Source organism: Oryzias melastigma, linkage group LG10, assembly GCF_002922805.2.
Source record: "Oryzias melastigma strain HK-1 linkage group LG10, ASM292280v2, whole genome shotgun sequence".
Classification (NCBI taxonomy): domain Eukaryota; kingdom Metazoa; phylum Chordata; class Actinopteri; order Beloniformes; family Adrianichthyidae; genus Oryzias; species Oryzias melastigma.
This window is the reverse complement of record NC_050521.1, coordinates 15,361,919-15,433,019: the sequence shown is the minus strand read 5'-3', so window position 1 is coordinate 15,433,019 and position 71,101 is coordinate 15,361,919. Positions and strand designations below refer to the sequence as shown.

At 40.0% G+C, this 71,101-nt stretch overlaps 4 protein-coding genes across 6 annotated transcripts in view; 3 read left to right on the top strand and 1 right to left on the bottom strand.

Moving 5' to 3' along the window:
- LOC112153446 (myozenin-2) overlaps positions 1–2,836 on the top strand; it is a 6,245-nt gene extending 3,409 nt beyond the window's left edge. The window contains exons 4-6 of one of the 2 annotated variants that reach the window (XM_024283668.2): positions 303–384; positions 1,013–1,196; positions 1,902–2,836. In XM_024283668.2, coding sequence (XP_024139436.2) covers positions 303–384; positions 1,013–1,196; positions 1,902–2,085 — 450 coding nt within the window. In that variant the 3' untranslated portion in view covers positions 2,086–2,836. Of the gene's footprint in view, positions 1–302; positions 457–1,012; positions 1,197–1,901 lie in introns of both variants that reach the window. The other variant, XM_024283667.2, reaches the window with a different exon arrangement.
- Positions 2,837–5,264: 2,428 nt separating this feature from the next.
- rbm22 (RNA binding motif protein 22) lies at positions 5,265–9,706 on the bottom strand. The gene is made up of 11 exons (XM_024283163.2): positions 9,429–9,706; positions 8,175–8,228; positions 8,059–8,088; positions 7,815–7,947; positions 7,603–7,703; positions 7,173–7,345; positions 6,815–7,015; positions 6,577–6,741; positions 6,223–6,305; positions 5,874–6,002; positions 5,265–5,797 (listed from the first exon to the last, which is right to left on the bottom strand). The coding sequence occupies exons 1-11, from the start codon at positions 9,480–9,482 to the stop codon at positions 5,640–5,642; spliced, it is 1,281 nt and encodes a 426-aa protein (XP_024138931.1). The 5' UTR covers positions 9,483–9,706; the 3' UTR covers positions 5,265–5,639.
- A 1,816-nt stretch (positions 9,707–11,522) lies between these two features.
- On the top strand, positions 11,523–60,523 carry ndst1a (N-deacetylase/N-sulfotransferase (heparan glucosaminyl) 1a). Of its 2 annotated transcripts, none has more exons than XM_024283162.1 (15): positions 11,523–11,733; positions 45,350–46,381; positions 49,516–49,998; positions 50,681–50,768; positions 50,971–51,125; positions 52,841–53,026; positions 54,027–54,155; positions 54,636–54,818; positions 54,907–55,003; positions 55,168–55,291; positions 55,503–55,677; positions 55,765–55,935; positions 57,694–57,803; positions 58,567–58,669; positions 58,755–60,523. In XM_024283162.1, exons 2-15 carry the CDS (start codon positions 45,836–45,838, stop codon positions 58,872–58,874), a joined length of 2,670 nt encoding a protein of 889 aa, XP_024138930.1. In that variant the 5' UTR covers positions 11,523–11,733; positions 45,350–45,835; the 3' UTR covers positions 58,875–60,523. The 2 variants fall into 2 exon arrangements, with proteins under 2 accessions (XP_024138930.1, XP_036069676.1); XM_036213783.1 differs by lacking the exon at positions 11,523–11,733 and adding an exon at positions 15,445–16,635.
- Positions 60,524–63,403: 2,880 nt separating this feature from the next.
- Positions 63,404–67,160, top strand: cd74a (CD74 molecule, major histocompatibility complex, class II invariant chain a). Its single transcript, XM_024284220.2, has 9 exons — positions 63,404–63,560; positions 64,697–64,866; positions 65,852–65,937; positions 66,029–66,085; positions 66,167–66,250; positions 66,335–66,413; positions 66,589–66,792; positions 66,867–66,944; positions 67,023–67,160. The coding sequence occupies exons 1-9, from the start codon at positions 63,472–63,474 to the stop codon at positions 67,028–67,030; spliced, it is 855 nt and encodes a 284-aa protein (XP_024139988.1). The 5' UTR covers positions 63,404–63,471; the 3' UTR covers positions 67,031–67,160.
- The last annotated feature ends 3,941 nt before the right edge of the window (positions 67,161–71,101 follow it).

Genomic DNA, 71,101 nt, shown 5'->3' with positions numbered 1-71,101 from the left:
TTTCTTAAAAATCACATTAGTTTTGACTTGTAAGGGTAATACTTGTAGCTCCGACTGCACTAGTTTAGGAGGATGAGAACTGTGGCTTAAACTATGAGGTGTATCTGACACCTGTTTAAATTTCAACATATTTGAGAACACAAACCTGTGGACAAAGTCTTTAGGGAGCCGAATCTGATTATTAAGTGATGCATTGACTGGTCAACATCCTCGGTGTTGTAAAGTCAGCAGATTTCTAAGGAAGAAGAGGCAAATATTTTAGCATTTTGTGCCCAAAAAGCTTTCCTCTGCACATTGTTAAGGTTCACCTCGAGGCCAGTCCTCCCCAGCAGACATTGGCGCAGCCGCAGGGAGGAAAAGAAAACCAAGCTGCCTCCATCCCCGGTAAGCACAGCCTGGTCATGAACCTTCAGAAGACTGTAGCAAAGAAGGGCAGCCCCGGTGTCCTGGCTCCAGGTAATACAACGGTCTGAAAGAGCGAACGCTGCAGACAAGCTCTTTGCAACGCCAAAAGCTTGGGCAATGCCTGAACAACATGAATGCTTGAGCAACAAATAGCTGCTCTGTGTTGTCAAGACTCACCTTTAAAATGAAAAAGCTCTGAGCACACGAATTAGTTTTATCATAATCTGAGCCAGGGGAGTTGGCTGGTGGAGGAAAGCAATTATCTGAGAGGGTTTCTGCTGGTTTTATATCTGGCCTGGCAAAAAGGCACTGCTTACAGTTTCTGACTGATGGTGAATTAAGCTCTGTTTATTCTTAAGGATTCACACTGAGATCTAATTACTGTCATTCGGATTCTACACAGCAGAGACTTCAAAGAGATTTATATGTCTGTCTCATCTGTGTGCTTAAATGCAGCCTGCTAACTTGTGTTTGCATCCAGGATGGTTTCATTTAAATGCAAGTTTTTAGTTTTAAAGAAAATGTGGGGTTTTTTTTAATTGAAAAAAATCCAAGTTTAAAGTAACTTTTAGTTTTGCTTTCTCAAATGTTCCTTTTCTTTTGCCAGGTTATTCTGGACCTTTGAAGGAAATTCCCCATGAGAAGTTTAATACAACAGTAATCCCCAAATCTTACTGCTCCCCGTGGAGGGAAGCTTTGGGAGGCAACGAGGAGCTTTTGAGTCTCCTAAACACACAGCTGCCACAGCCCCCACAAAGACTACAGCCTGCCAACTACAGGTGTTTTAACAGGTAAATCTTTCCAAACTGTCATTTCCTGGCTGGAAAACAATAAAATCTCATAAATCTAGCTGAGTCTGAGCGTAGGTTTGAGGCCGGTCCGTCTAAAGAAAGACCTGTGAATGACCTAAACAAGTTATCCATCATCTCATCCCTCGGCTCCACTCCATGTTTCCACAGTTTGAAATTTAAACCAGTCTCTCTGCCTTTTGCCTCCTTGGAGTTTGTCAGCACGGTGGCTATTTCAAACCCTGGCCTTGATAGATGATCCACAGGGGGAACAGGGGGGTGCTAAAAACTTCTTGACGTGCATTCAGGACAAAAGGGGAATCCTCTTTCTCGTGGCACGAAGGAACACATCAGGTGTAGCAAAGGTGAAGGTTGGACGAATGGGTAAAATGACGATCAAGCGAGACAAACATTGTTCTGTTGGAGTTTTTGATTGAGCAAATTCTGAGGGTCAGTCTGTAACTGTACCCTCTTGGGGGGTAGACTTGCATCCTTGGGATTATTAAGAAATAACACGACCTGACTGAAATCTGTTCTCAACTAATCATCGAAGCAACAACACTGCTAATCTAGGTCAGAGTCCAGAACCATGATCCACTCTAAATTCATCTAGTCTGCCATTGTTTTTGATTATTAATCATTATTTGTGTGCATTAATCTGTCATAGAAATTATCCTCAAAATGAGTAAGGTGCTTCTGCTCTCTCAGGTCTCCGATGCCGTTTGGGGGCTCTATGGCGAGTAGGAGAGTGATCCCGGTCATTAACTTTGAGGCGGTCGAGTCCCAGAACCTTCCCAGCGTCCCTGTGGACCGCATGTGTCGACGGCCTAACTTCAACAGAGCTCCCAGGGGATGGGGAGGGAACTACAGCCCGGAATCAAATGAATTATGAAGACGAGTCGATAGGCTATAGACTCAAGCCCCGCCCTCTCTTCATTCAGAGTTCATACCTGTTTTTTCCTTGTAGGAGAACAAATAAGAATAATGACAATACCAATCTTCTGCACATTGACTGCATCTGAGAACTGGACTGAAAGGCCCCTCCCACCTGGCGTTACAAACAGGAAGTACCTGGTGATTCTGATAAGCCAAGATAGACTTCAATTGAGAAATAAACATCTATTACCCATGACATTTCTGTATCTTCATGACATTTTTTTTTATCGCAAGTTTTTCGTTTTTCAATTTAGAAATTGGCCAATCATGATGCATGAAAGTATGTGCTTCCTATTGGCTCCCACCTTGAACTTTTGAAACTGGTTGACACATTCTTCCGAGTCTGTTTTCGGTTTAAGGGCTTTGGACTTCCAGCAAGCTCACTCCTGATTGGGGCAAGTGGTTGCCATAGAAACAGTGACTCATCCCGACTGGGATCAGTCATGTCGGCTGTCTCCAACATAGTGACATCCGTGAGAAAATGGCGGCTGAATTGACTGATTGGAGACAGAAGTGAGCCATTTTCTATGAGTGATGTCACACTCGCTCTGTGCAGTTCTCTTATACAGTCAATATTTTAAGGACTGGTCTGTATTTTTATCAACACAAACGGACTTAAATTTACATCAAAGAGGAAAAAATGAGGGGTCTGATGAAAATAGTTCTCTGTGCATAAATGAATGATTAAACAAAAGCAACAATGTAAATATGTTTTTTTCTCTCGATTTATAAAGTTGCATGTAAGTGTAGCTTCTTTTGTTATTGGGTTCAAAGTTTTGGACTGCAGTGCTATAATCTTCATTCCCAGTTAAAAGAGGCCTGACAAAAGCAAAGCAACAGCAAAGGAAACCTGCTAATGGGCTAAATTCACGACCTAGTTTTGCATTCGGTACATGACCAGTCATTTCCAGCTGGGCCAGTGGACTGTTGTTTACATGGAAAAAGTGAAGTATTTGGAGTTTATATTGTGTCTCTTGGAGCTACCAAAGAGTCACCATAAATTATGTTAGGCGCATTGTTCATCTTTCTAGCAAAATGCTCCAAATTCAAATGCAAAAAGGGTTCACATTATATATGTTTTCCTTCTCCAAAGCAAACTTTAAAGGTAAGGTTGATGTTATCCATGTATATTTATGTGTGTCCAGCTTAAAAACTAATCGAATTTCACGTTGGTGTCACGTAATATGTGCAGCCAAGATGCAGACTGATGCATTGCCAGACATATTTTAAGTGTGTCTAAGGCTAAATGTTGTTACTGGTTGCATGTATTTAAAGTTATACTTTAAGTTAAAGTCCCATGAGTTACACGCACATAGGTGTGTTAAACACAGCCGCACTCAGGAGCCGTTTGGTGGTTTAATCCCCCATAATCCTAACCTTAACCCTTTCTTCGGGTCAGTGCGGCCAAGATATACAGTTCATCACTGGCCAAACATATTTAGAAAATAACGTGCGAATAATCACTCTCATGTAAAGACTTAACGAAAAAAAGGACAATACTAGGAATAGCACACGGAGATTTACTAAGTCGATGAATACAGTTAGCCACAACCGGAAATAAAAGAGCGGTCTTATTTAAACCGGAAATACATCACATAGCTCAGTGTATTGAGTCCATTAGTGCAACTAATCTGTTAGTAAATTTAAAAAAATCATGCAAAATATTCGGTTTATTTTGCAGAACTGTTAAAAAGTTGTAAATAAAAAAAAAAAAACATAAAAGAAACAAGAGATAAACCAAGCCCACACCCTGTTTCCAAATTTGATGCAAACTTTGGTGTTTCAATGGTTACAATTCCTGAAATGACCACTGGTGGCTGATTTTATTTTACTAGGGAGACAATTTTTTTTAATTTTTTTTTCGGTTCTGATTTTAAAGATTGCATTAATGTTTGATCATCTTTTCCTGACAACAAAAGTGGATGAGGATTATATGTTCATTATGTCTCAACTCAACAATGCTCTGAAAGGACAAAGCAAGTTTTGTGTCGATAAAAAAAACTGCCACTAATTTTTGCTCTACATAGATTAAAAATATACATTGAAATACGATCATCCCCCTCACAAATATGCATATCTTTAATATTAATTCATATTTATTTCCAGCTATTTAAAAAAAATCATTTTTGTTTTTGCTTTAAATTAAAGCAATTTTGGAGCCTAAGTGATTTGATGTATATATATATGCATCAATAAGCATCAAAGGGTTAAAGCAATACACAAAATATATATTGGTTTGAAATGAGGGTTTTGCAGGAGTTTGCTTATAATGCTAAACATTTTTCAAAAGAAGTCAACTAGAAAATTCTGCCTCTAGTGGTCATTTGGGATACTACATCATGAAAATGTTCTGGGCTTATTAAATTCAGGAGAATCAAGAAGGGGCTTGAAAAAAACAGAAGCACCAATGCAGATCTATTGGAATAGGACCCGCATCCACAGATTTACATGAAAAGCAGGAAGATCGATGACATACTAAGGCAGCTCTTATTTGTCCCTGAAAATTAGTAACATTTTACAATCATGTTGTCTCTCTTAAAGTCACTTTACAGATGGATTTCTAAACAGAACTCCTGGTCAAAGTTATATGCTAAAGGTTTACAATAAACCCCTTAAAGTAAAACTGTATTTAAAAATGGCATGGTGTGGTTTATCCATATGAAATTACAAGCTGGTCTAGAATCACTCGAAAAGTACAAAAGATAACACCCACATCAAAGATGTGCAGACTGTGGCTGAGTTTCTCCTTCTGTGGTGCTGGACTTAGAAAAATATCAATGAAAACATTAAAGTTACACTGCCATACAAAGATTTAAGTTGTTTTCTTTTAATCCTCTCATGCTTGAACTGCTCAAGAAGATGTGCATACTCCAGAATAAATGAAGTGCAAACATTCTCCTGGGGTAATCTTCCTTAATAAGTACCAGTTGTGTGCACGGGAAGATGGAGTTACTTCTTATAGATAAACAGTCCTATACAAGCTTTTCTATCCCAAATACTCCTAGCATTTGCTATTTGCTGAAGTACATTACACATGCAATCCTAATATGCAATCTATTTTTTAATTTACATTCTGGTGCAAATAGATGAAAGCCGAGTCAATGTAATGAGTAAAGAAGAAAATCCAAGTCATTCTGCAGTGGAATATTGCATCAAATTTATTTAAAAAAAAGAAATCAGAAAAGAGACAGATTTAGAATTAACCCTCCATATCAAGCTCTATGTGACACTATGCAAAATAAGACAAGAACAGGTTCATCCCTAAGAACTTTACAACAGTAACCATGGCCAGCACTCATGTTGGAAGTCTTTTGTGTTTACTGCAAGAAGCAACAAAAGTGATGGAGTACAATTCCACTTTTTTCTTCTTGAGACATACTGAGGTGATGAATTCATTTGATGTAATGTGGGTTTGTGTACAGAATGAAGGACTGAATCGTGTGAAGTCTTCGGGTTTCAGGACCTCACATTAAATGACTTGACCAGGCTCATCATGAGGAAAGCAGGTTTTCACTCGGTGATATGACGGGAACCATGAGCTCCGTGAGCACCCATGCGCTGAGGATCCTGGGAGGGATAGTGGATTGCACCAGGAGGTCCCATTGCTATAGTAGGGGGCACAGGTGGAGCCATGGGCCCCATAGGGTGGAACATTGGAGGACCAAAACCTGTGTGAGCAAAAGTAGATGGTTAGTATCTACTTTCTTTATGCATCAATTTGAAGTAAATCTGAGCTATTTTTACCTGGAGGAGGTGGGTTGAGGCCTGGAGGTGGAGGCAAACCTATGTTCATGACAGCAGGGGCGGAGCTGGGGTCCAGGTTGAAATAGTTGGCATGACCCTCTTCATCTAAAGCTGGAGGTGGAGGCAGAGCTGGCAAAGATAAGAAATAAAGACAGTAAAAAGGTGTTCCTCGCTAGCATGTTCCCTTCACATGCAGACACTGAAGTCACTTTAATGTAAATGTTATGTATGCTGATGAGTCAAGTAAAGAGTTAGATATTTTATTTATAACAAGACAGTGGTCATGTTAATGTTTATGGCACGCATAAATAACTGGAGACCCCCCACCTCCCGGTGAGAGACAACTTACCTCCAGGAAGTCCAGGTACAGGATCCAGTCTAATACCCAGCTCATCATCTTTGACACCATCTTTTCCTCTCGCTGCTTGAGACCTAAATGATAAACAGGTTTGAGTTTTTAGGCCTTTTATGAAAACAGAAAGGTGACAGAATTTCTCCAGGATGGGAAGAACTTGTGCGCCACAATTAAGCTCCTGCTGTGTTTGTAATAACCACTTTTTAAAGGCGACACTCCCCCATTTACCAACACTTGTAACACTGATGGTGGTTTCACCTCAGGCATTTTCAAAGGCTCCTTAAAAACATCTGGCTTTTAACAAGCAGCTGACAGCATGGCATCCTCAGAAACCCCGAGTCATCGTACCTCCCCCACTTGACAGTGAGCCTCCGTCCGTTAAGGATGAGTTTGTTGAAGGACTTTTCTGCAGCCATTTCAGCTGCCTGGCGTGTGGCAAACTGGATGAAGGCGCACTGCTGCCTCTGGACGACAGTAATGGTTCGGATTTCACCAAACTGGTAGAAGTGACCCCTGCAAGTGAAGACATAGATGATTAAGCATAAGAATTGACTCTTGTGGCTACAAAGAAAGAATAAATCCTTACTTGAGATCTCCATCTGTGACATTGTCACCCAAACCGCCTATGTAGAGAGTGGTGATGGACTTGTCCTCTGGAGGGTCTAGTCGAGGCATGGTTGAGGCCCGCTTTAGTAGCTTGTCAGCAACTGGGTCATTGATGCCATAGTAACGGTCCTTGATGTTTTGGTCAGCCAGAGGATCATCAGGATCGGTGGGCTTTTCATGCCTGTAATTAACAATGAATTATAACAAACACAAGAATAAAACGCACAAATGCTGGTTTATAATTTTAGCTTTTAAACCAATTAAAACTGAAGTTACCAGTTTTAGATCTGCTGCATAAAAGCAGATTTTTTTTGGATAGAGATGCTACTATTCCTCACCTGTAGGGACACTCTTCGCCTCTCTTACACTCTCCCTTCACCCAGAAGGAGCAGATATGCGGCCGGTTCCTCTTGTAATACGGCGTGGTCCTGGCCAGCTTGAGCAACATATCACTTGAGCTTGTAGCCTTGCCGAGTTGGCCTACCGGCCGCGTGCCGTCGGAATTAGCCATCTGCGAATACAATGAGTCATTAATGACATTAAACGTGTAATTTTGATCAAAGTGCTCCCAGCTGTTCTCAGTGCAGTGATATTTACAGCCTCCTGAGAGTTGCAAAGGAACCAGAAAACCTTTAAAACTGTGCTGCATTTTTAAGCGTGAACACAGAAAGAAAAGGACTCCAACCTAAATGAATACGTTTAGAGACTGTTATATTACAAGTAATGCATGCTACTGAAGATAAAAGTCATTACAAAAACAATTTCTACCTCTCTTTCCATATTCTGTGTGTAGTATTCTTTATTCACATCCGAGCGAGGAATCTCATCTTTAACTGTGAGTCCTGTGTCACGAACCTGGATAGGCAAACCTGTCAATCAAAAAAAAAAAAAAAAATCAAGAAAAAGGGGTACATAGACAAATAAGACCTCGATACGAGTGAAAAGAATTCAAATTTAAGAAGAAAGATCCCCAGACTCACCATACTCTAAATCAAGCAGACATGTCTGACAAACATTTTTCATTTTACTGCAAGTCTGGCAGACTTCTGTCTTCTTGAAACGCATTCGAGTCCCAGGGCACCATCTGAATACAGTGAAAGGTCGAGAACAGATCTAATGGATAGAAAAGAAGGGAAAACTTTAGGTCAATTTGAAGGATAAAATACTTCAAGCTTAAAGTGTGCATTCCTTCAACAACTAGAGAAATTCAACTGAAGAGCATACCTTGCATTCTTTTCCATATTTTTCTTTTGTCTGTAAAGTTAAATAAATAAAAAAATATTAGTATGATTAAAGTAAATTCAGGACCTAACAACGATGGCACTGGAATTCTCACTCACCATACGGATGTAAGGATTTTCCCCCAAGCATGTCTGACACAAAATTGGAAAATCCTGAAACAGACAAGAAAACATGGATTCAACAATTCTACATCTAATCATGTATCAACTAATACCCAACCTGAAGTGACAAAACTAAATTTCAGCCTCTGCTTGACAAATGTACATGTGAGGGCGGTTAAGCTTTAAGCATCACCCACTTTTCCATCTGGTGAAGGATGCTGTTTCAGTCTTAATGCTAGTAGCTAATCATGACCATGTCTTAATCCATCCTTCTGACAGCTTCAGCCAAAAATGCAAACATGGGCAGATAGTTGGGCTCAAACATCTCTCACATATTCTAAGGTTACATAGTTTCTAGACTGGAGTTTAAACTAAAACACTAATCAAATGTCTGGTTGTGTCATGACTAAAAGTGGGGACACCAACAGTTTTCACCTTTTATGGACGGTGTAAAGACTTAGGGTATCACTATACTTTAGCTTTATTAACATTTAATACCACAGTTAAATAAATGGGAACTTAAATATAGTAAAGTTGCCCGTTTTAAACTGGACGAATTGAAGTGTCATAAATAAATAATACTTAAAGTGACATCCAATTACGTATTTTTAGCTTATATTTTATATATTAGCGGGTATTTCTCAAAGAGGAGATATGTTAGAATAAAAGTACAAGCAAACTTGCAAATTGGACTTAAAAAGTGACGAAGACGAAAATGTATATAAATGATGAGGTTGCTAGATGGCTTAAGATAAACAAGAGGAAAGCAGGTATGTCGTTTAATTCTCAAGGACTGTCCTACATACGATATTATTTAAGTTCTTCTAGTATAATTACATTATTTTCACTGAAATTCAGCTTTAGAAAATGTGACATTAAACCAAACATCCCTTCAGCATCGTCAGACAGCTAAAGCTAACGTAAATTAGCATACATTACGAGCCTTGCTTAGGTTTACTACAATTGCTTTGACGTCTGGAGATGGATAATACCAGCTGCCAATGATCCACAATCTGCGTTTGCCTGACTCAGGAAGGGATTTAATAATTACTGTAACAATTGATACAAAGATTAGAGAAGCTGCCAACCATGCTTCCCGTATTAGCATTAGCCTATGCTACTTAGCGGGAAGCTAGCTTGCTACAAATCAAACTGAAGCTTTTCTGTAATACTTATTCCTGAAATGTCATAGAAATTATGCAAAATCACTTAATACGGTTATACGTAAACTATGAAGGAAATTCTACATACCGCGTCTTCCCAGTTTTGTCGGTTGTAGGTGTTGGATCCAAGGGAAGTCGCCATTTTGCTGAATGAGAGCAGAACCGGGCCGACAACGACTACCCACAATACACTGCACTGCAGTACCAAGGCTTGCCTGGGGGTGTCGCTCTTTTACCAGAAAATGTCAGTCATCAAACCCTGTATGACATGGATCGAGTTGGACTGGTTTGACGTGTTGACATCAATATTGTGTGACAGTTTTGATGACTTAAGGTATCTACTTCTGAGGATCTGACTTCACCTGGAAAAAAAAAAAAAAAACTTTGTGTTTAAGTTGAAAAACAAATTCTGAAAGTACCACATATGTTTCCTTATTTTTTATGTGTATGAAAATACTTTTACACCATGTCCAAATCAATTATGAAACTAAATACATTTTTAAAATCTATTCTAAATGCTAATTGAAGTGTGTTTCATACGCTTTAAAAATTATGTATACGGACCTTTTTGCATTCATTAAAATTATTGTCATAGATAAAAGCATTTATCATTTCAGAAATAATCTTTAACCATTGTGAAAATATTTCTGTTCTGTCTCTGAAGGTTAAAAGCTTTTTTTTTTTTTTTTTTTTTTTTTTTTAGTTACTTGTTAACCTCATTACGGAGTCCGGATTAGACCTAATCTGTGTCTATAACCTGCTCCGTCTCAAGAAAAAAAATCTAATTTGTGTAGAGGAGCTGGGCAACAATAGTTCGTTGTATCAGAACGCAAAGAAGCACTTTGTATTATTTCTCAACAAAACACGATTTAATTAATGTATTTTTAAGTAATTTACCTTTTTTTTTCAAATGTTTAATTTGTTTTACTTGACATAGAATAATTTTTAAAAATCGATGTTAAGAATTTTAGGTTTATTAAAAACTGACAGACCTAACAGCTTGCACCTCCGGATTTTGTGTAATTTACAGAGACGGAAGAAGTGACAGGCTAGCTGATTGGCAAGTGTATGTGAGCTCTTGAAAGCCAATTGTCCAGTTAGAGTTTACCCGTCCACATGGTCCAATTCAGGCCATGGTGTCTTTGTTGTGTGAAATTCCAATTAGGGAGGCAAAGGATGCTGAAGATTACGACTGGGTTTTAAATCCTGAATGTTTACTTAAGTTCATGGTCAGGTTGTGGATTCAGAGGGCAGAGATTAGATGTAGGCACACTTAACTGGTCTGCAGAGCTCGTTCAGGTTCATGCAAATTAAAAATATTACTCTTTTGTTTAGGATGTGTTTTTTAGAGGTTCATAGACTTTTGGTTGTAAATCAGGGGGATACCGTGTGCTTGTGTTTCCACAGGAAGACGCTGAATGGAAATTTCCATCCGCTTTAACCTTTTGTTTTCTTTCTCTGCTTGGCCAGCAGAGTCCGTCTCAAACCATCACCAAGAAGGTCACCAAAGGGACCCCGCCCCCCCTGGGCATCACCTTCCATATCTTAATGAGTCATGTGACCCCGTCTTTTCTATCATGTGAAAAGACTGAGATGGCCAAGCTGCTTTGAAGGAAAGCTTTGTCTCAAATTTAGCTTTTCGGCGATCAAAATTACCAACCTCATGAGTCACAAGGCCTGTGGATTTGTAGGTATCTTTGCCATTCTTTGTTCCTGAGGATTCAACACTACAACTGGGCTAGTTTCTGAATTTGTTCATTTCAACTTTTCTTGATATTTTTGCTAAAAACAAACAAAACAATTCTGGTTTAAGATCACTAGATTTTGCATAAAAAACTCAAGTTTATGCTTTATTTGCCATCATATTTAAGTTTTAAAGTAAACTTTTATCTATGAATGAAGAATGATCCCCTCAAAAATGACATTTTTAAAGGACTTTAATTGTCGTGTTTTTGTGTAAAAGCAAATCAAACAGCTACCTTTTCTACATGAAATTTTTGAAAGAAATCTAAATTTGAGCATCACTTCACAAGTAAATTGCTTCAAGAGTATTAGCGAACAGAACATCAAGGTCCCTTTAATCCCAGCACCGAGGAGCAGAGATGCAGATAAACCCCAAGAATATTGAGGACTTCAACATGCATGCATATGAAATAGAAAAAAAAGTGTCGCTTTGGCGCCCCCTGTTGACAGTTATGGGCTACTGCTGGGTGCACAGAGCTGCAGAAAGAGAGGGGCTTCCTCACATTTCCAGATTTCTCCCAGCCGAGTCGGCCGTGCCGCTTCCATATTACGGACAAACAGCGAGCCGAGACCCTTTTCTGTTCACTCGTCGACATTCAGCGCCGCTCTCCTTCTCGCTGGCGTGAGCGTCCGAAATCTGCTAAGACGAGGTGAGTACGTCGACACAAAAACAAGTGTGCTGGCGCTGCTTTTCGCTTGTGTTTGGTACCGAGAAGCCCCGCCGCGCGCTCTCTCCCAGGCCGGGCTCGTGTTCGCCGTCTGGCTCGCGCGGGGCTGAGGCCACTGTTTCGGCCTGGCTCCCCTCGATTGTGAAGATTAAAAAACCCTAGAGGCAGCGTTCAGTTTTTGGATAGCTCCGACGCGAAAAAAATGAAAGACGGCCACGTTTACTGCTGGAAGTTTAGTACCCGGCAGAAGCTAGAGCTGCAGCCGGCTTGCTCCGAGATTTTCACGGCGGAGTACGATGATCGAGTCCCGCGAATGCATCAGCGGCCACCGAGCAACTTGTTTTGATAACTTTGTAGCCGCTGCGGTGCGTTTAATGCCGTAAAAATGCTCGTTTCAAGTGACTCCGAACACCACAGTGGAACAATATCCTAGCTTTTTTCCAGCGCCTCTGATAAAAAAGGCAACGAGTGTGTGCAAATTCAAATGAAAGGATGATGCTTCTTTCACCTCATTCTGCAAGTCCGCACATGACAAGAGGCGGACAAAAGACTTGAAGTGGAATGCAATGGCTCACAACACCATCTCTTTTTAAAAACGATTGAGTGGGATTTGGCTCTCAGCTGTGGTGACAGGCTCTGTGTTGTGATACGACGCGTCGGATTATTATGACCTGTAGTAATCCCTTACTGGCTTATTATTTACGAAGGTTTTTAGATGAATTTATGTAACCATCTCAAGCACGAGCAGCCCTCCTGGATCGGAGAGCATCCTATGACGCGGGATTCTCCAAACTTATTTCGTGGGGAAAGTAGGACGATGGGATTGGGGGCTTTTAATTGGTTGTTTCTTGCGAGGATTGGAGCGGTGTCTTCCTGGACGCGCGAGGCCAGTTTTGCTGCTTCCTTTGTTGGAAGAGCAGAGGTCTCTCTCCACCAAAAGCTGCAGATGTTCAGTAATATAAACAGTGATGGTTTGTGTGGAGAAAAAAATGGGGCAGTCCAGACCTGCCTGAAATGGTTTACCTTGGGGTGCTCCTAGCTGAATAAGAGATTACAGAGAAGATTGACTCATGCTGGAAACGCATTTGGCAAAGTCACAAGGACTTTTGCAGAGCACATTCCTTCAGCTGCACTCTGGCTTCATGAGGTTTATCTGACCGGTGCTTCATAGTATTGTTACCCATAAGCCTTCAGTTGCCACATGTTCCAGCTTGCATTTTGCTGATTGAAAAATATAGGGCTTATTCCATTTGAAGATTACATATTAAGAGGAGGAGGGGGGAGCAAAAAAAAAAAATGATGCAGGATGGTTGCTGGCATGCTTGTAAAATTTGCTGAATCTTAAGTTGTGTTCTGTTTATCCACGCCAACTGTTTGTCTGGTTGTTCTAAACCTCCATCTGACTTGCTGCCACCGGCTGCCAAACGCTCTGTGATCCGGCGGCTTTCAGCTGCCAGAGTGTTGCTGCGTCCATTTGATCATACATCAGCATCTCCTCGCTTAGATATATCTTGGGATGCAATACCTGCGCGCCAAGGCCGATAAAAACACTGTAGCTATGACAAATTGTGTCACCAAGCGGCACTTTTGTCAGGATGAGGGACGATCGGACTGTTTGTCGGAACACATTGTTTGCCTATTGGAGCCCTGAGTGCCTTATTGTTATCTCCACCTAGAGGAGGATGTCAACATAATTGTGTGCAGTAACTCTACCATCACGTTTAAAGGCACACAGAGTAATTGTTGGGAGCTACAGGGCTCACAACATGCCAGCTCTTGTATTTTTCCATGTCACTGCCCCTTGTAGGCACTCTCAGTGTGTGGGGAGCAGACCTCTCTTTAGAGTGGAGCTAAAGCCAGGCATCTTTCCAAAACTTGAGCCCCCCTCATTTTTTTTTTCTTTTTTTGTGGATATAAACCATGCTTTGTGCCTCAATACTGAATCATAAAGTAATGGCTTACTTCACTAAATGCTACAATCTCCTATTGGAATTGGACTTCCTGTAGATTGACAAAGTCAGATGTTTCCTCACTGCATTGGGATTTTGAGTTCAATATGCTAACAGTATGTAGTAATAGGTTACATTTTCACGCCGCGAAGGTTATGAAGTGTCAGATCAAAGGCAGCTCAGGAAAACCAAGTTTTAGCAAACCATATGATGCCGGCTGTAATCCTCAGGAAAAACCCGGAGAGTCGCTTTTCGAACAGTGCTAGTCTCCATTAGACAGTTGGCAGGCACTGGGGGTGTCCACATGTGTGACTGCCTGGCTAGGCTAGCTGCGCAGCTGAATGCTACACTATGCAGGCAGATCAGATTACTGAACGATTAGCCATGGCCTCCTATCCGCGGCTGAGGGAAATGATTTTCCACTGTCATAACTCCCTTGACTGAATTACACAGACCAGTGACTCATAGATACTCTATACAGGTTGGAGGACTGCATGGCATAATTGTTGCTTTCTTTTGGGGAGTGGTTGTACCTTTGTTGTATAGAAGTCAATGGTTTTCTAATTGAGATTAATGTGGTTTATCTTTCTGTTTTTTAACTCTAAAGTTGAAAGTTTTAGTGTGTCCTGCAATAACTAATGGAGAATGGAAGTTTAATTTCAATAATTTGTGAAACAGTCCTGAGAACGTCTTTCTGCCCTTCTATGTGCCAAAATTGAGAGCTCCTTAAAAAAAAAAAAGGAGTAAATCCTCCAGACCTCTGTTGGAATTTTGCTGAATGGAAACAGAGATGAGAACAGGAGAGGCTATCGGTGGCTAAGGCTGGACCATGTTTCCAAGGTGCATACCCACCCCCCGAGGCAGGAATCCGATACATTCCACAGGCTCCGGTATCCAGACAAATAATGGTAACTGGGGTGTAGCGTTTCATCAGGTGACTGGGTCATAAGTGTTGGGAAAGGAAGAGCTATGTCATAGGCTCAGAGCTGGCCGGCTCTGGTTTCTCGTAGGGTCAGTAAGTGGGCCAGGAGAGCGGGAAGTTATACGAGATATGGATTTACAGCAAGAGAAGACTTCTTTTTTTATTTTTATTGCTTCTCATTTTAACACACCCATTTCCTGTCTTCACTATTTTGGTGCATGGTTTCAGTCATGTACAGTGGTTTGATCCCTTTCTGATTTTGTAGGTTTCCCTACCTTGAAAGAAATTGACGGCAGTGAGAGATAATAATCAACTTTAAATAATGTATATACAGTATTTTCTGCACTATAGGGCACACCACATTAAAAGATGCATTGTCAATGTCAAATGTCACACCAAGCTACAATGTGCATTCAGTGAGACAAAAGAGTCAGAGATAAGTCCATCAGTCAGACTTTATCAACTGTTTTCACAGCAATTCTAGAACTTGTTTGTGACACGCTACACATTAGCAATGTTAGCATGTTTGCAATACATGTAACTCCCAACCTTGTTTGCCACAAATAAACAAAACAGACTGATACCACTAAAACAAATATTACTGTGACTACACGATCTCCCAACCTTGTTAATAGTAACTTGTGGAAACAAGTCTCACATCACGACTTGTTAGTCAAGTTAATATATTTACAATAATGCCAAACCTTGTTTGCAACTCTTAAAAAAACAGACTGACGTTGTGACAGAGTGCCGTGTACCTCTGAAAATGGCTTTGACATCAGTAAACACCACTAGAATTAACCCATAAGTATTTTGTTCTTTAAAAAGAAAAAGCGGTTTTAAGTACGATTTTTAATGCCAAAAATACGGTAACATTTATTTTTATTTCACTGAGGGAAACAAGTATTTTATACTTTTAGTAACCATTATTAAAAGTTCTGGTTCACACATACTAGTTAGACTCTCCTACCGGTCCACCTGGGTTGGGCAAACCAACAAAATCAGCAAAGATCAAATCATTATTTCCTCCACTGTAGGTGATATTCTTTAAGTGATTTTTTTTTTTTTCACTCCCAGACCATCTTCTTTGTGTTCTGATTAAAGATTGTCAGTTAAAAAGAAAAATCCCACACCGATGATGATTATAAGACATTGAGCCCCGTGTAATAACTCGACTTCCTCCTTCTCTCGGGTCGGTTCTCGTACGATTTTCAACTCTTGGTTGAGTTTCAGAACTGCCTGCACTTTAGCCCTTCAGCTAAAGGCTATTTTTACTGCAAGACACAGAAAAATGCCCTGTTTTATTTAGTGGTCAAAAAACAAGCTGTCGGGTGTTAATGGACTTCACCTCAGCCATTTCGATGGACCCTCAGGGTACGGCGCGCTCATGCACTCGGCGAGCCAGCTCTCTGCACTGGCCTGTTAATGAAGCCATTTTCAGAGATGGAGAGATGCAGTAATGGGAACGCACCACTTCACTGCAGGATATTCTAACCCCGTCTTCATCATAAGTGCTATCAGTCATCGGATACGATTACAGTTTTTTTCCCCACTTTTCCCATTTAGGTGTTTCAAAATTTTGTATTTATTGATTTTTTTTTTTTTTTATCCCCAGCCTGAGATGAATCTGTTTTTGGTCTGCAAAGCGCTCAGGTGCACAAACTAATGTCCAAAATTGTTGCAAAAGTTATCTATTTTACCATTTACTATGTTTCTCTCAGTTGCTACACGGTGGACTTTAAGCTCAAATCGTTGGACTCAAAGTTCAGGGATGTGAACATAAAGGGGAAAACAGGTGGCGGTGGTGGAGGGGCAGGGGGTGTTTGTACTGTTGTCTGATGCCTTCCTTTGAATGTTTGAATGCATCGCAGATACCACACACAAAGTCTCAGCCAGTGTCAAAGCGTGCACGCCCTTTACCGTGAATGCCTCGCCCTGAATGCAGCGTTGATGCACGGCCTCCAGCCGATGCGAACGGAAAAATCCGAGCCCTTTGTGAGAAGTGCATTATGGGTAAAGGACAAAAGTTTTCTACATGCATAGTTACTGTGGTGTTTTAAGAAGACATGCATGTTGTTATATCCTTGTTTTCGAATACATGTGGGTTGTTATGCATAAATTGGTGTGTTTGCAGCCTTTTTAGCTTGGCTTTATTTTCAAATTATTAGTGTTCTTGTGTAATTTTAGTCCAAATTTGTCTGTTTTTTGGCTTTCAGAGGAAATCTTTCTTTTATGCAAGATAATCTTGTTTCTATTTTTTATACTTCATAATAGACAGATGATGTGGTCGTCAAGACAAGTGCTAACCAGAACGGATGTTAAAAGAAAATTCTGTTGTTGCAGACAAAAAATTACTGTGAACAACAAAGCAGAAGAGTTTAAACTTCCCTTTATGTTGCAACAACTAATTTGAAGATGTTTATACAAATAAAGATGTGGAGACTGGATAACTGTGAGCAGAACCAGTGCCAGCACTGACGCCTCTGTCCCTGCTACACCCAATGACAGATTTCCAGCTTTAGACTCTGAAGAAAGTGACAGGGACTCTGCTTTTCTTTCTAATACAACTGTTTTTGAACTCGGCTCTCAAGCTCAAATATACATGTGTATATATATTAATAGTAATTTAATTGCCTTGATCTTTCACTTTTTAAATAGATGGCAGTTACTGATTGGCACATGGGGGTATAATGAGCTGGGAATCAAATGCTGCAATCTCAATTTGTTCAAGCTTTTAAATGCAATTGCAGCGAAAGATAAGGGTCGGAATAGCTTTCCATCTGAGTGCTGCATGTGTTTCATGCTTAATATTAGAATTGATTGTTGTAATGCATGCCAAGTTATGCATCAAACTGAACAAAAGAGGAGCAAACTAACGAGCATTCCTCATAGCTGGATACATTATGTTGGTGTGTATAAAGCTGAAAAGAACTCTAGAACCATGAAAACTATAAAAAATAGTAATAAATAATGTTTATATTTATGCATTTTCTTGAGCAATTTAGTAGTCTTTACTGCTGTGAAAGCATGGATGCACAGGGTTTGAGCATTTCCCTTTGTTAGTTACTGCAAATATTTAGCTTGAACTTTTTGCAAAATTGCAGTTGTCTTTATTAGAATCTGAATGATTTTGTGTTGTTTGTTTCTTCATGCTTATATATTTTATAGTTCTCATTTGCTATTTGAATAAAAGTTAAATGACTTACTGCAGGAATGGCTTTAAAATAGGTGGGGTAACAAAGTGGATTGTGCTCTAAAGCTTATGAGCAAAAAATAAAGCAGATGAAACTAAATCTGAGCATCCTCATGTCGCCAGTTTGTAAAGATTCGTTATCTTTCAATCTGAGGAGAGCACACAATCAATGTCTTTCTCGTTTCTGGGTAAGTTCTTTCTGGAAAAGATCGTATTTTGACAAAATAATCAAGGATCTGTAAATTAGTCTTGAACAATGGTCGGATCTTTCTCCGGAAAGGCGCTGTGTGTGGACAGATGTTCTGCAGCGCAGAGAAAAGATTGGAGAGATCTGCAGAGTCAGCCACAACAAAGTTTGCAGACCGAAATGAAGAACTTGTGGCTTTGTTATCTCCTATGGTTGATTGGTATCTTTTTCTTTATCAGCTTTAACTGGAGACTGACTTATCAGCCATTGAGATATTTGTTGTTGGTTTTTAAGGTTAGTAAACACAATTTACCTACCGCACAGATACAACTCTTTTCCTGTCACATCATAAATGTTGAGATTTTTATCTCCAAGCACAGAAATCAATGTATTGATAAAAAACCAGTTAGAATTTTAGCTTTAAAATAAAGACAACTGTAGTTATGTGATGAAACGAACTAATCCTAAATACTAAAACTTAGTGGAGTGAAGCTCACAGCAGCTAACATGGAACAATAATCACCAGTTTAACTTTAGTAATGCTAAATTTACAGTACGGAGCATTATGTCCTGTACTGCATTATCTAAACTCTTTTATCTTGTTTAATGTAATGCACAGACTGCTTATGTCATTGTCCAGTGAAGCAGTTTGTTTTTACAGTAGATTATCCCGAGTCTATATTAAGTCTGAAGTTGTTTAATCTTTTTTTAATCTGGAGAAAAACATTTTTTGGCGCAAAAATGTAGGTATGGCACATTTTTTGTACTATGATCCAAAAACTGTTGGTTTTTAAACATATATATATATATATTCATGTAAAACTCATTTTTGTACTTGCATTTTGAATAGAAAAGGCGCTATAAAAAACTTCAATTTGTGTGCTGCTGGTTCTGACAGAAAAATGGGACTCAACAGTAAGGATGCGTGAAATGAGGAAATTTGCAACAAGCAATATTACTGATCAGTTTTGTAATGATGATAGGTCTTTTCATGAACAAATAGCTAAACACAGCAGTTTTACGTAACGTAACATAAATTATACTCCAAATGACCTATGACATCTACGCAGGAGTCGGGCACCTTACATTCGTCTGATTGGTCAAATGTGTAAGGACTGTATTTGATTCATTAAAGAGAGATTGTTTGATCATGTGTGCAAATGTTTAAGCTAACCTGTTATTGCAGTTTACGTCTTTTACGGATAAGTATTGCTGATATTGGGATGACAAAACATTTTTGGTTTGTTGTGCAGACCTACTCAACATGTCAAATCTTCAACAACATAAAATGAATTTATAAATCAAATTGACAAGGAAGTGTAGAGATTTCTGTAGATCTATACACCATGCTAAAATGAAATTAGAATGACAGAAAAATGTAATAAAGAGGAGTGCCGAGGAAATTTACCCTCATTTGTATATTTTTGAAAATGTGTTCCGAATTTTAGTCAGATGATTTTTCTGTTATATGAATCTGTTGTGAACTGCAGCATACCCCCCAAAAAATGCTGCAGTGGCAAAATCATGTGTGTGTGCAAAGACATCCCAATAAGATGGACGCTGTCGATGGACCTTTCTGTAGAATTTTCATTTACACCAAAAGACCACCTCAGGCCTCCTGCCAAGGTGATTTTTTTTTCTCAATTGACAGGAAGACAGAGATATCCATATGACTACACATGATGGATGAAACGGCAAATATTTACAGCTGTCTAGAAACATATTGTATGCAGACAGACACGAGAGGGGTTACCAGACAGGCAGGTTAAACAGTAAACTTCCTTGTATTTTACAGTTCTATATCCAGACATGTCAGTTGCTTAAACTACAGGTCGTATCTTTTGATTAATGCATGGATGAAGGAGGGCCGAGTGATGATGGAGCAAAAACAAGAACAACAAATGTGCAGCTAATTGAGATCCTTTTGTTCAAAAGATTTCTTTAATGATGGCTCAATCAGCAACAGACAAATAAAAAGATGAAATGTTCCACTGCACAGGCACAAAAAATACTGAAGCAGAGGGGAATTAAAAAAAAACACACACACCCATACACACAGGCAAACTGGGAAGCATAGCGAGAACAGAAAAAACCTAACAAAAGATAGTCGGAACAGAATGGTGCCGAGCAAAACACACCAGAACAGGCTGTAATTGTGTTGTGCAGGACTGACCCCAGCGCATCCCAGCAGGCAATGCATGATGAATGGGCCTGGCTATGACTACATCTCACACCCCCCCTCCTCCTCACATGCTCTTTTCTCTCCCTCTCTTCTCTGTTGCCACTATTAGCCCTCCTTCTGTCCCTCCCTTCTCTCCCCCCTCCCCAAAAAAACCACACTCTATTCAGCTTCTGCCATCCCGCAAGATTAATTTGCATTCAGGGCACTTAGTTCTTGTATTGTGCTCTGACACAATGACATATTACAGTGCACAGCACACCTATTAAACATATAGTCTAGCTTGAAGAACAATGGTTTTTTTTGTGAGATGTTATGATGGAGTGCAAATGCGAAGGGGGCGAACCGTGTAGACTCGACTCTGCCGGTTACAAACACGGAAAGTCTCTGACACACAAGTCACAGCAGAATCATTACAGGAACAGTTAGATAACCTCGATTAATGATTTACTAGAGCCAAACTAATAAAGTGGGTCAGACTCAGCTGGCAGTAGTAGCTAGAGCAAAGAGACCTTCAGGTTAGGCTGTGTGTGAAGAGGAGCAGCAGCGGAGGAGAGCCAGTAAAAGGAAATTAAAGAGGGAGAAAAAGCATGGAGGTGTTAGTATTACACCACTCTAGACCCTCAGGAAAGAGACTGTAATACATGGGAAATGGTCTTTTTTTTTTTTTTCTTTTTTCCTTCAGCTTTGTCACTCCCTTTCTTCTTTCACTGTTCCATCTTGCCTGAGTCTGCAGGGAAAGGAAAAGAGGCAAAAAAGGAGAGCAAATTTAATTTGCTACACCATCTCTAGCCATCATCCACCATGCCTATGGGCAAAAAATGGATTCTGGAATTCGTAAAGATGAGAGAAATAAAGAAATAAAACATGGCTCTCAGGGGGAGGCGTCAGACAATGACACAGAGGGTGGCTGGGCGAAATGGGAGCCGAGTTTGAGGAGGAGCAGTCAGTTGGGAGGTGGTCTGGGTGACAGTTATGTTGGCCAGATATTAACCGGCATGAACTACCTCTGAGGCGGGCCACCTGGGGAGGCCATGGGGTTACCAAACCGTCAAACCAGGCTGTGTGAAAGTAACCACTGCTGATGGGACGTCATTAAACTCAGAGGCTACTGAGAAGTTAACGAGGCATTACCTCACCCTGTCACACTCGCAGGGGAGACGCAGCATGAAGTTTTGCTGCATTTTTCTCAACCACCCCCCAAGCGCACCTTTAGGGTGTTGCTCAACAAAGGGCTGACGTCAGCAGAGAAGCTTCGACAAGAGAGGAAAGCAGCAGGAAAGATGGTGGACAATGAAGACAGGGAAGGTTGTTGATTGTGGTAAAGTCACGTCTTGCTCAGTTCCCCTCCGGCACATCTATCCCTGTCACATATGTCTTATGAGGACTCAAAACGGCAATGCCAGAGCCTTCCCCGGCTTCAAATGGCTGCTTTGCTGTGTTAGATCAGAGGGAGAAGATGAAGAAGAAAAGGGAATACACAGGGCGTGCTTATGTATGGCTGCAATATTGTTACGGGGTGTCACTCTACATTTCTCTCACCAAAACTCAAATGGAATTTCACAACTTTTAAAGACCCACTTTGATTAAAAATAATAAGTTGCATTCTGGATTACATGGGAAGGTTTCTTTACATTATTGGAGATTATGAGTGTCAAAGACACAGAGGTGCTTGTTTTGTTCATCAGATACAGTTTGAGATTAAAGTCTGTATTTATGAACTCTTATATCTGTACTCTCCTGGGTGATCTAGACCTTAATCAAGACCCTTTGAGCTTTATGGCTCCACATGCAAAATGACTTAAACATGTCTGTTTAAACTTCAAATACTAAGATAAAACCACTGGGAGCGCTTTTAAAATAGATCAAGCATGATTGGAGTGGGTCTTTAAAAAGAAGAGAATCTCTATTATGTCATACCAAGAGCTGATGGATTTGGTTCGAATTGCAGCTGAGAGTTGGGGGGCCACTAGTAAGAGAAAACAAGCACAAATGTCCAGCCGAGTGCACAGCTCGGTCCAAACACCTGTGCTCGATTCACCACACATGTCCTACCACTTAGCTCTTCACAGAGGGGGTGGGGTTCTGTTTGTGTTCACAGGCTTGCACCAAAGTTCCTTTAGTTCTTCTTGGAGCCTTAGGACAGGCTCTTCTGTGAGCTCCACATCCCTGCTGCTGCTGGGGCCCACTCTGCAGCCGTGACCCAACGTGACCTTCTCAACAGACCCTACTCGAAGCTGCACTCTCAGACTAAAACTGAGCAAACCTGGCAAAGCAAATCTCATTCATATTGCTGTCATTCCATGTCTCCAGCTGACCCAGCTGTGGCTTTGCTCACCTTTGGCTTGCAAACATTTGTCCTGCACATGCACAAGAACAGGTGTAAAACACACACAGACACACACACCATCCTGCTACCACCCAGGATGGACGAGGCAGCAGACTGAGCAGACACAGCTCTGCTGTGGATCACTGGAGTGGTTTGCTTGGAGTTGCCAGAAGCTCAACCTGAGGTCAGCACTATTACAGTTCTTTCCACCTCAGCAGTTCAAAATGGAGAGTAGATATCATCAGCCTTGCTCAGTCTGTCTATACTACACTGATTTGAAATGGAGAAGATCCATATCTGTAGCCATGCACTAATAGTTTCCACTCAACCATTAGGTTAGATGGAAAATCTGAGCTGTTTGGATGCTGCTTGCATGCCACAAATCTTTGTTTACAGTGAAGTTAAACGCGCTGACAGATGGAAGCTGACTGGGCACCAGATGACTTTGTTGTGATGTGGTGGTGTCTGCTTTGGGGCAAGGAGTCACGGAAAGTGGAGCAAAATGGTTCAATGGCAGCACTGGGCACCAGATGCCTGAGAAGTTTTGGTCTGACCTGGTGGGAATACATGACGCTTTGAGCTCATCTACTCTGACAGTAAAGCGTAGGAGCCTGTCAAAAACCTGCCTGCTTTTCTGCTTTGTGGTTGTCATGCCTAACAGGTCTGTCATCACGCACTGACAAAGCAAAACTGAAACCATGGCGCGATTCTTGGTGGGCGTTCACTTCTTGAAAATCACAACAGCGTTCTAGATGGACTGTAAAGGAAAGGTTTGTTTTTTTTCCACATGGCTTCAAATCACAACTAAAAACTTGACATTGATGAGACTAAATTCCAGTAAGGAACTGTTAGCTCTTGAATATAAAGAGTGTTCATTTTAAGATTATTACTATTTTCTTCTCATATTTTTCCAAGTTCCTTCCCCTTTAAATAGAAGAACACGCACAATGGCCGCTATGAAAGTCTTAAGAGCTACAAATACATCCACTTATCACCAGGTTTTCCTTTTCATAAATAAGAGCATACCAAAATTCATGTGTCCTTTTCACATGAAAAGTTGAATAAAGTACTTTAAAAACCACCAACAATAGAAAAACCTACCTTCTGGTCAGTTCCTTTTTATTTAATCTAACAAACACCATTATCTTAGGCGGTCTTTGAAAGATATCAACACCTTTCCAAATTAAACTCGCCTGGTATGAGGTACAGGGTGGTAGTAACTAATAATATAATTTGAAAGCGCCTTTCAAAACTCTCAAGGGTACTGTACAAAGTAAAATAAATATAAAAACACAACAATTAATCAAAGGGTGTTGTCACCATGTCTAAAATTGGCAAAGCTTTTGTCTTGCACTGTTTTAGCGCTTACATGACAATGTTGTAATCAAAATGTTGTCAAACTGAATCAGACCTAATGATCCGGCCAGAGTTGGAATTGCCAGCTTTTGTATGTTTTGCTTGTTAGTGATGTAGTCAGCTTCTGCTGATAAGACCCTTTTTAAAATTGATGTTTAATAAGAATTTTTTTGTTATGCACTGAAGAAATATGGCCTTTACATTAGTAATACGTTGTATAATATTTTGAATGAAATATTTAGAATTGCAAATTTAGTTGATTCTTCAGTAAATAATCCGCCAACGATGTTCATAACATGACATGCACTCCCTTAATTTTTATCTTCTTTGAAATAGGTTTTCTTTGTTGACACGTATTTTTTTTGCTTTGCATTGTTTGGAGCTTCATTGCGTTTGGGCCATGAATTTGTTACTGACAGACTTTTTATTTATTGTTTTAAATGTGTGCAACAGGAAAAAGAGAAACACACCCTAAGGTCCCAGAAGTTCAGCTTCTCCCAGAGAATGCACTGGAGGGTGGCTTGGCTGTTGAGAGCTAATGTCAGGGCCAAAAATTGAAAGAATTAAAATTTATAGCCAAAGTATGCAACAGTGCTAAGCATCTGGGAGCTATTGCAAACAATAGATTATCTTCTGCAGACTAAATGTCAGACTGCAGTTTTAGTTCTTTTCTCTGGACTCAGTCAACATTTTGCCTTTCTTGACAACCCTGGAAGATTAGATAAGAAAAGAATAGAAAACAGACCTAGCAATAGTTAATTTGACAAAAATCTATCACTTATCTTTCTTCCAGGTGAACGATGTCTTTGAGATTACATTGCTGTTTGGCCTAAGATTACATAGTATCACATTATGTTTTTGTTGATTACATTGATCTCGCACTTTAGTACTACGATTCATAGAGTATATTGTATCAACCCACAAGGGTGTTGACCCATACAGATGTTACAGGTTTTTGGGTTCTCCAGGCCCATAGAGGGTCATAGAAAGGAGCAGTTGCACCTTAAGGAGAACACAGGTGTGTCTTGCAGTTGCTTTGAGGCTCGTTGAAATGAAAGGTACAATTATTATGCTTTTGGTATTTTGTGAAGTATTTGTACGTTGCACGTGCTTATGAAGTACAGATAACAGGTTAAAAAAAATTACAACACTCTTGCATGTCACCTACTTCACCCTTACTTTACCATAGCTTGTTGAATAGGTGTTCACTATGACCTATCATACAGAGCATTTCTGCAGAAAAGTCTGCATGAACATTTTCATTCTACAGGCTCACCAAACAGTCTACGACCTTGCTATTTTTTTGGACCACCTGCAAGCCCTGTTTAGTGTTGCCCATTTTATTTGCTTGGAGACAATCGATATCTAGCCATAAGAGCAGTTTTGACAAAGCCATTAATGGTTATACATCCTAACATGTAATTAACCCCAAAATCAAGTAAATTTGCAGGTAGTTGAGCTTAACTGAAATTGCCATTCATACTTATCTCTCCTATCAATAAAAATATGACTGAATTGTTTTAACTAGAACAAATTTAACCTGCTCCCAGAATCAACAGGGTTGCTAAATACACCTGCTCAAGTGTGTCTCAAACCTGCAGACACAGCAGTGTGTCTGTCATCAAGTGATCTTTCTGCGTGCTCTAATGAAGCTCTGGAGATGTGAAGACATGCCTCGCATTTCACTCTTCACCTAATTGTGTTGATGTAGAGGCCGATATTAGTGTGCTGGTGGATAATCTGCTCAGTGAGAGGAAATGGTGAAACCATCAAGGGACACAACACAGCTAATTACATTTGCTTATGGTGAGGCATGACTGAAGGGACATCTATCAAAAAGTACGGCAAAAAAGATAGAACTTGGCTTCTCTTTGTTTTTCATTTTTTGTTAAACTGCATGTCGTGTCTGATATGGAACACAGTGGGAAAGTTTCAACATTCATTACCGATCCACATGTTATCTTTTCAGCAAATTCCTATTCTGATGAGGCCAAAATTGAATTGAAGCCGCACACATAGCTGCTGCTGCTTGCTGCCCAAAGAAAATATGTGGGGATCTCTTGACGGATTGGCGTTCAACGTCTCTGACTCTGATTGAAGGCAAACGTTCAGCTTTTGCTACTAGAAAGTCAAAGGTAATGAATTAATAATGAAGACAAGACCACTAGAGGAGCTGTCAGGAGGAGGTCAGCAGCTTTTCTTTTCAGTTTGCAAAGCAGGTAGCTTGGAGTCCAAATGAATTCAAGTATAATGTTTTTATTTTTTTTTATTTTTCCATCTTCCAGACACAGTAATATTAACCTCATCTCCACTGCTTCGGCCTCATGTGACCTCCAGTCATCTCTCATGAGAAGTAGTCAAATGTTCTGCCGCTCAGGGTCTTCTGCCTCCCTGGAGTTCTTAATGCATTATGACTCCATCGCTCGGGGGGGAGGATGGATCCAATAATATATTAATATGGTGTTGTGAGCTGTCACACAGCACTTGGGTAAAGAATTACTACGCCAGCAAAATTTTCTGCAAAGTCATACTCTTGATTGGGCTCCTTTCAAAGGCTGCCATTAGCCCCCTTTGATTTTATTTCTAATGCCAGCCCATTGGCTGTGACATCAACATCATTCATTCCCAACACTGACCACCATCGGCACTCACACCGCCCGCTTTTGTCTGATGGATGTGGCCTGGTGGTGCTCATCTGTCTGTAAGTGGAGTGTCGTCTTCTCACCCCGGGCTCTAACTGGCTGAATTTTATTTGACCTCAGGATCTGACCACAAGATGCGTACTTTATTCACATAGGATGAAGGTGTTTATTGTGATATGCAGAATAAACGCAGAGGCTGAGTTCTCCAGCTGCTGGCTTCTGCACAGACAGGAAGGGCGAGTGAATCTGTTACTGAAAGATTTACAGAGCTGGGTGTTTACTGTTTGCAGAGGTTTTCAAGAGCCTACAGTCTAAATTTGGCTTGTTCCATGTCACTGCATTCATTTGTTTGCATAAACAATTTTTGAATAACTGCCTGTAGACATTAATCTACCTATTAATCCGCTAAAAGGAAAAACATCAAGACCTTCCCTGTAAGTCCTTCCTTTCGTCATTTTTTTCCCTTTTTTTTCTAAATTTAAAGACTCTGTAAAGTGTGATTTGAGTTTTTATAGACATGGCAGCTTGTCTGAGGTCTGTACTGTTTACAGCTGGGTGTGATCCTTATATTTTTATATATTTTCCAACTGCTTTAAGCTCTGAGCTTGAATATATGAAAGTAAAATGAGCAAAATTTCTTAAAATATTGACTACATTATGTGAACCCATAAGTCTACAAAAAATATAACTGCATCACTAAAGGTTGTTTTTTTGTTGAATTACATTACAGGACTGTTATCCCTTTGTGATCTTTTTTTTTTCTTTTTTGAAGTCGATCCTTTTCGTTGAAAAGCTCTTTAGAGGTGAAATGATTGAATTACCAGTGATTGAAGTAGACAGGGTCTGAGCTTTCAAAACTCTTCCACTAGGCCCCAGATATATCCAGTGCTATGCTTTTAGAATAAAACGAGCAGAATTGTGTCTTGTGTGTACAGACAAACAACTTTAAATCACAAGCTCACACTATTTTGCCTCTTTTCTCTCCAGGTGAGATATTAGTTGATTTTTTTTTCTTTTCTTCCTTTTACAGTCTATATCAAAAGAAGATGCTATAATCAATATTATAAAAACTTATTTCAGGTCCTCACAATAAGCTTAAACCGTGTAAAGTTAACTTTTTTTTATCTAAAAAGACCATATTCTAATTTTATGTTGTCCATATACTAGATTCAATGTAATGAACTTGGTCTATATGTTGAAAAAAATTATTTTTATTCTATTTACATTTTTTACATTTTATGTAGATGCCTTAAAAGATTGTAATTACTTTGACAGGAGATTCAATAGAAGCTTAGCTACATAAAATTTATGAATCTATAATTTTGTGATCAGAATTTTTCAACTTTAAATTACTAAGAATACCCATGTTTAAGCCTTAAAGACCCCATGAAACTGGGTTTTTGGTGTTTTTAAAATGCTCTTATTCTGTGGCATTTTTCTGACGGGAGACATACTGGTATATAAAGAAATTTAAGCCTAAAATTACATTTATGAGTATTCCTTTTTCAAATAGTTGTGAATCAGGAGTAGGTGAAAAAATAATGTTTGAAATAGGTGGGCTGCAAGCTCCATGCATCCACTTGTAGACAAATAGATCCATGTACGTCTTTGTTTTCCTCAACTGACCTGACACATGGGTCAAAACTTTACGGCTTGTCAGCTTCAGTATTGCTCGCTATTTTTGCTGTACCAGAAATGCTAGGTTGGGGGTGTGAGGGGCTGTGAGCTAGTGGAAGAGTTTATAAACAGTTAGATGACAGCAAGCGGGGCACTGTTACTCTGCGCCAACAGCCCCACCCACAACTCATAGGCGAAAATTTAATTTACTCTTTCTGCTCTGCAGAAAATATGTCCCTGAAGAGTCTACTTTACTTTAGCTTAAGACGACACAATCAAAAGACTTCTGGATATGCTTTTATATTGAATAAAAAAAAGATTGGAGTGGGTCTTCTATATATATATTTTTTTATATAAAGTTTGGGCTAGAATCTCAAGCACATTATTGCGTCTTTATTTTAAGGTATCAAAATAGTAGCTTAATTTACACGCAAACTTCCAAATGTTATATATTTAGTAAGATACTGTTTCATATTAAATTCGTATTCTTAATGAGTCATGCATTCAGGATTTTCCTGCAAATGATTGGAAATCATGTGTCAAAAAAAGAATGGTGGTGCACATCTTATTTTAAAACTGTTCATCAGGCACAGTTTAATCACAAATGTGTCTCCGGTCTGTATTTATGAACTCTGTAAACTTTTATCAGCCCTCTCCTGGGTGATCTAGACCTTAATTGAGACCTAATAAGCTTCATGGCTCCTCCTGCAACATGAGTAAAACGTGTATTTGTTAAATATTGAGGTAAAAATGTGATCTGGAATTATCCATCCTTCTTGAGGATCAGATAAGTGTTCTCTGGCGAACATTGTGCTGCACACTAACGTCACTGAGCCTTGACAATGTAATATTAACAGAATTCTTGGAAGCAGTTTATCCAGAATAATCCCGTTGCTGCTGATGAACAAATTAGTCAGAATATTATTGGAATATTGTGAACATGTAAACATAGTCATTGTTCAGTATTTGCAGGAGCTTATTGATTAAGAATGAAGGGGGGGGGGGTTGAAATCTAGTGCAGTTTATAACCAATATAAAACTGTAAATTGCACACTAAAGGAACATTTCCTGTGTTCGTCAATCCTAAATGACTAAAAATTGTAGAGAAGCTAAAGTTGTAAGTTCAATCAGACTCTGAAAAATCTGGGGAGGCAGAAAGCAAAAATGTAGATTGGCATAAAATAATATTAGACTTTTCCTTCCCTCACATTACAGCAAAGCCAGTACATCGTATTTCTGACAGTTGAAGGTTTCCCAAAGGTCGGCAAGTTCCAAATGCGTGACCTATGGCTTTATTGAATGACATGGCACAGAAGGCCCGGAGCCTCATTTAGAACAAACGTCTTGTGACCACCTCTGCACTCTCCTTGAACTGCCTCTATTGTTTTAAGGGAAGCTGCTCCCCCCCTTCCTCTGACAGTGAGCAAAGAGATGTGAGGTTAGAGGTCAGCGTTAGTGTTACTGTTCCAGCCTGGTGGTGAACATCATGGTGTCACTTCACTTTTAGCAGGATGCGATGGTTCTGCTAGTGTAGAAGAAATCCCAGCATCCCCGTCGGGCCCCCTGCCCTCATCAGCTGCTTTACTCTAATTAAATGGGGGAAATACAGTCAGTGCCGTCCTCACTCCATTAGTAATATTAACGCTTGGATTTTCGCCTTCCGTCTATCCTCAGCTTTCCACCGTGGTGGGGTGGGGAAGGGGGGTGATCTTGCTTTTTTTTCCTCATAGATCTGTGTAACCTAGTTACTGAGGCCCAGCCGGGGAGGCCAATCAATTAATGAACAAAGGAGCCCACTCACTGAGCAGCGGCGTGAGTCTGGGACTGTAAACAGGGCGCTCCCAAAATGTGATCGCTGTCAGTTGGCTGCTTTACTGATGGATGTTGTTTTTCTTTGTTTTGTGTCTCTGAGAGAAGAAGGGCCACTGTTTCAGAGGAGTCTAATAAATCCATCGGAGAGAGTTATCTTATTTCACACTGCAGGGTTAAACTCGGAATACAAATATCGTAAAAGAAAGAAGATTGGAGAATTTGAAGACTGGAAATATTTTAGGTGTTTTGCTGCTTTGCCTCTGACAAAATTAACATTTGAGCTTGGAAATTTGATGCACATCTTGCGAATGTTTATATTAAAGACTCACTCCGATGAAAATTGTGTTTTTGGTGTTCTTAACACGTTCTTGTGGCATTTTTTCCTCATGATCGGGGACACATCTCTTCTTGAGAATCAGACCATTAATTTATCACCTTTTAAGGACACCATTTTATCTCCCTTGGAAACCAAACTTCCCATTATCCCTCCCAAACACAAGAGATATCAATGTAAACGGCAGGATGTCAATATCTGAGCACATCAGTTCTTGGTAGCAAACTTCAAGTGAATCAAAGGACACAATCTAAAAACAAACGTTCTCTACAGAAGACAAATGAATGTGCTGGTTCTCAAAATGATACATAAAATTAAGCATAAAACTGCATTTTTCAATATTTCTTTAACCACATTGTTGTGAATCAGGACATGAGGGAAAAAATGCTATTGGAAAGAACTAGTAGTCATGACGTACAATGGCTTTATTCTAATGGACCCACTTGTAGATGACAAGATCTGTGTTCGTCTTTGTTTTCATCAACCGATCTGGCATCTGGCTCAAAACTGTACGGCTGGATAGCTCAAATATTTTTGTTGCACCAGTAGGTTGTTAGGCTGTTAGCTAGGAGGGGAGAGCTTAAACAAAGTGATGATGGGAAGTGGGGAAGGCTTACTCCACACCATTAGTCACATATGTCCCATATGTCCTTGAAAATAACAGGTTTTTAGATTTTATCTAAAAACGGCATAATTCAAAGATTGGAACACTTTTAAAATACATAGATCAAAAGATGATCAGAGTGAGCAAAAGGAGATCTGTGGCAGTGTGCAGATTTGGACCCGTAGCCTCCTCCTGCTGACCCGTTCATCCACCTGTGTGTGCTCGCTGTCCTTCAACACCTTCTCATCCTTTCTTTTCTGAATAACTCTTTTCATCTCGCTAAGCACCCTCCACCCGCTCCTTTTGTTTTGTTTTTTTCCCCCCTCAGGTCCATCCTCTTATTCCCTTCCATCTTTCGTCTCTCCCCCCTCCCAGCTTCTCTTCCTTAATCCGAATATTCGTCCCCAGCATTCCCCTCCCTGGAGTTTCCAGCTCTGTCTCCCTGTGTGGGAGATCAGGGAACAGGCTGTTGCAACAAGCTGTTGAATAATGTAAGCTCCGAGCCATAGGCTAGAGTTTCAGTTAACCGTTTGATCTCTGATCACACAGTGGGTTAGGTGGACACATAATAGATGACAGTTTGACACTTGGGCAAAGCAGCATGAAGGCCGGCTTCGCTCCATCCAGCCCTTACCTAAAGGGTAAAGTTCCCCCATCCGGATTCATTGCCTGTGCCTTTGTAAGCAGGAACACACTTAGCACCCGCAGCCTTTGTTATTCTAACACTGATTTATAATTAAAGTGTTGGAAAAGGCCATGCTAAATAATTGATACTGGAGCAAAGTTGTCCTGATATTCTGAACCGACATGCATTCCATATTTTTACTGACACTGAAGATAAAAGATGTACCCTTTTGCTTCTTTTATGGTCAGTCTCAGCCTGTTTGCCCTGATTTAACATGACACCCATGTTACACACCGACAGATGTGCTGCTGCAGGAGCCTTTTCATTCAGCTTTATTTTATCTTTTTGTGTGTAGTTGGAAAAAAAAAAACCTCACAATGCTGTGTTTCCTAGAGCAATGTTGAGAATATTTAACACTTGGTTACAATGTTTGCGAGCTACAGCTTTGTATCTTAATTGAATCCTTTAAACTCTGCATTTTCATAATTACATGTACAGACACACATGACTGAATTTTAATTCAAGGAGCTGCATTTTTTTTACCTCTTAAGTTGGTACAAGTGTAAGAATCAAGGTAACGAACAGTCTTGCACTAGCGCAGATCAGGTACAGCTGTGTTTGTACACTTTGTGATGGCAATTTATTCTGTGTGTAAAAGGTTTCTGCTGCTTCACACCACCTGCTCTAATGCAGCTCCCAACTGCACACTTCTAAATCCAATTTGTACCATTTTTTGATGATGATTTTTTGTTGAAAAACCTGTCCCAATAATACAGAGAACAGGTTAAGGTGAATTAAAGCTCCTATTATTTGTATGATCAAGGCATATGTTTTTGCAGATTGGGTGTTATATGCCCCTATCCGTGCAAGCATGTTGAAAAGGTTTGTGCTCCCTTGCAAGATCATAAAATTTAACGTATGCTCATAAGTTAGCTGTCAAAATGTGGCTTTGAACTCTTGCTGTGAGGCTTTGTTTTCCTTAGCTTTAATACAGAAAAAGTAGCTTCAAAATCTAAGTGTCGTTCAGATATTTTTTCTGTTTGGGTGGTGTTTTACAGTACTGGAGACAGTTTTTTTTTAGCTGCTGTCAGGAAAATCACCAATTAAGGATTGCAAATGAAATTGTAATAACATTTCGTGAAAATGCTGTTACCTTTACACATTTTCTGATGCATCTCAGAATCGACCGTTCTGCACACCGCTACGATTTGTATGGGTGAAATGAGCGAGGTGTGCATTTTCTGTCTCCGAAAAAGAAAATTCTCGCCCGCACACAAGGTCTTATTAACTCTTTTGTAATCAATACAGATTCCCTCTTTTCCTGAAGTGCTTCTAGTTAGCTTTCAAGCCTCATATCCTGAGGCCAGGGTTTATCGATCCGCCGACCTGATTGGAAGTTTCCCCTCAGGAGGTGAAGGATGGCAGTGGGACAACGGATGTCTTAAGTGGAGTCTTCACGACTGGATCATCTTCCACACACCCCCCCACCATGAAGGCACACCTGCTACAGCTAGCGGGGGGGAAGGTGCTGCCAGTCTGTGTGGCTGTTCAGATGGATTGTGTGTGTGTGAGACAGACTGGAAACGGCCGTTAGTGTGCTCAGGAGAGCAAATGGCTGAGAGGCGTAACAAATGAGAAATGTGTTACATAGGGTTTATGGTGACGGCGTGTGCCTGACTGCTTTGGCTCTGGCAGCTGCCGGCCTGTTCTGGATGACTGGCAAAAAGCCGAATTGAGATTTTGGGGGCTAATATGTGAAGGTGTTATTTTTTTTACAACTTTAGGGACCCTTAAAAGACCCACTGAGATAAAAATTGTAGTTTTTTAATATGTTCTTGTGGCATTTTTCTCATGATGGAGGACATATATAGATTGATCTTGAAATTGCATTTCTGAGTTTTTCTTTATTCAATTTGTGAATCAGAAGAAGATGAAAACTTGAAGTTGTGATAGAAAATATGGTGGATGAGCCACAAGCTCCCTGCTCCGCTCCATTCCAATTCATCCACTTCTAGACAACTAGATCCGGCGTTTTTCTTGCACCTATAATGTTAGGTTGGTGGTGTGAGGGGCGGTGAGCTAGCAGGAGAGAGTGTAAACAGATAAATGATGGGAAGTGGGGGTGGGCTAACTCTGTGCTGACAGTTATTCCCACAACTCGGAGGTACATTTCTTGCCGCTCTACCGTAATGATGTCCTAGAAAAACGATCAAAACACAATTAAAAGACCGGTGGAAAAGCTTTTACAATAAATCAAAAGATGATCAGAGTGGGACTTCAATCCCTGCTGATTTGCATGGACACATTCGGACTTAAGTGTCCACACATGAGCAAGCATTTACGTACGCGCCAATAAACTGTCAGGAGGAATGTGTGTCTGGGTGAGATGCTGCAAAGTGGCATTTAATCCATAACTCAGAGCAGCAGCTTTTCAGTGGTAAAACGACATGTTGCTTTCCCTCCGACGTGAATACAAAACCTTCCCTCTTTTTTTTCTAAGATGCCTTAAGTCTCCTTTCAGTGTCTAGAAAAGAATAATGAAATATAGCTTGGTTAGAAAGTGTCTACACAATTCATTTAGCCTCTGAAAGCTTGACCATGTGCACTTCCCTGACTGCCCCCTTTGGTAAACTGATATATATATATATATATATATATATATAAAATGTGTGTGTGTGTGTGGTGTCACAGTTGGATACACAGCAGCTGTAAAGGCGGCAGTGAAGAGGGGAAATGGGAATAGCCAGCACAGTAGACAGAGCCCAGATAGACCTGTCAGTTCTGTGACACCCACGCATGCCTCACACTCTGCTCCAGGAGGAGCAGAGGAGAGAAAAGCTGCTCTGCCGGCCACAGGTAGAGTAGTGAAGATCTGAAGCCAGGAAGTTAACACCTGAGAGATGATGGTGACCAACGGAGTCGCCGAGGGAATACCGGGAAACCATTTGGGGAAAGCAGAAAGAAGTCTCCGCCTCTCAACTCTTAAATATAATTTTTATTTCCCGAATTAAAAGATTTGTTTATGCAGATTGGAAATATAAGTATTGATCTTAAAAACTAATTTCAGACTAATATTTTTTTTCTCCCTGATTTAGGATCAGTCATTTTCAGATCTTTTCTTTAATGCCCTCAAATATGTTCTTAAAATTAAGAGCACATTAGACGATTTGTTTGCATCTTAATAATAAATAAAAAAGGATCTGCAATGTATAATTTCAATCACACCTTCTCTAAGCGTAATTTGAATTCATCTGGCGAGTGAAATGCTGGATATGAATTACCATATTTTATTGGAGGGTGTGTGAGGTGACACTCGCCTGTGACTTCTCTGCAATATTGTGTGTCGCTAAGTGAAGAACATTGATTTGAAACACGAACTTTTGCTTATCTTGGGGCTCCGCTCGCTTTGCACCGTCAAACAACCGGCTTAGTTTACCGGCGGGCTTTAAATGAGCGAGTAGTCAGCTGTGTGGAAAGCCCTGCTTTTAGGCCCATTGCAAAATTGCACAGATGCTCTTAGTGTAATGAAGTGCAAGTTTAATGTTATCTGCCGACTCTCTGTGCGACAGATGTGTGGACTCCAACATGGTGACTTGAGGACATGTTGTGCTAAAACAACTTCCATCTTCTCTCTCTGCAAATTCACTGAAATTTAAACCTTTTATAGAGGCGGAGGCTCAGGAACTTTATTTTGAAACTCGCGTCTGGTCTAGATCATCCACCCGGCTTTCTGGCATTTGCTGCATGTTAAAGTCTTTTACATGACTGCTATAAAAACTGTTCTGTCATGAAGCTGTCACGTCTTTCAGCACTCATGTAGGTTTTAAAGAGAACCCGATTTTCTTGGTAGTTTTTAGTTTTTTTTTTTATTAATCATCTAAAGTTGAGAATTTCTTTTCATCTCTTCATTGTAGGCTCTAATACAAGATTAAGACTCATTAGATTTGCATTTATGTGTTCTTAAATTGTGTTTTGAAGCTCAGAGATTGTAAGAGACACACATGGGGGGTGTTACTGTTAGGAAAGTGGGCCATGAACCCAGCCCTACTTTTCTTACTGTAATAGCAGCCATGAGGAAAAAAGAGATTGAGTTAAAGCTCCGGTTTAACAAAAAAAAAACTGGAAACCTTGCCAGTAGTATAATGGGATTTCATGATTGGGCCAACAACCGAGGCTGTAATTGGTGTTATTACCATTAGTCAGACACAAGACTGTCTTATTTTTTCTTTTCTTTTCGCATTGAGTTTTTACACTCTTGATCCCCTGTCGTTACCTGCAGGAGGGCATTGCAGAAAGTGCGCTCTTTGTTTATGTAAAGCGCGCTGTACACAAATTTCCTCCTCCATCCATTTATCTGCTGTTCTTGATTGTACTTTGAAAGCAAGCAGATGATTATGAGTGTGCTTTTCATGTAGGGGGGGAGAGAGAATCTTATCGGTTTGATCTTGCAGGCAAAAATATGGGCAGCACAACAGAATCTCATTTCTTGTGTCAGCTTTTCCTCCGCACTGTGATATTCTCCTGGGAACTCACTTCTGCTGTGCGAATCACATACAGATCAGTGCGGGCCGTTTCTTATCAGAACGTGGAAGGAGGAAGATGGAAGAAGGAGGTGTGAAAGAGGAAAAGAAGAAAGACTCCCTTGAGTATGAGATTTGGTAAATTTCACCAGGCGACTTCTTGAATGCTCCTCAGCAGCGTTTCATGACCACGTGTTGTACTTATCCATTTCACAGCGCGGGATGCGTCCTTGACTTGGTTGTTTTTCCTTAATCGATTGAGCAGATGAGACGTATAGTTTACGCCGCAGCCCGTCAGAGCCACGCTGAGGGATTTTAGTATTAGTTTGATCATTTCCTTCTCTATTTAGAGTTTTTATTGATCAGAATTTTCTTTTTTAACCCAAAGCCAACTGGATTGCTTCATCCTGATAGTCTTCAGATCTCTTTATTGGTTATTTCAACTAAAACTATTTTGAAACGCTGCGATCTGAAACTCCCACGACGAATGGGAGCAGTTTGACTTTCACCTCTGACTGACGTGTATTATCTTCATAAGGAGGGGGAGCCATCACGAATTTTCTGTCCCAGCGGAGAGATTGTGTCCCCCCCTGTCCTTCAGTAGTGTGCTGAGATGACAGTGGATAAACAATGGGAGCAAGCGGTCACTCCCACCAGCATTGATCTAGCTCCCTCATCCCTCCCCGCTTTCACCTCCAACGCCACATTGATTCCACCTACACTCAATTTATATCAAAGCACCCCCCCTTCCACACACACACACTCACATTTTTCGAGCAGAACTGACAAAAATGATAAATGACCAGCCCCTTCCTCCCGCTGCCACCACCTCCCTCCGCCTCACGTCGGCTGTCCGAGGAGCCACCAGCCTTTCTCCACCCTCACAAATCCAACCGAGTGCGCTCCCCTTTTTCCACTCTGAAGTGGCTTTTCTTTTCTTTCTTTGCTGAAGGAGTGTGGGCGTCCACCCTGTAATTTCCACACATAAACATGTCACCTCCATAATTTCATCCCTGCAGAGGACATCCATATGCATGATGTCTAACATTTATATATTTTTTTGAAGGGAACGAGGTGAAAGAAATTCTAATTTATTCCAGTGACTTACTCGGTTGGATCAGTCATCTCGTGCCTGCTGCCTAATAGTCTGCAGTGTCAGTCAAAAATTAAGTCCCGTCTCCGAAGGGAGGTCAATTATTTCTGTCCATTTGAATTAATCAGCCCCTCCTCTTATGTGATCATTGTCTGAATTAGTCCACAGTGTAATTAAATCATTAGACTTTGGTTCATTCAGACGCTGCCCTTCATACAATAACTGTAAGGCTGTCCATCTTGGGGGCGCCTGATAATTGGGTCACAGAGTATCTACATAAAAAAGGTTTATTGCTGTGCATGTGTGCTTGAGTGTGGAACTGATCAAAGTTATTGACAAAGTTCTTGGGTCTGTTGTTTTTTTCCCCATCTTCCTCTCGCTCCATCTCCACACCGTCGGTTTTTCCCACGGTTGCCACGGCTCATTCATCTCCACATGGGGAGTTTATTACATTTACCTCCTCTATACATCCTTTTGTTTGAGACCAGAAGTCAAGGAGGACTTTGAATGTATAGGATTAGACTATAGGGGGGTTACGATTAATCGATTTCTGTTCCTACGATACAACCAGATCAATCTGTCTGAGGCAAAATTGTTTCAAAATGAAATAAAATGGAAAATGGATTGAGACACTGTGTGTTTATTTTACTAGAACATAAAAAGTGACATCTATCGGAGAATGTTCTAAAATTGTATTATTTTGATGGGGAAAACAACAGCGGGATGAATTTTATGAAACTAAAATGTGAATGGATTTGAAATGTATTCTTGTTTGTACACATACTTAATTTACAATTTGGAAAATGTCACCTGTTTTTTGGATTTATCTCTGAGTCACACTAACTTAATTTTTGGTTTAACATATTCTGGATCGATTATAGTTTAGTGAATTGGATCAGATTGTTCAAAATGACCCAATACTGACTATAAATTGTATCGTCTACCAGAAACTATGATATGAATCGAATTGTTGTTAAAATGAGTCGCCGGTCTACCTCTACTGTGTTATGTATGTTTGAGTCCGAGCACCCTACTATAATCACACATTCCCACATAATCCAAATGCGTAGCCACAACTGTCTTGTGACTGTCTTCAGGTGTTATCTGAAGGATTATCCCTTTCATAAAAGTCTAAGGGTAGAATCTTTGCTATGTCCCTTTGCAGAAATTTGAATGCTGTTTCTGTGTACTGAGTTTTGTCTAATTGTCCTTGAACACACTTTTCCTGTCCTCCCATTCTGTCCATAATTGCTCCTACAAAAAGAATGCGCCCGCTTGTCTATATTTGAAGATGATTCTTGCACTCTTTGTCCCATTAGTGTGTCAAAGAATAACATTGCAATCATTTCAATTACAACAGTGCTGGAACTGCGGTCGTCAAGTGGGCCTTGAGATGTAATTGGAGGAGCATGGCTGAAGTGAGGAAAAGGCTTTTTTTTCCCCATGTGAAATTGCCTCAGTCTTGGGGACAGAAAATTGAGTTGCTGAAAAATGATGTGATAATTCAGGCACATGGTTTGGGTTGGGGAAATTGTGTGAAAGTCACTTTCTGGAGAATTAGATAGCAGAACTACATTTCCCCCTCGCGAGTCTCCTGTCCTTCATGCGGTGGCATGAAAATGAATTGATGAGATGGAGAGAGGGAGGGCGGTGTCGCTGCAAATGTTTGCAGCTCAAATCAAACCGGCTGCTCGAGCATTCAGATTGTCTGAAGGGCGGAAGATGGGAGCTTGAGTGATTATACGGCACCTCTTTCATGGCCTCTAATCATCTCAAATGTATGCGCAGAGTAGACGTTAAATTTCACTTTTATTGATTCTGAAAAAAATGGTGATTTATTGGGGCAAAATATACTTCAAGTCTAGTCTTTTCTCTTCTCGTTTGTCAACTTTGATGTGCTTTAAAAATCTGAGCATTTATGCTTTTTTTAAGAGGTAGAGAGGCGTAATGCAAATCCAGAAACCGTCCTTTATTTTGCGTCTGGCAGCTCGTCGGTGAGCCTGTTATTGTGGAGAGTCGGTGCATCTGAAATGGAAATGAGGTTGCTGCTTCTCATCCTTTAAATGACTGCAATGAATTTACCACAACACAGACTAAAGAGTAATCTCAATTTTTACCTCTTTTCCAAGTTTTTTAAAGTGCAGTCACTCTATTGTGCCTCATTTGTTAATCTCTTCAAGGCAACCCTCGCAGTAGCAGAGCTGCCATAAGCACATTTGGGTCTGTTTGCAGTGTCAAGATTAACAGGATTACAGATTAGGGATTACATTTGTCTTTCTTCTCCATCTAACCTTGACCCACGCCCCTATAGAAACATTTCCTCAGATTATTTTAAACAGATTTTATATTTTTAAAGTCTTGATTGTTGGAACAAAGTGTTTTATTTGAAGGAATAAATGCTAATAATACAGCTTTAAATGTAATTCCACATTAATGCACAGACCAAAAGAGAAAACTGACAACAGCAGCAGGCTTTTGATAAGTGTCGTATGGATTACTGGCCTTCTTTCTCTTCAGTTTCCATGCCCGTGAACATCTACAGCGTTTCCATGGAGAACGTGTGGTTGCCAAAGCCCGTGGCGGCCGAACACGGAGGGTCATCTTTTATTTTTATGTCAGTCAGCAGCAATGAGGCAGATTGGAGAGAGAAACAACAGCAGTAGTAGAGAAGGTGGAAGGGAAGTACTGTTAAATCATGGAGGGGTAGGGGGGGTCCAGCTATCCTTTAAAAAGTTTTCGTCCAATAGATCAGCTAAGTGTAGTCTAACTCCAGCTGATGGTGTTAATGTACCGACTCTACGCACAAATCCCAGGACCACTTAGTCTTATTCACACTTTAAACAAAGTGCAACAGCAGTGCATGGGGGGGTGCAGGATGTGTTTGGAGGCTACATATGGAAAGTGCAGTGTTGTTTATCCTGAGAGTTGTTACAGCTGAGGACCAGCCTCTGTCCCCCTGCTCCTCTTCACCACTCATTAATCTAGCAGTATGGTTCTGGCCCGCTTCCCGTGATGTGGAGCGAGCAGGTTTAAGTGGCCACCCACCCTGAGAAAAAGCATTCGTCTGTCCTCCAGGCAGTCACATGCTATTGTTTATGCTCCCAATTCATTCCCTGCCCCCCCCCCCCTTTCCTCCCCAGCTGCTGTAAAATAATGAGGGGGCTATTTTAATTGAAATTTTCCAATGCTGGGAGATTGATGGTCACCCTTGAGGGTTTATTTCTTTCCCCTCCAGGTATGTCATTGTCGGACCGGTCCCTTCCTACCAAGTCATTTTATTTTTCCTGTCCTTCTGCCCCCCACACTTCTTGCTGGTCTCTGCCTATGTTTAAAGTCCCACTCCAATTCCAACTCTTTTAATTATAATTATGCTGTTTTAAGCCAAAATCTAAAAACCTGTCCAGTTTTCTAGGACATAGTTTCTATAGAGCGGCAAAAGAAATTCACCCCTGAGTTGTGAAAACGACTGTTTATGAGGAGTAAGCCACCTCCACTTACATTACACTCTCTCCTGCTAGCTTACAGCCCCTCACACTCCAGATCCAGCATTAACGGTGCAACAAAAACGGCAAGCAATTTTGGCGCTATCCAGCCTTCCAAACGAGGAAAATTAAAGTAGTAAATGGTAAATGGCGTATACTTGAATAGCGCTTTTCTATCTTTCTTGAAGGCCCACAGTCACAGACCCATTCACACATACATTCACACGCTGGTGGTGGCTTTGCTGCAGAACACTGGCGCCAATCTTCCACCAGAGGAAATTCGGGGTTAGGTGTCCTGCACAAGAACACTTTACCACATGGGTGGGCAAGGTACAAATCAAACCTGCAATCTTCCGATTAGGAGTCGACTTCCGTACTGCTGCGCCATGGCTGCCATATATGGATCTAGTCTTTTACAAGTGGATGCCTCAGAATGAAGTGTAGCAGGAAGGAGATTGTGGCTTCTTCGTAATGACTACGATCTCTTTCAAACTTTGTTGTTTTTCTTTTCTTAATATATATCAGAAAAATGCCACAAGGACGAGTTAAATATCAAAAACATGATTTTCATCGGAGTGTGGCTTTAAAGCCTTGTGAGCAGTCTGAGCAGTCTGGTCTGGTAAGGTATGGTACAGTTAAATCTGACGAGCCTTTCCACTCAGTTGAGCCTCGTTTCCACTGAGCAGTTTGGGTTGTGTAGACCGCTAGCGTGCCGCTAGCTCACCCAACAAGAATGGCAAGGAACTTTAGCAGTTTCACCGCAAACCAGGCCTTGCTGTCGTTTGCAGGCATTTTAGATATATACTCATGACCAAAAGGAAAAAAGCGCAAAAACCCAAATGCTTACAAATATTGGAAACTTTAGCTTAAATGAGCAAATGAACGGTATATTGGAGCTTTCTTATGTCGTCATCACTTCCTGCCAATCAATGGGTAGCTACAGTGGTTCCACCCCAACCACTAAGTGGAAACGAGGCTTATGAGAAACCTGTAGTAAGCAATTCTTATTGCTCATATTTCACTTCTTCTACCTACATGAACATGACCATCAGATGTTGTTCCATCTCCACAACTTTCTGCTCAGCCGGTATCTTTAAAACACTGGACAGCCCTTTCCTTTCCAAAATGTCTCCTGGTCATACCTCTCATTTAAAAGTATGAAATATTCATGTTTCCTTTTTCCCTCTCTGCATTTTTGCATGGATTATTTCGGAGAAAGGAGACCACAGAGATCCATTTCTCGAATGCTTTTTCCCATTTTTTTAATCCAAGTGCAGCACAGGAAGAGTACGTTGAATGATGTAGACATTTGAGATCCATTAGTCGCTATTCAGTTCAGTTGCTGCACCGTCTTCCTGATCATCAGAAGCAAATGTTTTTCCAACCTTAGCTCAAGGACAGATTTACTCTCAGACTAACACGTATAGATTTTTTTTAGTGTGTGCGTGTGTGATCTAACAAATTTGCTGTCTACTTAGCCAGCTTGATATCACTACTTCACACTCAAAGCCTTAAGGTTTTCCCCTCATTTACCCCCTCCACCCATCGGGCCTCCGTCCTCACACCCTCCCCACTCTTTTGCTGGAGTCTGAAGGTCAACATCGGGAGGCAGTCGACTCCACTGTGAATTGGGCAAGAAGTGCGGCTTTCTGAGGCTTTACTCGCTGTGTGTGTCTTGTCGCCGTTAATGCTGCACCCAAGTCATGTCAGCGGGGTCATTAGAGTCGCAGCAGAGCTCATTGTGTCCCCCGCCGACGTCGGCCAGAGATAGCATGTCTGGAGGATGATTACTCATTAACCTAAAATAAATAAAACAAAGACCGTTTTCGGGGTAGGGGACTTTTTTTTTTAAATACCTAATGGTTAAATGTAAACATTTCATCATGTTTCTGCTATTCTAACAGCTTTTGTTTATATGTAATATAATCTCCACCATGTTGCAAAAGTCATACTTTTGCTTAACAAGCTCACTTTTAACCATTTGGCAAAATCATTTGTAGATTTCTGTGTTGACTTGTGGCATCTTGATCTAATTTACAGTTTAATACATTTATTTTTAAATCATTTTCAGCAACAGTATTCTTTGTTATTCCTCTGTTCTTTCCAGACAGTTGATCATTACAGCATCCATTTTTCGCTTTTTCTTGAAAAAGTCTGAGAAGAAAAACCAGCTGCTTGGCCTCGGTCATCTTAAAAGTTGTTGTACTTGTCTCTCCTTCTGGCTTTGCATTTCCAGCAGGAGCAGCTTCCTGCAGCTAATCACGCTCAGATATGCCATAGCACGAACCTCAGCTCCCTCAGAAATGAACAAATAAGGTACACTGGGTATCTCAGTGCGACCAGCACCGTCTCTTTCTGTGATGCATCCTCCGAAAAACACCCACTGTTTTTTTTTTCTTCACGGCCTCTCTTTACATTAGACTCCACATCCCTGTGAAGAGAAAGTTGGACGCGACTCAGAGGAGAGGAAGTGTGATTTCTGCCGCTGCGTTTGCAGGGAGATTTAAGGCATCCTGTTAAGCTTGGCTGGGAAGGATGGAGGGAGCAGAGTTATTTACCAGCTCTAAGGCTTCTGCTGAATGAAAAGGGGAAACCGGGAGCTTTGTTCTCTGCGTCACACTTTGCTTTAGAGTAATGAACATTTAACTGATGGCAGGATTATCTTAATGAGCACCTGGAGCATCTTTTAGCTCTTCCTTTTTTTCAATGTTCTTTTTCTATCAAATAAACATTTGGTCAATAATGCAACTAATTTGTCCATTTGTGTTCCAATTAGCAATAGGAGTATCAATACAGAGTTATCAAAATATATATTCCTGCACTTATCAAATTTTTAATTTTGATATCAGCTGTTTTAAAATTGGGTTTTTGGTGTTTTTAACATGTTTTTGTAGGATTTTTCTCATGATGGAGGACACATTTAAAGAAAATTAAGATTAAAACTGTGTTTCTGAGGATTTCTTTATTCAAATATTTGTGAATCAGGAGCAGACGATTAAAGTCCAATTGAAAAAGCTTGTAGTTGTTGCATACAAACTACCATCGGCAGGCCACAAGCTCCTGGCTCCGCTCCATTCTGATGTATCCACTCGCAGACCCCAAAAAAAAAAAAAAAACATGGGCATCTTTGTTTTCCTCATCTGAGCTGTCATCTGGTTCAACATTGTAAAGCTGGATAGCTCCAATATTTCTTGCCATTTTTGTTTCACCGGTAATGTTAGCTTTGGGTTGTGTGGTGCTAGAAGCTAATAGGAGAAAGTGTAAACAAAGGTATGATGGGAAATGAATGCAGGCTTACTCCATGCCAACAGTTCTGCCCACAATTCAGAGATACATTTCTAATGATCTCCTGCTGCTTTGCAGAAATTATATTCTAGAAAATTCACTGTTTTTTAGATTTTTGTCTAAAAATGCCATAATCATAATTAAACAACCACTGGGAGTAGGACTTGAGTAGTACTGATTACCAATTAATAAATGAGAAAATTAAAGTGCATGCATCATTTCTAGATATTTTTGGTTATTAGGCAAGTTACTACACTGTTTTGTGTCAAACCCCCTTAGCCCACAGCATATTCAGCTGCTTCATCATGGGACCAGAAAGGCTACAAGTTCTGCGTATTAACCTTAGCAACAGCACAACCTTGCAAATTTGAGTTGCTACCTGGCCACAAAGTTAGGCAGTAACATGTAGGGTCTGGACTGATTAGGCTCATTGTACACCCTGGGAAGTGAACCGTGGTTTCCTACACACCAGTCCTACACCCAGCCGATGAATAACGAACAATATGATTGAAAAGAAAATTAGTAACAAGAAATTACCAGAAATCGGTATCAGTATTTGGTATTGGATATTTTATACACTAAGTAATTTGTATCATACCCAATCTTAAAAGTGTGGTATCGCCGATCACTTTTACCGATCACGATGTGGTCAGATGACCTTTGGTTTGAGGATGTCTCCTGTGTTTTTCTTTGTGGGATCCATTCTCTGCTGGAATGGCTCTCCATCCTCAGGATTCCCATGTAAAAGTAATTGCTCCCTCTCATTTCCCTCACCAATGCACTAAATGGAGAAATTATGTTTTCGTGAAGGACTAGCTCACACAGTTTTTTCCATATTCCTCTTCCTGGTCCTCTCCCACTTTGTTTGATGGAGATAGACTGAAGGGCTAGGATTTTGTGTCAGGCCTCCAGAGGGTATGGAAATCTATATTGGGTTTACTGAAGGATTTCCTCTGAGGGGAAAGGGTGCTATTGTTGCCAGCTCTGTCTGCCGCCGTTATCTACGCCTCTGCTCTTGGACTGTTTCCCTTCCATCAGCCTGCGTTTGGTCTTGGCGCTGTGAGGGGGTTTAGGGAAATGGAGGCAAAGAGTACCCATGGGTGATGGCTTCACTTGTGTAGAGTCGCACAGCTCCAGCAGAGTGAATCGGGTATTAGCTAGCTCTAGAGCTTTGTTGTCACTCACATTCTGCATATTGATTATGAGGAAGCTGCATGACTGAGTACATTTTCTTCCTCCATAAATGTGGGTTTAGGTTAGCACACTGCGATGTTAGGTCTGTGTGGGGGGAATTGGCAGCTCACTTTTGAGTAGGTGAAAAAAAGGTGAACTTTTAACGCGTTAGCATTGGCAGTATACACGCCACTCCCACACACCATTGAACCCACACAAAAAGAGGCTCTATATACTGTCTGCTGTATGGGAACTCATGCAGGGCTGCTGGATAATTCTTACTTTCTGTTTCTTAGGTCCCGAGATCCACTCCTGAGGGAACGATGCTGCTGAGATGACCTGGACGGCCTTAATTTCCTCCAGAGATTATTCTCCCATCAGCAGAGGGAAGCTATATCGAGCGTGGATACGGCCGACGGCTCCACGTGATGGACGCGTGAGGCAGCCCTCCATCATCTCTCCCCATCAGTGACTGGGCCCACCTGCAATCCCTCTGAGAAACAAGCGTGGACCAGCAGTCCGAGGCTCCCCATTTCTTTGCCATGGTGACATAAGCAGCGATGCAACATGAAAGAGAGCCGACATGACCGCCGCAATTCTTTCTTCAGCAGCGGCTCCAGCTGCTACCTTGATGCTGTTTATATTTAGCGTCTTAGGAGTAGCACCATTGCTGTGAACTGTTCCTCCTTAGCTGCATTAGACCCTTTTTCCTGCACACTCCGAGAGACTGACCCCACGGCGTGTTGCTGGGCCGGAGGGGCGGAGCAGTGCGGCCCGAGACGATGCTGGGATGCGTGACACGCATACGTAGGCTGGTCCGCCTCCTCTCCTTGCAGACCTCCCTGCTTCTACTCTTCCTCTTTTGCACCATCAGCGTCTTCATCTTCTCCTACTTCCTGTATGGCGTCAAACGGGAGCCAGAGCCACTGGGAGGTGGCATGTCTCTGGCTGAAGGGGCTTCAGCCAGCTCGGACAACCCGAGGATCAGTCCGTCCCGGCTGCTGCCGCTCCGGAACTTGCCCGGGGGGCCGGGAAATGATCCCGGGGGGACCAGGACAGACCCAGTGGTTTTGGTGTTTGTGGAAAGCCAATATTCTCAACTGGGGCAGGAAATCGTGGCCATTTTGGAGTCTGGCCGATTCAAATATCGGACCGAGATCTCTCCCGGTAAAGGGGACATGCCCACGCTGACGGACAAAGAGAGGGGCCGCTTTACACTCGTGATCTATGAGAACATTCTGAAGTACGTCAACCTGGACGCCTGGAACCGGGAGCTCCTGGACAAATACTGTGTGGAGTACGGCGTGGGCATCATCGGCTTCTTCAAGGTTAGGACATCACCATGCTCCCATGCCTCCCTCCCCTCCCTCCTTCCTTCTCACTCACACCTTCTGCCCTGTCCATCTGCTCCACTGTCTCAAAAGAGATGGGATTTACGGAGCTTGAAAGACCTGTCTGGCTTCATATCAGTCTCTTTTAGATTTCTTTGTAATTTGTTTTGTTTTGTATTTAAATTTGGTTGTCTAATCTGGGCCTCTTTAAACAGGCTGTTAATTTACTGTTGCATGTTTTCTTTGATTTGTCAGCTTGTCTCCAGCTCTTCAGCTCTTTTTTTCTCTCTATATTTCTTATTCTCCCTCTCCCCTCTGTCAGTAATCCCTGAGGTCCCTGTTTGCCTGAGGCGAGTTTTGAGGTCTTATGGTTTTAATCACCCTATCTGAGCCATGGAAAGAATATAGAGAGAAGTGAGGATGCATTGATGGTGGTGCAGAGATGTCCGGCGGTGGAGATGAAAGTTAGCCCGCTGGGATTTATCACTTATTGAGAGTAGAAGAAGGAGAAGAAGACCACGCATTCCAAAGACTCTGTCAAACAACAATGTGGCGATGCTCTCTGAATCATTCCCGTTTTCTCTGCCTACAACTATATCTGCAGGATTATCAACTAATCTGCATCTGTGTCAGCATGGATTAATGTTGGCTAATAAGGAGCAACAATTTGAGGCGATTTAAAAGCTCAGATGCAGTGTCAGGTTTCTTTAAAGGTGCCACATTTTGAATTTCATCTTAAATTTAAACCATATTTTGCTGATGAAATATATATATATATATTGAATCAGTGTGACAGACATCAGCTGCAGCGGCAGATGCATTGTTTCTATTTAGAGTCTTGAAACTCCAGCTGTAAAACAAAGAGTGGCTTAACATGCGCTCTGTTTCTCTAATTTGTTTTTGCAGTGCTCTTCTTTACATAAGACTTAAACAAGAAGTCACTTCTTCTGTTTTCCCTGTAGAATTCTCAGTCTTGCTGTCACAAAAGGTTGGGGTTCACTGGGATTTACTCGAGAAACACAAGGGGCATCACTTCTACGACGTTTAGAGTATTTCTGTTGAACACACAAATGAGGCTGCCTGTCTTTGAAAAAATAAAAAACATGGAGGCTGCGCTTTCTGCAATTGTAGAGGGTTTGAATTTATTTGAAGTTCATTTAGCAGTAATATCTAGCCTCTTCAGCAATAGCTCTTCATCTGTTCTACAAGTATAAGATAAAAAAACAGGCCAGAACCTAAGATCTCTACATTTTAAAGCTGTTTTTTGAAAATTATTTATATAATGCAAAGTTATTTATTCTTCCTATTATGACTGTTGAATTTCTTAAAAGGTCCACTCTGATATGTGTCTTTAAAATAATTTTGCAGCATTTCTCTATTAGAGGACACATAAATGAAATTAAAATTGTATGTATTTAGTCAAATCCTTGTGAATCAGGAGCAGATGATAAAATGCAGTTGTCAAAAACTTGTAGTTGTGACATAGAAACTACATTCAGCCCCCTTCTGCGCTCTATTTCAATGCATCCCCTTGCAGAAAATTATATTCTTAGTCTTAGTTTGTCTAGTCCGAGCTGGCATCTGGCTCCAAACTTAATGGTTGGAAAGCTCTGATATTGCTCGCCAATTTTTGTTGCACCGCTAATGTTACCTTTGGGTTGTGGATGACAGGAAGTGGGGGCGGGCTTACTTCTGCGGTAGCAGTTCCGCCCACAACTCAGAGACGAAATACTATTGAACTCCTGCCCTTTTACAGATGCAATGCCCGATTAAAAACGCCACAAGTTTTTTGGTTTGGGCTTAAAATGGCATAATCAGATTTAAAGACCACTGGGAACTCTTTTACAGTAGATCAAACTATGATTGGAGTGGATATTTAAACTGCAGTTACACAAATTTGTGCAAAAACTTGTCAACTGCTTTTTAGTGTTTGCTTCACATGCACAGGGTTTTTCAGCAGTTGTATTGTTGGGTTCAAAATTGTAAGCGCCTTAATTCATTAAGTTGGATTGTGGGTAGTCGTACTGACATCAAGCATGCATTGATACAAGTTAAAGTTGCAGACTGTTGCATCTGTTGTCCATAATTTGATGTACTTTAACTAGAAATATTACAGTTCTTGGTTTAAAATTGAACCATATATTACACTAGTGTTGGGCAATATGAAAAAATTGTATATCACGATATACATTATTTTATATCACAATAACGATATACATCATAACCAAAATAAAGTATATTTTCAGTTATTCTCTGAAAGAATTTTAAAAGAATGTTGTTATTTATTTTTCTCGGACTATTTCTTCAAGTAACATGTAACTTAATCATAACTTAATTTACAAATCGTATATCGAACAAAACCGTGACCCAAAAATCGAGGCTTGAACCGTATTGTAGGAAAAGGGAGTCTTTATTCAGTAGTTTTCTATGTTAGAAATGCTGGTTTCAGTCCCTCTTTAGGCACATTTTATCACATTGATGCTCGCAGTTCAATATACTTTATGATCACTTAAATCCAATCGATTCTTGCTAGAACCACCGCATATTTAATAATGTAGTAATTGGTGAAAAAATAAACCATACGCCAAATTTTCTGGGTTTCATTTGTGAGTTTGCATTCAAAGTTACAGCTGTCCCAAATCTGACAAACATCAACAGCTGATAGAAGTGAAAACAGCGGACACTAACGATGAAATGAGCCAACTATCTTCCAGGCTGGAGTTTGCACATCAGTAACTCATAGCTGCCACACAATGCGTGTCAGGGCTGTCTTTATGATACCATTATCAACACCTCTTCAAGGTGGTGAGCTTCTATCAAAAAATTCAGCCAAAGTGGAAGGAAAAGGTGAGAATGGGAGAATAACAGCATTGGTGGAGGAAATTGCTGTATGACCTCCTCAGTCTATGAGCTGCAGGAGGTTTTTCATTTGACTGCCAGCCACGAGTGTAGCAGATTGAGGATAGCAGGTAGGAGCTGCCTCTTGCCTTCACATCTGAGTAGGCCTGACATTCCTTATTTCACCCATGACTGGAGAAATCGAGGAATTATATCCAATACTTCTCTGTCTTCATCAATGCGGTGTGTGATTAATCTGTGTCATTTCTCTGCTGTCTCTCTGTGTTCATCAGGCCAATGAAAACAGTCTGCTCAGCGCACAGCTGAAAGGTTTCCCGCTCTTTCTTCACTCCAACTTGGGTCTGAAGGACTGCACAGTCAATCCCAAGTCCCCACTTCTGTTCATCACACGAGCCGGGCAGGCCCTGCCAGGGCCTCTTCCCGGTGACGACTGGACCGTGTTTCAGTCCAACCACTCTACATATGAGCCCGTGCTGCTGGCCAAAACCCAGTCGGCTGAAAGTGTTGCATCCATGGGGCAAAACGCTGCTATGCTGCCGTCCGTGGTGCAGGACCTGGGGCTTCACGACGGGATCCAGAGGGTTCTGTTTGGCAACAACTTGAACTTTTGGCTGCACAAGCTGGTGTTTGTGGATGCAGTGGCCTTTTTGACTGGGAAGAGGCTCTCGTTGTCCCTGGAGCGTTACATCCTAGTGGATATCGATGACATCTTTGTAGGAAAGGAGGGCACCCGCATGAAAGTGCCGGATGTGAAGGTGAGTTTTTGTGATTTCAAAAAAATAAAAAAAGATTCCTCTGAAGGCTCCTTATCTACTTATCAGCGAACTTTCCATTAGAATAATAAAAGTCTCACAGTAGGCACGTCATGTACAGCCCTCTGCCAGTCATACAGAAAACCCTTCTTCTTGCTCCTCTTCTCCTCCTGAATACATTTGTCCCTGTAGGCTTTTCAAGGGTGACAGGCCCCACAGCTGTAAGAGAAACTCCACAGTAATGAATATTTCAGGGACTCAGAGAAATACAAAGAATGTTGAAGAGCTCCTCGCTCGCATCCCTTCAGAGCAGAACAGAGGCCCCACATGTGCAGGCATGGAGTATAAGAAAAGTTGTGGAGCAGACATCAAGACTCTGTCACTAGCAAGCTTTTAGCGACAAATCACACACAGACTAGATGGAGAAATGTGTGTGTGTGTGCACCAAGATCAAATGAAACAAACACCCGAATCTGTGGAGGGCGAGATATCAAACAGAATGACGGAGAGAAGTGAGACATCTGGGGAGTGGATGTTGGATGTTTACAGAGAGAAACTTGCAGAATGAGGAGATGTATGTGGGCACGCGACCGCCTGCATCTTCACTTCTCCTCATTAACCAACTCGCACATCAGTTTGAGCCCATCATCTGTTGACTCATTCTCCTTTCCTCCCACTGCTTCAGGCCCTGCTGGAGGCACAGAGGGAACTGCGCACCCATGTGCCCAACTTCACCTTCAATCTTGGCTTCTCAGGGAAATTCTTTCACGCTGGTAAGAGGCAGCCATTAGGGAGACCTCAAAAGAGGTGACACTTTGAAGTTTGCAAAGATAATTTCTTTATTTCCCGTCACACCCCAACTGTTTTTGTCATTTACTCCATTAATAACTTTTGTTTTTCTCTTTTTGCCTTTCTTAATGTTTTCCACTCCTTCATTTCATTTTTTTTAAACCCCTTTCTCCCTACCGTGCTCAGGATCTGATGAGGAGGATCTGGGGGATGACCTGCTGCTTTCCCACGTGAAAGATTTCTGGTGGTTTCCTCACATGTGGAGCCACATGCAGCCTCATCTATTCCACAACCAGTCCGTGTTGGCCGAGCAGATGTTGCTCAACAAGAAATTTGCCACGGTGAGTCTCTGAGGCCCAAAGGTCACTTCCACGCAAACTGTGATCAGACCCGTCTTCCACAGACAAAAATTTGCGACCATATTATTCAAACTGATGAGCCTTTTTTTTATTTATTTTTGTAACACTAAAAGCTTATTAAAACCAAAACGGCTGTTAACAGTGCAGCTAAAACACTTCACAATGTGTTAATGAAGAAATAAAATGTATATTTTATTTATTTTGATAAATAAATCATACTTTAATAAACCAGGGAATCCACTGTTTTTAATCTTAGTATAGTGCTTTAGAAATTATTGAGAAATTTCTTATAAATGCACTTCCTCTTTTACCATAAACATCACTTCCTGTTGATTTCTCAGAACCCTGAACTTTATTTAGAAGTAATAGTCAAAAATACAAATTTGTATAAATACAAAGTAATTTTTTCTTGGTTCCAAAATGGTTCCATATTTATTTATCCTATATTTAAAAAACACATGCTTAACCCTTTGATGCCTATTGATGCAAATAGGCATCAAACCACTTTGGCTCCAAAATTACCTTAATTTAACTTGAAAGCAAAAACATTAGGGATTTTTTTTTCATAGCTGGAAATAAATTCTGCCGTCAAAAGGTTAAGAGTGAAACATGTGATTATGTTTTTTTCCCCTGCTATTTTTACAATTATACATTATGGAAATGCTGGTGGTAATAAACAAGTCTGATCTGATATGAACTGGATTACAGAAACTTTGCAAAAATGTAGTAACTAAGAAGGGGTTGGATTTAATAATTTTGCTTCTTCTCACTCTTTTTCAAGCAATCAAACTCTACTTGACTTTTAGCTAATAATTACTATATTGAATTAATCAAATGTGACATAAGTATGTCTTTGTTTTTTTATTTTCTAATCAATGCATTTCATTATTTCTGTAATGAGTTTTAAAAAAATCACTTGTCTTGTATTGTCCACAATCTATGACTAAAATATACCAAATCAATCAGTCACAACAATTATATATGTTGGGTTTTTCGAGACGACCTGGTGGCAGTAAAGATGGCGGCTGAAAATTATTAGCTGGAAACTGAAATTCCTCAAGATTTTACAGTTGTAGCCATTTTTATTAAGACTTGAATAAATGGTTTAGTGTTTAGGATTATCTTAAAATCTGTGAAATAAATCAATTAAATTAAATCTTCCAAAGAGGGTAAACCCTTTACTGATTTCAAAAGGATATTAACAAAAGTGTTCAGATTTGTGAAACTGTGAAGACTTTTGCATTGGAGCTCCAGCTGTGTTTACGTTTGACTGCAGTTGGCTTCAACCCTTTAATCTTAATTTATTCTAGAAAAGTGATTTTGTGCCAGTATAGAACACTTTAAATTAGTAATGTGTTGCATATGGGTGAAAACCTGCTTTAAAGTGTTGCTTATCCGCACAAAATGACTTTTCTCTGCACATCAGCTAGTTCATGTTGATCGTGTCAGGAGTTAAGGTATTACAAAGAGCTTTTTAGATTTTGACAGACACTTCAGATGTTATAGATTCAAAACTAAAAACACAAAAAAACATAATTGTTACGGTTGCCTGGTTTATTAGTCTTTTTCAACCAAAAACAAGTATTTTTGACCAAAATGTGTGGGGTTGTTTGATGTTCCGTTTTTTTTTTTCCTGCCACCATTTATTTATTTATTTATTTTGCATCTTGATTCACCAGCTCTAATTTCTCCTCTAGGAGCACGGGATCCCCACCAACATGGGTTACGCCGTCGCTCCTCACCACTCGGGCGTCTACCCTGTCCACATGCAGCTGTACGACGCCTGGAAGAAAGTGTGGGGCATCAAGGTGACCAGCACCGAGGAGTATCCACATCTGAAGCCGGCGCGCTTCCGGCGAGGTTTTATCCACAGCGGCATTAGCGTAAGAACATCTTTGCTCTATTCCCAGATATTAATTCAAGGTCTTATTCTCCCACTTCTGGCATGTTTCTCTGTCTACCGTCTTTCCCTCCATCTTCCTCCTCCCACTCGGTTCTCCTTCTCCCTCCTTTACCCGGAGTATTCCTCTTTGTTGGGTTTTCCGTCAGTCCTTGCCACATCTGTTATTCTTTAGTCTTTCCCCTAAAGAGGATGAGCAGAATATTATTTCCATTTACCATACATCAGTGAGGCGGCTGACGTCCTTCAGAAGGCATTTGTGGTGTCCGTCCAGCTGGGCTGTAATGTTCATCTATGGAGGAAGAGATGATAATGTAGTCATGAGAGGCAGTCTTGCATGAGACACCTGTCTGAGCCGCGCCGTCTCGCAGGCCTCGGCTGCAAAACGAAGACTGACATCTGGCAGCGGCGAAGAAATTGTCTTGCACATAAGCAATCTCTGAAATGTCAACACTCCAAAAATCTTTATTCAGCTTAATAGCTTTCGTAGGTGCTGAATAGCACAGTTAAGAGGGCAAAATTAAATTAGAATAAACTGAATTCGAGAGGTTCAGAAGGGAAGAAAAGAAAAACCTGTCTCCATTCCTTTCCTGGGATGACCTTCAGCACTGATAAAGAAACAAAGCGGCTTCAGTCCTCCCTCTTTGTAGTCTGCCGTTGTGTTGGCCTGTGCGGTCCCACAGCTCTGTTACCATCCTTGAGATAGCGCCGTCTGAATGGACAGTCTCCAGTGCTTACAGCCGGTTGATATTCAGATCCCCAGACACTCCAACCTGTTTCCATGAATTTCCATATAGACTCAGCGTGAATAAGAGGTTTACTTTGGCTAGATGAGCTGCATAATATGAATGTTATTGTGAGCGAACAGCGTGAGGAACTGACAGCTCCGCTCTGCTCTCAGTGGAGTGCCGATGATGTTTTTTTGGGGGGGGTTTCCTCCCCTGTGATACCCCTTTTTACCTAACGTGTTGCTGCTATCGCAGGTGCTGCCCAGGCAGACGTGCGGCCTTTTCACCCACACCATCTTCTACAAAGACTACCCCGGCAGCCCCAACGAACTGGACAAGCTCATCAACGGAGGGGAACTTTTCCTCACCGTCCTCCTGAACCCCGTGAGTCAGACGCTCGCCCACGCACCGCAGCTTTGCTGATCAAAATTTAAACGTGGGACAAGACAATGACTTATCAGTGAATCACTCAGTAAAGTCAGTGGCGTGATTCCTCTTTCCACAGAAAGCTGTTTTTAAATAGAAATAGAAATGAAACACAGCTAACTTTCCTTTTTTTCATTTATCATAGTAGAGAGACCTGTATTATTATTAATATGTATGTTTTCTGTAAAAATTGGTTTAAAATGTGAGTCTCCTGCAGTGTCATCATTGTTTTTTTTACTTCTAAAAGCACTTTGAGAGTACATGAAGAACCCAGCATGTGGCAGGAACACCAGCAAGACCTCACTCTTCACTTTTGTATAAAACACTTTAAAACAAACCATTTTCTGGGTTAAATATTTTCAAAAACTGATCCCATTTCATTGCTCTTTATTCCTGTTATTGTATCTTCATCTGAGGGGATTCTATTTGGGTCCACAGATCAGTATCTTCATGACCCATCTGTCAAACTACGGTAACGACCGGCTCGGTCTGTACACCTTCAAAAGCCTGGTGATGTTCATCAAAACCTGGACCAACCTGAAGATGCAGACCCTCCCTCCCATCCAGCTGGCCCAAAAGTATTTCAGCCTGTTCCCCTCTGAGAGAGATCCCCTCTGGCAGGTGAGATCCGACCTCAAACGGACTGGATTCTGAGATCCTAAAAGACAACATTAAAGTTGTCTCCTGTATTTTCTTGGGGGTGTTTCAGGATCCTTGTGAAGACAAAAGGCACAAGGACATTTGGTCCAAAGAGAAAACATGTGACAGATTCCCTAAGCTGCTGGTCATCGGGCCTCAGAAGACGGGTAAGATGCAGAGCTTCAACCCCCTCTGCAGGACAGATGTAAAAATGGTTAAAGGAGAAGTCTCCAGTGCTTTTTTCTGCTCTGTTTTTGCACTGAATCCAATTTTGATTCATTCTTTTTACATTTATGTATTAAATAACCGCTTGATTTTGGACTTCTCACAGGAACTACGGCACTCTACCTGTTTCTTGGCATGCACCCCGATCTGACCAGTAACTATCCCAGTAAAGAGACATTTGAGGAGATCCAGTTTTTCAATGGACACAACTATCACAGAGGCATTGACTGGTGAGACACCTGAGACTCTTCTCGTGCTGTGGTTGATTAAAAAAAGAAGAAAAAAAAACAAATTACTAAAATGTTTTCTCTAATTGCAGACAGAAAAGTATGTTAATCTGTTTTTTTACCAACATTTTTTTTTGGTTGATTTTAAGTTTAGACATGAAAATAAAGTTTTTCTTTAGTAGTTTTTGATTTATGTGTTTTTGTTGTTCATTAGGTATATGGAGTACTTCCCTCTGCCATCCAACACTAGCTCAGACTATTACTTTGAGAAGAGTGCCAACTACTTTGACTCTGAAGTGACCGCTCAGAGGGCTGCAGCTCTCCTCCCCAAAGCCAAGATCATCACCATTCTCATCAGCCCAGCAGACCGAGCATACTCTTGGTACCAGGTCAGTCGCAGGAAGCCGTAACCCGTCCAGATTCTCATATAAGCTCCTGCAGCATCCTCATGGGTTTTTACCTTTTCCTGCTCACAGCACCAAAGAGCCCACGATGACCCAGTGGCTTTAAAGTACTCGTTCCATGAGGTCATCACCGCGGGCCGCAACGCTCCGGTCAAACTACGAGTTCTCCAGAACCGATGTCTGGTTCCCGGCTGGTACTCCATCCACCTGGAGCGGTGGCTCAATTTCTACCACTCTAGCCAGGTATTCTTTAGGTTTGACGGTTTATCTTCAAAGATCTGTCAGATCGGAGAGTTGTGGGTTCAGTTTTGTGCTAAACTCACTATATTTCATTTGTTCTCTAACATTATACCAGGATGAGTATAGGAAACTGGAGGTTTTATTTCATGAAAAATGTAAAAATTAAATTATAATTGAGGTTTAATCAAAGGGAAAGTGAATCTGCCGGTCTGTCAGAGTGTCCCTGAACCTCACGTTGCACCTGGTGATTATAGGTTGGTGCCATTTAAGGCAGTAGAGGCATCATCAGTGTGTGAATGTGTGTGTTCATGGGTAAATTGGACTGTGAAGTGCGTTTAGTCTTTAAGGAAGGTAGAAAAATGCTTTAAGTAAATGCAATTACATATACAACAAAAGAGTGACCCACAGGTATCTAAGGGGGCAACGGTTCATAGGAAAGGGGCCTCGAACGATTTTCCCAACAATCTGCTACGATACACCATCTGGGCATTCTTTTGTGAAAGGCAAACAAATAAGTTAGTCCACAATTCTTTGCAGTTCCAACATTTAAATTAAAGTGGCAATCGTGTTTTATTACATTACATTTCAGAATCTGCTCTAAATTCCTGGAACAGGCTGAAGATTGAGTCATAGAGATCTGTCTTCTGAATATTTTTGGGTTTTACTTAACAGTTTAATTTATATACATTTTGAAGGCCGTTCCATTAAAATGAGAATAAAGAATGACATTTTTAACCCTGAAATTCACTAATATTTGAATCAGGATTTAATGAAATGATAAAAGCTTTTGTGACACTAAAATGTGCATTTTTATCTTTGATGTAAGAAAAAAAACGATTCCAAGAATCTGTCGGTGTCCTAAGTGTCCTCATATTGAAGTAGGAAGAAAAATCTTCAGTCCGTATTTTATGATTCATGGCGAGAAGTTTGTGATGTGGGAGGCTTATTCTCGCTTTTGTACTACTTCCATAGAATATTTGAAAACCCTCTGACCTTGGTGGATGAGCGTTGCCCTTTAGGAACGCTCTCGGAGGGGAAAAGGTAGCCCTTAATGCTGCAGTCTGCACACATTTGTAAGCTGCACGAGTAAGCAGTGAGGAATTGTGGGTGCATATTTTCAAGATGGTTGGTTTTGTGTGCTCTCATTAAATCAGAGTTCTCCTGGGCTAAATAAATAAGTAGCCACTTTTATTCATTTAAGCGTATAATTATTCCCTGCAAGAAAATCTGTGTTTTTAGGTAAAGACACTGACCACAACAAAAACAACTTTTTTAAATGGAGATATTATTTAACTTCAGATGTTTTTTTTTTTTTTACTTTTTCAAATAAATAAAAACATTTTTTGGAGTACAGTACTAAAAATGTAGAAAATACGGAAATTATGCTTTTTCTTTTTGGACTTGTGCAATACAAATCAAATGGGGTGGGCAATATTTCTAACTCATTATTTTGCTAGTTTTAATAATTATATCACACACATTTTAAGGCTGTTAATGTCTGTATTTTTCTGCTGGCTGAAATAAATAAAAACATACCTAAGAAAAAAGATCAACAAGCAATAAAATTAAATAAATGATGGGTCATTTCTTTTCCTCAAACAGGTTTTTAAAAAGTACTTAATTATTTAATAAAATCTTTTTGTGTATACGGATGTCCTGCTGTTTAACTATAATCAATTTAATGTGAACACTTAGACATATAAATGTTCTTTTAATTCATCTTCCTGATCTTATTTTAAGACGTGTTTTTTTTTTTTCTAGTTGTTAGTTTTGGATGGACAGATGCTGAAGACTGAACCTGCTTCAATCATGGACAAGATCCAGAAGTTTCTTGGCCTCACCAACATTATCAACTACCACAAGATTTTAGCGTAAGATTTGCAATATTTCATTCAAAAATGTAATTTATTTATTGGCCTTTTTTTCTTAGTTATAACTATTTTGTGAATGAACATTTGTGATCCTAAAACCTGTATTTTTTCTTTGATTTTACTAACATTGTTTTTGTTAACAGAGTCATTCATTTTGCAGCAAATGAATTGCAATGTTTTGTTATACAATAAGATGGAGCGTGTGGTTTTACCGATGCAAAACACAGGGGATTTCCATAGTATTTGTTAAGTGTGTATTAGCAATAGTCTGGCAATATGATACATACTATGATATGATACATACCTTAATCGTATATCTCGAGAGACGATACATATCACGATATATCCCAAGACTGCACCAGAACAATTTTTCACATGTCTAAGAGTATGACAGAAAAAGAAATTGAATATTAATGCACCTTTCATGTTAATAAAATATTAAAGTATATATTTTTTTAATGTTCAGAATGCTAAGTACTATAACTTTATCTCATATACAAGTTGCTTTTACCGACAAATTCATGGAGCTTTTCTTTTGGTAAATTCCTGTGCTGCCAACTAGTGATTGAGGGTATAGGTGGAAAACAAAAGTCAGACGCAGAACTACATTTGCACATAAATAAATAATTAAATATATTCTTGTCAACATTTTAAGTGTATACACGCTTTGCCAAAGGAAATATCGTGATATATGAACAAATCGATTTTTCTCATAACCTTTAGTATTTTTAGATTACAGTTATGATTTTGTATTTATTTGCAGTTTTGACCCCAAGAAAGGATTCTGGTGTCAGCTGCTCGAAGGAGGGAAGACCAAGTGTTTAGGAAAGAGTAAAGGACGCAGGTACCCCGACATGGACCCTGAGGTATGACATCACAAAAACGCTTTTCCAAACTGCCAAATGTGAGTTTCCTGCATCTCTGTTCATTTTGCTCTTTGATCTCCTTTAGTCCCAGGAGTTCCTCAGGGAGTACTACAGGGATCACAACATTGAGCTGTCCAAGCTGCTCTACAGGATGGGTCAGCCTCTGCCCAGCTGGCTCCGAGAAGAGTTGGTGCACAGCAGGTAGCAGCCCCGGCGGAGGGACGGTTCACTGCTCCCTTCCAAGCGTCGCCGCTTTGCTCTGCAGGAGTTCAGATCCCAGGTTGTTCTGACGAAGACTGCAATCTACGGAGCCTTCAAGATGTGATGCCAAACGAAATCTCAAAAGCAGACAAATGGCATTCCAGATGTACGGATGCCCGTGAGGAATATTCATCACTGGGAGGACTTCGAGACGGACACGAAGAAGCCGCTAGTGTTTGATAATCACTGTCTTGTTCTCCTTAATCAAACTTTATCTCATCCTAAGAACTTGCTGCTGGAAGCTCCAGAAAGGAACTCGGTTCTTGAAAACGGATGACAGACAAGTGAACAGTATCAGGCGTGTTTCCACATTTGGAGCTTGTTACCGTGGGCAACACGTTGTCCTTTTGGTGGGTGACGACCTGGAGGACAGACAAAACCTTTGATGAAACTTCTTTTAATGCAATCGTTTGTATGAGAATTAAGTGAAAGACGAGACATCTGGACTCGGGCTGCGTCCTGTAGCCTCACATGATAGGCCTTGGTAGAACCTAGTTATTGTATAACAAGTGCCAGGACAGAATCTTCATCCAGCTATCACCACCACGGACATTTGAGGGTTCTTCTTTTAGCTTTCCTCTGATTTAACATTTCTGTAATCCTGATGGAAATGCATACTTGTAGAATGCACCAAACTTAACCATCTTTAACTGCATTGTTTTCACTTATAAGGAATCAACAGTGCATTTATTTATACCGTTTTAGCTCTACCTGCTCTTCAGTCAGTTTTATGACCACTGAGCAGCCGTGAGCTAAAGCTCGGGGATGGAGGTGGGAAGCACATGAGCACTCGACTGAGCGTACAGGTACCTGGAAAGCACACTAACTTAACAGCTTCCGCTACAATCTGTGAAGAGGATCATAAGCTAGCTACTGTATGTTAACTGAGCTCTCTGAACCTTCAGATTCAGATAGTGTACAGGAGAGGATTGTGCATTTCAAGGTCTGTTTTCAGTTTTGTCCAAACTGTATATTTTATTTTTTTAATTTCATTTCTTACAGGACTTTTAAACTCAGAGAGGGGAAGAAGTTTGGGGATATTTTATTACAAAAATTGCTACCAGGCCAACCGACCGTACGCCCAGTGACACCCTATGGATGTTGGATAACATGTCACCACTGCGACTAGATGTCAAGCGTATATAACGAGAAGCTGCTCTTACTGCAATAGTTTTATACGTTGTTCCGAAGTAATAACGATGCACATGTTGATGATCATCTCCTGACTTTGTAATGTACATAAAGCAAAAACCCTCAGTAGACCTAAATTATTGAATGTGTCTGGGTTTCCGCGCCATCGGTTCTCGTCGTGTGAAAACATCAGTGCTGCACCGAGGGGAGTTTGGATTCTTTCGTCATGCAGAGTTGCCGCTCGGAGTATTTCCTCATGTCCTCTCACTGCCAACCGCTGTACAAAGGGTACTGAGTCTGTCCATATGAAGTATTACATGATAACACATAGCGGCGATGATGGTACTAATCTCCTGGACTTCATGATAAAGATTTGTAATTGTTGTCTATAATTTTTACAGTGTAACTAATATTGTTGGTGCTTTTTAATTTGCAAATTAAACACCACTGTATTTTTCAGTAGTTGGAGTCTTTTTCAACTTTTTTTAATGTGTTTCCAAAGTCAGTTTATTGGAAGACAAAATGCAACTTTTAAAGGTTATTTTTGGATAAGGGAGATTTTTTAACAAGTGACAAATTAATATAGAAATATAATATTATGGTGGAAGGAAGAAATCTATTAATTTAATTAAAGAGTTTGTGTGCTGCAGTCTGCACTCCGAACTGCTCAGGCCTTTAGAGACCTGCGTACACGAATAACCACAAACCACAGAGATATTGGTATTTGGTATTTATTACCCCAAAAATTGAGACACTTGTAAAGATGACTCAAAAATAAATTAACCATGTCGACAGCAGGTATTTCATATTTCCACCATTTACCCCAATGACAGCTTGACGACAGCATCACACGCTTCTCATGATGTGCTGAGACTGCATTCAACTCTTCCACAAGTGCTACATGCACGTCTGCCAGTCAGTGGCAGACTTAGCAGTTTGGGGGGACCGGGCGAACAATAAGATGGGGCTACCTGCGATGGTTGCATCATTAAAATCCTTAAAGGGTAAAATGTCCAAACGTGTCATTTCTTTAATTTGTCAGGTTTTATTAAAGCAGGCAAAAATGCTTGAATGATGGAACAGAGAAAGTCCCTATAGAGTGACGTCAACAACAAAAGTTTTCAAAATGACTATTTTCTGCCCTTCCCTTTGCCTTTTAACTCTTGTTCTGTCTCTTCTTGAGCTTCTTCATTTTCAGTTCCTTTCCTGTTTTTTCTTTCTTCCTGCACTTTTGGAAGTGATGCAACACATTTTTTTGCTTTCTCTTTTTTTTTTCTTTTTTCACAGAAGGTTGATTACTGCTTTCGTCTTTTTTTTCTTCAAACTTTTGAAAGACTCTCTCTCCGCTCGCTAACTTGTTGATATTATAGGGGAGTCAAATAATAATAATAATAAATATATTGCTCTCTCCGGTGAAGAAATAGGACCGCAGTTTGTTGCACTGATGACTTATTCCTCTTCTTTGTGTGCAAAGTCATCGCCAAACTAACACACAAATAAGTAACGTAAATACAAATTTTGCTATAAAAAATTACATGAACAAAAAAATGAAAAAACATACCTCACTGGCCGCATTTACCAAAAAAAAGAAAGCAAGAAAACTTCTCCATACAGCTTCATAACTGTTAAAATGTCTTTTCTCTTCAGTCCTTTTGTCATATATGTTTGACTTTCCATCTTCTCTGCTTGATCTCTTTTGTCATATAAAACTCGACAAGTGGCAACACAAGAGCTCCGCCCTTCAGAAATATATAAAATAAAATACATAAATATGCTAAATAAGAAGTTAAAAATAAATAATAATAAATAATCATGGCCATGAAATTATTTGATACATTTCTTAAGTCCTCAACTCGGTACCCCAAAAATGTTGGGTGCCCATGGCTGTCACCCCTGCTGCCAGTTCACTTGGAGTTGGGTACGATCATCCAGTCTCTGCTTCAGCTGGTCCCAGACATATTTTGTGAGGTTCAGGTCATTGGTCATTGCTGGTCATACCATATGAGGCACCCCCACTTCCTGAAGTCCAGCAGTGACAATCCTGGCACCATGTGGTACCAACATCCATGTTAGAAAATCCTCCATGAACACAAAGTTGGGGGTGTGCTGGTGGAATTGGGGGATTATGATGATGAGTTCTATAAGGTAAGAACAACTGTAGAGTAAATCACACTGTACACAGTGAGGTTTCTGTCACCCCAATACAACTGCCTCCCTATTACAAAAATATGTGAAGCAAAACAAAGACCGTATACACGACATTCCCTGTGTTTTTTGCAATATCCCTAACTTGGAGTGAGTACTTTGTCACTTTCAATAACTGCTGGGTACTTCCTTTATTTACCCCATTTGGTGACAATAAATAACCTCAACTCATGATAAAAATGTGCATTTTGACCACAAATTATGACATTTTCAATCAATTGAAGTGCATGAAACTTGTGAAAACTTTTCTTTTTTAAAAACTACTTCAAGTCAGACTTTTGAAAGGGCAGTTTCCAGGAATTCCAGAAATAAATTAGGATGTGAGCACTGAGCTGTGACCACAAACTTTACCCAGAAGCTCAATCTGTAAGGGATTTATCTTCAAGGTAAATTGCAATTTTAACAGTTTGAAATAAAGCCTAACTTTATTTTTTAACTCTTCCTTCCAGATTCAAAGCAGTAGCACTGTTTTGGTGCAGATTTCTAGAATCCTGTACTAAAAGAAGTGGTTGGCGGCTTCTCTTTCACTTCACACAGTAACTTTCCAGTTGAATAAAAGTAAAAGTATATTAAGAAATGCCCAAAAAATATAAAAAAAAATCTTCAGGGCAAAATTCTGAGAAGCACTCTAGTCAACAATCCTGTTATGTTCTGAGTCAAATTGGGCTGTTTTACATCATTTAAATAAATATTTAAAAAAAAAAAAAAACCTTAATATGTACTTTTCCACGTTAAAAACGTCCATTGCATTGTTTATTTTGTGTAATCAAAATATTGTAAAAAAAAATGGTTTAGTTAGGTCTTTTTATATTTTTAATTTAAATTGAAATAAATATCAAAGCTGTTCTTTGGAAACAAACATAACAGGAGGTTAACTAAGGGTTGGACTAAACGATACAAACTCTAAATAAATACACATTGAAATAAAGCTGAATAAAATTATCATGTTATTAAAATAAACTAACATTGAACATTTCTCTGTTATGGTTTTCTGCCTCTATCAACAGATGACAAAATTAATTCAACCAATCAGAGCTCTCCTCGCGGGCTCCAGACATTCTTTTTTTTTCAAGCAGGTACTTTTTTTCTGTCCTCTTTAACCTGATTGGTTCTTGCTCCCTTTTCAGAAGACAATTTATCTAAGAGAGCTTTATAGACCTCTCAGAGTTTAATAAAAAAGAAGAAGGAGAAGAGAGACTCTGAAGATGGCCAACACTCCAGAAGATTCTCCCCTGGCACGAGAGGATGGGATGGGCAGCGATGAGAACCTCGTCCCGCGTGTGGTGTCCAGAGGGTGAGAAGATCTGAAAAACAGACATTTTTAAGTAAATTTCGTGCAGGAAAAAATATGCTAGTGTACGATATTTGTCTCATTTTGCTTAATGTTACACTAAAAATACGACTTAAAAGGACAAGTTTTATTCTGAACACACTAAAACCTAAGGATCTTGTTTTTTTATTTATCTAATTGTAAGTTTGTAAACTGGTAATAAGTCTTTTTAAAAGTAAAATAACTCTGCTTGGATTGTTTTTATAGTTTCAATGTTGTCTTGTAAACTCTTTCTGAAGTACTATATTTTTCTAAATATTTTAATTTTTTTTTTTGTTTCTTAGTTGTTCTGGAAAATAAAGTGTTCTTATTGTTTTTATTAATATTAAATGTATTTTTACAGTTGTAATTAAATCTCAAATAGTCCAAGTTGGTACTTCCCTGTTTCTAGTTGAAGACATCTACCTAGCAACTAGTGACGCTCTCTTGCTATTGGCTGTAAAGTTTGGGTTTGTTTTGTTTTGTAAACACGAATTAGATTAAATTTAGAATTAGTAATAGTTTTACACATTTTAGTCACTTGTTTATTTTAGGGCACAGTTGTGACAGAACAGAAAAACTAGAATTTAATCAGCTAACCGGAAACAGGTTTATGGCCCAGAGGAAAAGTGAAACTCTCTTGCATAACAGTTTAATAAACACATTTAAAGTAACCTGAATATATTTTTACAACTTTGATGGTTTTCTTTTATTTATTGATTTATTGATGGGCATGTATTTTGAGAGAGCACAACACAGAAATTTGTATTTTTATCCCTGCAAAGATAATATTTACCTAAGGACCCTGAAGGTTACATTGCTTTAGGTAATGTGATGCACTCAAAACCCAACAAAAGAAAAAAATGAGAAATTTCTATTTTATTCAAACTTCCTGAATTTACTTCAAATTCACTTTAGTCAGAGGAATTTTTAAAAAGGCAATATTCTTGGTTTTGTTTTTGGTATCTTTGAATTTGTGTGTGAAAGGTGCTATAATAATGAAGCTCTGTTGCTTTATTCCTGTTTCTGTCTCTATTTGTAGTTAAAATAACATCCTATTTTCTCTCATTTGATCTTTATTAAGTGACCTTTTTCTTTCTTTTTTCTTTTTTTTCCTGCAGGGGCTCCAACAGCCGTGCTTTTAAGATCGCCGGCCTGACCACCCTGGCATGCCTGCTGCTGGCCAGCCAGGTCTTCACCGCCTACATGGTGTACAATCAGAAGCAGCAGATCCACACCCTGCAGAAGAACTCAGAGAGAATGGGGAAGCAGCTCACTCGTGCATCCCAGGGTAAAAAGAAGGCGGCTTTCTGTAGCTTTATTTTAAATTTTTCATAAGAATGTGTCCTTGTTATCCTTTGTTGGAAAAGTGAGACATGAAGAGGGAAGTGAAAAACAGTTCTGAAGAATTTTTTGTGGTCAGACATAGAAAAGAAAAGTTCTCTTTTGGTTTTTAAAGAAATCCCCATTTATAATTTTTGTTAATAACATGAAAACAGGAAACATTTATTAATAATCACCCTCATCAACGACTTATAAGGACAGTCAAGTATGAAATATACTCAGTGTTTTTCTTTCTTTTTTTTTTTTAACCATTTTAATCTTAATAACAGAGAACAGGTTTCTCCTCCCACCCAGAACCATCTCCTGTGTTCAGATAGAAAATCACACATCTGTGTTTCTGTTAGAAGAAACTAGACAACTTAATAAAAAGGCAAAAATCACATAAATAAATACTGGAAGTTCCTTTTTTTGGTTTGGATTCAGAAAGAAAATCTCAAAACTGTGGAGAAATGTGGAGAGCACACAATCCACAAAAATGTGAAGAAATTGTGAACTTTTACAGCTGGAAAAATACATCCACAACACATCAAAGAATGTCCCACACTCAGCTGCATACATGACCAGTGAAACGTCCAGTGAAAATGTTGGGATGGAACAGTGGTCACGGACTCTTTGAAAAAGGCAGACAGTTCCTTTTTGCAGGAAGAGGATTCTTTTTTTTATCAAATATTTGATCAAACAGGCAAACAAGAGAAAATATATGAAAAAGGCTATTTTCATTAGACTTTTACAGCATTGTTTATTTTTTTGCAGGGGCTAAATTGTCATACTTTTATGCAATAACATATATATATAATTTTTCTTAAATATCTGTGGACTTCTTTGAAATTATCAAGAGTTTTGTGTGTTATTTAACGTTTTTACTGCAGTTTTTTTTTAATGATTTGTATTTATTTATTTTTGTCTAATTCGGATAATTTTTTTCTTTGCAGTCGTGGCTCCAGCGAGGATGGCCATGCCAATGAACAGCCTGTCTCTGGTGTCAGACTTCAGTGAAGATGCCAAGACTCCTTTGATTGTGAGCTTATTCACAGACCTTTGACTGTGTTATTATGGTCAAATGTTGATTAGTTGCTTGAAATAAAATAATTGTTTATTATATCTTCCAGAAACTGCAGGATACAGCTGTGGTCAGCGTGGAGAAGCAGCTGATGGATCTCATGCAGGTGAGTGGCACTTAGTGATTTCTTAACATGGTGCTTTGAGTTATTATTCTTGGAGCTAAAGTCTTGATATTCACCTGGCAGGATGTCAGTCTGCCAAAGTTCAATGAGACCTTCCTGGCCAACCTGCAGACCCTGAGGCAGCAGATCAATGAGAGCGAGTGGCAGGTAAAGCGTCCTGATCCTACATGTGTGGACAAAAACTGAGCGGGAGTTAAAAATATAACAATTTCAAACGTTTTTTCCTTGCAGACCTTTGAGTCTTGGATGCGCAATTGGCTGATCTTCCAGATGGCTCAGAAGACGCCTCCAGCTCCAACTCCCCAGCCAGGTTACTTCCGGATTTGTTATCCATCTGATTTTCTTGTGCTGTTGGAATGTAACTCTAATAATATGCAGATATTGAGATGTGATTTACGCACCAAACCAGCTGATTGCTCCCATTTTGTTGTTAATGAGCCATTTCATTATCAACATACTCACAGGAAGCTCTAATGTTTCAACAGCATCTATGATCAAGACCAAATGCCAGCTGGAGGCTTCACCGGACACCATCAGCAAGATCGGCTCGTACAAGCCTCAGTGTGACGAGCAGGGCAAGTACAAGCCCATGCAGTGCTGGCACGCCACCGGATACTGCTGGTGTGTGGACGAGTCCGGCAACCCCATCGAGGGCACCACCATGCGCGGCCGCCCTGACTGCCGTCGAGGTAAAAAAGAAAAGGCTTCGCCTGTGAATAAACGCAGAAATGAATAAACATTTTAATATTTTCATTGGTTCTAGGCTTTGCTCCTTACCGTAGAATGGTTGCACCCAGAATGATGCAGAGGACTTATCTTGAAGATGATGCTCTCAAAAAAGGTATTTATTTGTGTGTGGATTATCTTTCATTTGAAACAAACCTCATGATTGTAACGTATCCCATTTGTCTTTCTGCAGACGAGTGAATGAAGCTGAGCTGAGCCGAAGCGAGGAGTTTCTTCTCCTGATCCAGTCTTTGCAGAACTGTATATTCTATTATTGTAAATCTGAGGCAGATCTAACAATTTCGCAGTTCAAATCACCAGTACGCCACCTGTCCCTGTTATCACCTGATTTTATTATTTGCTGGCTGCTTTGAATCAAATCATGACAAAGCTGTTACGCTTCTAATGTCTTGCTTCTGTCACCTTTACAGACTTCTCTGGGTGTTTCCACTTAATTTACATTAAAAAAAATCTTAAAAGGCCTTTTGAGTGTTTGGGATTTTTAGTTTTTGTTGGGTTTTGAAGCTTAAAAATTGCTCAAAGACATTGGAAAGATTGTTGTTTCCATAACAAAGGACAGAGAAAGTTTGATGAACTGCATCTAAAAGGCCCACACTAACTGAATAGATTTTATAATATGGGTGAAGTAAACTATAAAGGTGTTAAAAATAAAGATATGTTATAAATTATGATATATAAGTTATATTTTGATTGTTCATTTTGACAGAGTTTAATAAAGTGTTGGTTGGTAACAAAAGTAAGACTTGATAAACTAACCTGATGAGCAATGATGCCAATCAGGTTGTTTTTAAGTTTCGATTTTTCAATGTCCACACTTTCCAAGTCCACTTCTCCATTCATAAAATTACTCTTAAATGTTGTTTTCTACAAAAAAAAAACCCTCTGATTTGTAGTTTTCTACAAACGTATCATTTTCTAGTGTCTGCAGAGCGGCAGTAGTTCATTAGAAATTCCCTTTTGAAGTGTGTTTACACTTTCCCACTGGCTCACATCCTACATAACCAAACTAACAAGCAGAGCAACAGTGTAACATTGTAACATTTTTGAGTCAGATGCCATCTCAAACAAAGAAAACAAAGATGAACATGCCGTTCACAGTTGAAGATATAAGAATGGAGAGGAACAGGGAGTAATAGCAGTTTCTACGTCACAATTACAAGCTTTTTCCAACTGCATTTTTTTTATTTGATTCACAAGGATATGAATGAAGTAATACTCAGATATGTGAATAATCTTCTTAATCTATGTCTTCAATCAGGAGAAAAATACCATAAGATCACCAAAAAACACAATTTTTCATCGGAGTGGCTTATTAAGATTCACTGTAATATAGCTAGTATTATTTTTCAAACCTCAATCTTGCCTAAATGGTGCAACAGATATGATATTTTTATGCTTGCTTGTTATTATTATTATTATTTACTATTCAAGCAATAAAAGCATCACACTTTCTGCACAACTGCCTTCTTGGAAAAGGAAAATAATATGTCAGCTGTTCTTTAGCAGATTTCTTTCTAAGTTCACCAAAAATCAAAACATTTTCAAAGCCTTTCAGTTACACAAACAATTAACTAAAACACTCGTTTTGGCTTTAATCTTTCTGATCTTAAGACGCACGAGTGTTAGTGTATGCATTTTTTTTTTCCTCATACCAGGACTGCAAAATCATAAATTGGTGTTTGAAGATATGCGACATGAGCATTTAAAATGTACTAGTTTGTACATTGTTTACATTTCTGGTCCCATTATTCATGCAGAGAAGAGGAATAAGACGTAAAATCATTCCAGTGTCAATATCCCAGTACATGTATACATTGCATGTGTTTTTGTTTTTTAGGTTTTTGAAATCACTTTGTCAGTGACTTTAGTTTAGTTTGGTCTTATTGTTTTTTCTGTTCTTTTGGCCTTAATGTAAAAGTTTTCACAACTTTCAGCCACACATTCTGTCAGAGCAGTGCTGTTATATTCACTTAACAAAATAATAGAAGATTTAAAGACTCCATAAAGGTTATACCATGAAACTGATTATTTTAAAATAAATATTTTATTGGTTATGAGTTTGTAATGAATGAATAATCTCTTGGAATATGTAATATATTTATTTTTTTAATGAGAGCCTCGAAAAGATACCCCAAACAAACCAAAAAAAGCATAAGATTCAAGCAAATCATGTTGTATCCGTTTACCTCTAACATTTTCTACAGAAAAAAGGGCATTACCCATTTATTAGCTGTGAATTTTTGCTTATTTAGAAATGTAATTTGATCCATTGTAGCAGTGAAAGTAGATTCCAACTCATTAATATTTGAAATCCAGCAGAAGCAGGAGTTACACAGGTGACAGCCGCCATGAACACAAATGCACCGGTGAGAAAATATTTTCATTGATACACTATAGTTATTGTTTTGATGCTTCTTGTGCAGATAGTGGGGATATGAAAGAGTCATGATAGGTTTGTGTGAATCCAATAATGAAATCCTCTGTCTAACAGATAGATGAGGAGGCTGAGAAAGTGAAAGTGGAGCTTGTACTTATTGCAAATTCAGGTAAAATGAATGTAAAAAGATATAAATCCGGTGGTTTTGTTTTAAATGAAAATGTGGTGATGTTTTGTGTTTGTAGAAAATTTAATTATAACTGAGGAAGGCTGCGGAGTTGAGTACAAACCAGCTAAAGCTGAGGTAAAACATAGAAACTACCTTATTGCTGCTGTTTTTTTCCCCTTTTTGTCAAACTATTAAATGTTTTGGTTTCTAATCAGGAAAAAAAGTCTTTCTCGTTTGACAAGGCAGTAACAACTGAGAACATCGAGGTAAAAAAAAAAAGTTTCTGCCTTCTGATGGAAAACATTACCTTGGAGTTCAAAGTCTGCACATTTGGAAAGCACTAACGTTATAGAGCTTCAAAAGTTCATCCCTTGATCTGCAGCTCCTCCACTCGGCGCTCCTGCAGACTCTAACAGAGTCCATGCTGAGTGGGTTTAATGCATCACTGCTGACATGTGGAGCTTCCACAGAGATGGTCCAGGCCCTAAACAGCCACAGTCTTCTAAGAAAGGTAAAACTAAAATTATTTAAAAACACATATTTGCCATTTTATTAATATTTTACCATCTTGACGGTTTCAGATCCTGATAAATATTTTTAGCTGCATGTCATCACGTGAGGCAGAAGACTTTTTTGTCTCCGTGTCATTTCTTCAGGTACATCCTTCTGTAATAGCATGGCCACAAACAGTCACAATAGTCTTTATAACGTAGACCACTTTTTTTTTCCAATTCCAGTTTTTTCCAGATGGCAACACAGTTGATCTCTTCAATCACAATAACCAGACTTTGGATCCTCTCAAACACCCAGTCCTTGGAAGGTGTAGAACATGAAGAATTTTTATGATTAGATTCACACAAATTAAGTGATGCATGTTTCTCTTTTTTCCTAGTTTTGTGGGAGGTTTAAGTGAGGTGAGCGTCCGCTCGGCAGAAGAGGCGTTTTCTCTGTATGAGACACGCACAGAGGCAATGAAAACTAACTCAGATGCTGTTTCTACCCGGTAGGTTAAAAAAATACATAAATACATGGTAGTTGTGATGCGGTTAAGCAACCACAAAGGTGCACAATCCAGTGCTTCAGTGTTCTGACCTGAATCCAGGTGTGTCAGGAAGAGCTTGTGACATAAAACCAAAGTCAAATTTGACTGTAACATGTATAGGGTTATATATTACACATATACCTCCAGCCTCTACCACTGGTGGAAAGAAGACAATGTTCTGGAGGTGAAGAAAGGTGGTCGTCTGGACACTCAGTCTTGCCTGTTTTCATTGTTCCTCTGTTTAAACACTCCTGCTTCAGCTCATCATTACTCCCTACAGAGAACTCTCTACATTAATCTGGTTGTCAACAAGTGGATGCATCAGAACTGGAGCAGAGCAGGTAGCTCGTGGCTTGGCATTGTAGGCCTTTTTTCATGTCCTCTATTATTCGAAAAAATGCTACAAGACGATGCTAACAAGAACAAAAACACAATTTTCATTGGAGTAGGTCTTTAACAAGAATTTGGCGAGTGAGAGGATGTCTGGTGCTTATTTTTAAGAACAAGAGAAGTGAAAATTACTGAGGAAGGAAGCCGATGAGTCAATATTTGATTTGAGCATGCTGCTGGCAGAGAACAGAACAGATCAGGAGGAGCTTCATTGTGACTTTGTAGATCTAGAGATACAGAGGTACAGAGAGAGGAGCTGTGGTTTGTGTGAGG

What these genes read in the sequence shown, in the direction of transcription:
- rbm22 (XM_024283163.2), bottom strand. Translation starts at nt 9,482, where the DNA reads ATGGCGACTTCCCTTGGATCCAACACCTACAACCGACAAAACTGGGAA. An exon ending in TCTGCTTGATTTAGAGTATG is followed by an intron (nt 7,704 to 7,814) that starts GTGAGTCTGGGG and finishes TTTGATTGACAG; the next exon opens with GTTTGCCTATCCAGGTTCGT. An exon ending in GTCACAGATGGAGATCTCAA is followed by an intron (nt 6,742 to 6,814) that starts GTAAGGATTTAT and finishes CTTCACTTGCAG; the next exon opens with GGGTCACTTCTACCAGTTTG.
- ndst1a (XM_024283162.1), top strand. Translation starts at nt 45,836, where the DNA reads ATGCTGGGATGCGTGACACGCATACGTAGGCTGGTCCGCCTCCTCTCC. An exon ending in GCATCATCGGCTTCTTCAAG is followed by an intron (nt 46,382 to 49,515) that starts GTTAGGACATCA and finishes TGTGTTCATCAG; the next exon opens with GCCAATGAAAACAGTCTGCT. An exon ending in TATCACAGAGGCATTGACTG is followed by an intron (nt 55,292 to 55,502) that starts GTGAGACACCTG and finishes GTTGTTCATTAG; the next exon opens with GTATATGGAGTACTTCCCTC.
- cd74a (XM_024284220.2), top strand. Translation starts at nt 63,472, where the DNA reads ATGGCCAACACTCCAGAAGATTCTCCCCTGGCACGAGAGGATGGGATG. An exon ending in ATGCCAAGACTCCTTTGATT is followed by an intron (nt 65,938 to 66,028) that starts GTGAGCTTATTC and finishes TATATCTTCCAG; the next exon opens with AAACTGCAGGATACAGCTGT. An exon ending in AGCTGATGGATCTCATGCAG is followed by an intron (nt 66,086 to 66,166) that starts GTGAGTGGCACT and finishes TTCACCTGGCAG; the next exon opens with GATGTCAGTCTGCCAAAGTT.